Genomic DNA, 72,089 nt, shown 5'->3' with positions numbered 1-72,089 from the left:
GAAGTCAGTGTTATCAAAATTAAAAAAAAAATCACAACTAAGAACTTGATCTAAAGGATCCTTTACCCTCATTAATTCAGGCCTCTTCTTCTAGTAACTCTCTTTTGTGCTTCTGAAATAGCATCTTAACTGTTCTCACTACCTCCAGTCTCCTCTCTCTAATTTGTCCTGTGCATCATTTCCAGATTAACTATCTTAATTTTTAGCATATCAATATAATTAAAAGCAAAACAAAACAAAAATGCTGTTTAATGAGTTTCTTTGCTTACAAAATGAAATTCAAATTCTTTATTCTGACATTTTAAGCCTTTCTCCATCTTACCTCAATTTACCTTTGCAACTTGTCCTCTGACTATTCATCTAGGGGTATTCATAGCCTATTTTTGAACTAACAGCAAAGGGGACAATGACACTGGATCACAGATCATGTTGTAAGGAATAAGAGAATAAGGAAATATGAAGGGCTTTGGACATCAAACAGAGGATTTTGTATTTGATCCTGGAGATAATAGGTCATCATTGGAATTTACTGAATGAGAGGTGACCTGGCTAGACATGCATTTTAGGAAAATCACGTTAGCGGCTGAATGGACAATGGATTAGAGGGAAGAGATGTGAAGCAGGAAGATCCACCAGTACTCTAAGCATAAGGTGAAGTTTTCATGGCTTCTGATACATGCTCCAGCTTCAGAGTTATGATCCAATCTATTAACATATTGACTATTAAACCCTAGGCAAGTAATTTAATTTCTCAGTACCCTAGGCAACTCTCTAAAAATACTAAATTGCAGAATTTATATTATAAATAAATATAATGGTGAATGACATTGGTAAAGGTCATCTCCTCTTCCCATAATTTCCTATATCAATAAAATCACAAATCCAATCACCAGATCTTAGTTGCTGTTCAGTAATAAGATCTATTTTCTCTTGGTCTATAATTTTTTCTGGTTATTCCCCATGCCTGGAGTGCTCTCCCTTTTCATTGCTAATGGGTGGTTTCCCTGGTCGCCTTTAAGTGACTACTAAAATCCATCTTCTACAGGAAAGCCTTTCCCAATCCTCTTTCTTGCCTTCTCTCTGTCAAATTATTTCCTATTTATCTTGCATATAAATTATTTGTTGTCTCTCCTATTAGGTTGCAAGTTTCTTGAGGGCAAGGGCTATTTTTTGCATCTTTCTGTATCTGCAGAGCTTAGTACAATGCCTGTCACATAGAAGGCCCTTAATAAATGCTTTCTAATTGATTGATTGACCACCCCCCCTAATTTATTTTGCAAATGTGGAAACTGAAATCTAGGGAAATTAAATGATTTTCCCAAGCTCTCACAGGTATTAAGTATTAGAGATGCAATTAGAGCTCAGATCTTCCAAGCTCTAAGGCACCCCTTTATTCAGCCCATTGTCCCCAAATGGAATGAATAGTTTCAGAAGATTAATAGGTCTCCAGGAACAGAACTGTTGGAACATAAATTTAATGAGCATCTGTCAGAGTTGTAGAAATGAGAGGTTGGATTAGATGGCTTGGCAATGGTTGGAGTGCATGATTCACTAATGAAGAGAAAGTTGTTAATCTAAGTTGAGGAAGAACATTCCTAGGGTGTTAATGATCATCATTTCAGAGACTTAGAGGCTTTGCTCAAATTACAAATTGCTCAAGTGATGTCAGTCATCACTTTTGATATATTTTCACTTCTCTTGGATGGAATCCTTTGTTCATCATGCAAAATTGTTTGGGATCCAAAATATTCTTTGATCATAATACAGAGGAGAAAGAGTGCTCTATAACCTCAAAGATCTTCTATGAAGAATTAGAAGTGATGAAATGAACAACTTCAGAAGAATTTAAAGGACCTTTATGAACTGATGCATAGTAAAGTGAGTAGAACTGGAACAGTTATTATAATGATAGCAACATAATAAGAGAAAGACAACTTTGGAATTGTGATAAATGCAATTTTAAGCCAAAAGAATGCTACTCACCTATTGACAGAGAGGTGATGAACTTAAAATTCATAAATTCCAGACAGTCCTAAGTTTGGAATTTATTCGTCTTCAAGACTCTGCTTTTGTCTCTTCCTAGTGCATCACAAACAGGGAAGGTAGATGGCAATAAACCAAGAGTCAGGAAGTACTGAATTAAAATCTGGTCCCAAACACTTACTAATTGTGTGACCCTGGACAAGTCTCTAAACCCTGTTTGCTTCGTTCATTATAGATAAAATGAGCTGGAAAAGGAAATGGTAAGCCACTCTGGTGTCTTTGCAAAGAAAATGGTAAATGAGGTCATGAAAAGAGTTGGACACAACAGAACAACAGATGGGGGAGTGATTTTTCTATTCCTCTCTCACATAGAATTCAGAAGCACATGGCAGTAGTATGTGCTTACCTATATCATGACGGAATAGTTCTTGGGATATTCTGGCTCCTAGTTCTCGTGGTATAATCTTCTTGGAGAGCAAAGTTTATTGGAACAGTTAAAGGATTTGAAAAGGAGGTTGCTTATTTTACCTTCCATAGGAAGGGCTGGGAGAGCGTTTAAATCATAAAATGATTATATAAGTATTAAAGTGACTGTAAAGGCCTCTGTAGGAAAATAGAACTCATCAGAACAATAAAAGATTAATCCTCTAAGCAATCTCAAATTCAGTTCCTAAAATGCTTCCAATAGAGGAAACATTGACTCAAAATAAAATAAACTCCAAGATTGGCTAGAATCTTAAAGAAATGAAACAAAGCCTCTTGAAATCAAAATAAACAACTTGAAAGAATGGCAAACATCGAGGAAAAATAGTCCTCTAACTTTCCTGAGTCTGATTATCTTTAAATATACTAAATGAGATTATTTTATGTGCAAGGCTTAGGTATAATTCTTTATATTTCTAAGTTAAGTACACTGGAGAGGCAAAGGATAAAAACAAAATTAGCATTGCATATATTTAAATTTCCCCAAAATTTTGGTGCTTTCATCTTCTGCCACAAACATGTATAGAATTGCACAATTTTAGAATTTTTAGGAATTTTAGCCTGGCTCAAAACTGAACTCAATTTATTATTCGGTGTCAACAGAGCTTTAACTGTGTTTTAAAACTATTCTAATTCCAACACATAGCAACTTGGCTCGAAATAATGCAAAATTAGAACCATAGTTTCTAAGGTAACAGAAATATTTCATTTCTGAAAGAAAATCAAATGTAACTGAAAAACAAAGCAGGCTTTTCCTCTCCTCTCTCTGTTGATTTTTGTGAAAGAAAGAGCCCATGAAACTAAGTGTATTACTATGAGAGTATGAATTTGGAATAAAGGCATAGGTGCCAAAATAAATATTAAAAGTAATCTAAAAGCTGGTAATATTTATCATATAGTACACAATTGTTCCAGGAAGCAATGTCTTCTTCTTAGAATAAAGATCTGCCAGGCCTTTGGTTTAATCGATGAAAAAATTGTAGAAAGGAGTTCATGAACACAAAAACCACTTCTCAGATTAGAGTCTATTTCTTCTTTCTTCCCCTCCTCCTCCTGCTTCTCTTTCCCCCCTTCCTTCCCTTATTCATCCTCCTTCCTTTCTCCCTTTCTTCATCCTCCTTTTTCTTCTCTCCTTCCTCCTTTTCCTCCTCATTCTCCTCCTAAACTCTCCCAATTAGCTCCTCCTGTAAGAAATTTGAAATCCATCCAAATGACGAGATACATGAAATCTCTGTGAAGATCACAACATAGTATTTTCACTCTTTTTGTTGTTGTTTGCTTACATTTTGTTTTCGTTCTCATTTTTTCCCTTTTTGATTTAATTTTTCTTGTGCAGGATGATATATGTAGAAATATGTATGGAGAAATTGCATATATTAGATCACTTGCTAACATGGGGAAGGGGTGAGTGGAACGGAAGGAAAAAATTAGAGCACAGGGTTTTGTAGGGATGAATGTCAAAAATTATCTATGTATATATTTTGTAAATAAAAAGCTATAATTAAAAAAAATATCTACCCTTTTAAACATTAGATGAAACATGATATACAACAGATCAGGAGCATATCTTATGTGATGCCTGCAACATCGTTTCACATATAGGGCTATATGTGGTAACTATGTAGATTACATGTGGTAACATTATAGACACAAATAAAGAAGGATAAAGAATATAAAATACCCTATTACCACCTATTATTGTTTCATAGAAAAGACATTCTATGCACTCTAATGATGAATATGGTTTAATGACAGGGATTAACATCTTTTCTTTAATAACTTGAGCATCATATATTACTATGAATGGCAAAAGCTCACTACTATTGTGTCTAATCACTGTGGATGGTCTTTCTTAGGACCTCTTTATCTGGAGTGTTAGAAAGGAAATGGATGGTCTCTAAAATTGAATTTTCCACATCTAGACCAAGGTCCCTCTCATCCTATACTATTCCCTGGAACCTCTGGTGAGTGACAACAGATAGTTTCTTTCTCATTTGCCATGGGAAAATAAGATCATACATTTAGTGATGGCAGGGACCCCAGATACAATCGAGTACAATTTATGGGTTGATGAGGGGGGACCCCAAAGCTCTCTAAAACTCCTTGAATGACAGATTCTCCTTGAATCCTGGCTTTTGTAAAAGACCCCACCTGAGGAAAATAGGACAAACAGCTTCATTCTGTTTTCCTGAGAACCGGCACCACCCCCACTGATAACACTCACTACTGATTAAGTTTCCCATTGAATTAAAGCTCAAACCTAGAGATACTCATTCAATTCTATTCAAATTCCAGCTCAAGCCCACCCAGCTCCCATCAATAGCAAACTCCAGCTTGTAGCCAAGACTTCTATTATAAAAAGAGCCAATTTTAAACTCAGTCCTTGCAGAGGACCTAATATGCCATCCCTGGCATAGCAGCAACCTCTGCCTGCTGAAATGATATTCTCTTTCAGCGTCCTCTCTTAACTCTCTCACCTATTTTGCTAACAAGACTTCATACCTCTCTGTAGGGATTTCTCTACTAGAAACTTTACTTCTCTGTCAGACCTTGCCACTAAGGAATTCAGTTTTTCTATTCATGCATAGCAAAGGCTGACTTTCCAATGCCAATAATAAACTTCTTCTTCTTTTTTTTTTTATCAGTGTAGCTTTTCAGATTTGTAAATTCCTTTACAAAGGACCTCTGTACTACCAGAAGGGGGTTCCCACAACTCCCTACCCTGCACCAAATCCTAAGGGGATTTAGGGGAGCCAAACCTCTTCATTTGGTTCCCTGAACTCTAAACCTGCCAATAATCTCATCATTTAACTCCCTGACCACTAGGAACCCTAATCTATCATTTGGTTCCCTGACCAGGAACCCCAAAATCTAGTCCTCATTAGGTTCATTTGTTAATCACTATAACTAGTAAATATTCAGGGCAGAATGCAAACTCAGATCTTAATTCCAGGTTCAAAGGTATATCTATTATATTAGGCTAAATTGTTAGCTCCTTCTGAGCTATCATCCAGATTCAACAGTCTAGCAGCAATTGGAAGTAAGGCTTTTATCTTGAAGCTTTATTCTCAAATCTCTATTATTTCTATACCAATTGAACATTAGGTAATTTTGGTGCTGGATAGATTTTGGTGATCCTGGCTGGGGTTTACATTACAAAAGAGCAGGTAAACCAATCTTCTGATTGACCAGGTGATGGTAGCAGAGAGCAATAATACCAGAAAGAACAGAATAATAGGATATTAGCTTGAGGCAAAAGCTCAAGATTTAGTTATGAGATTCTAAAGAATTATGTATGCCATGGTTACTGTGTTTCTGTCTGTCTATCTGTCAGTTTGTCAGTCTGTCAGTCTATATGTATATCTATCTATCATCTATCTATCCTCTTTCTCTGTCTCCCTCCCTCCCTCCTTCCTTCTCTGTGTCTGTCTCTGCCTGTCCCTTTCTCATATTTGTAAGTTATAATTGGATAGTTCGATTTGTGTGTGTGTATGTGTGTGTGTGTGTGTGTGTGTGTGTGTGTGTGTGTGTATGTATCTAATTAAACTGGATTTAGCTGTTCTGACCCCTACTTCAAACCTAGCATACCTTTCTGTATTTTTTCTACAAGAATTCATGAGATACTTTTATCAAATGCTTAGCTAAAATCTAATTAAGCTACATATAATATTCACACATCCCACCAGTTTCAATTTACTTGGCAAAGATGTATTATACTTTTTATTGAAAGAAATAATAAATTTGATTGCTCTTTCACTGTCAATAAGATATAATAATAATAATAACAATGAAAACAACAATAACTAGCTTTTATATAGTGCTTTAAGATTTGCAAAACAAAGTACTTTCCATGTTTGCTCATTTAATCTTCACAACAATCCTTTGAGATAGGTGATATTATGATTCCCATTTTATAGATGAGATTAAGTGACTTTAAGAGACTAAGTAACACAGATAGCAAATGCTTAAGGCAGAATTTGATCTCGGGTTTTCCTCATGTAAGGCCAACATTCCAATATTTATTCCATCTATTTGAAAGATTCTGGCAAAAAAGAACAATACTTTAGCTATGGAGAATGGCAAATATTATCTTGCTCTCCTAAAAGGAGACAAGAATGCAACTCCCAAACAACAAAAGAGTAAATTTTACCATGACTCTTAGAAAGATTTGAAACAACTTATTAAAGAGATGATTAGTGAGCATGTAGAAAAGGAAATAGTTTTCATAAATTACTAAAAACAGGCCATGATGAGTTAACTCACTTCCTTTGCTCTTAGAGTTACCAAATTGATGGGACTAGATTTTAGCAAAACATTTGATAAAAATATCTTATGTATTCTTGGAGGAAAGATGGAGAAAAGAGGGTTAGGTTTGGATTATCAGTGAGAACAGCTGAATGATGTTAGGTTTTTACTAAGTGCTAATGAGATAATGAGATGTTAGGTTCTTACTAAGAGCTAAGTCAGTACTTAACAATTCTCTAATTCACACCTTTTGGTTCTGGCCTTTAAGGGGAGTTTACTCCTTTGAACTTTTGAGGAGGAGTTTACATATGAAAAGGAGTTTACACAACCTTTAAAAGGAGCAAGTTCATTGGTTGAAGTATTTTTCCCACAGGCTCCTGAGTTATCCCATGCCCATTCTCTGGGAAGATAAAAGAAGCAACATTGGGCCTGGAGAAGTAGTCTTGTCTGGGCCAGAGTTGGGTGGCAGCCTGGAGGAGCAGTCTGGATTGGGGAAGGACAAGAGCTGGAGGAGATTCAGAGCTCCCAAGAAACCTGCATACAGAGAAAAGAAATCTCCTCCAAGAGAAGAATTCCAATTGAGAGATGACAGAACATTACAATTTTGTGCCTAACGTGGGGACCAATAATCTCCCCCTTTCTTTTGATTTAGAACATAGGGTGGTCATGACTTTGAAACATAAATCCATCAATATGGGAGGCATTACACATAATTACATAGATTACATAAACACATGCTAACATAGTACCATAATACATGCTAGAAGTATGTAACAAATAACATGATCAAATAATTATAAATTGAGAATTTATAAATGTCCATAAGTCCATTGTCCATTAGTCTCATCTTGTGTTAGGAAATCCAATGATTCCTGCTAGTTTTAAAGTTCTTTAACTGTCTTCTTATTAGCCATGCTCTTTCAGTGTCAGATGATTCTTAGATCTTCTCCTTTGTTTTGAGGTTTTTCTCTTTTTCTGTCTCTCTTCAGGTGCTTGTTGCCACCCATATGTTTCCTTCTTTATCTGTTTCCTTCTGTCTGTTAAAATACAAGCAAACCCTCTCTCCCAGGCAGTTAACCTATCTAATTTCCTTCTATTTACCACTTTTTAAATCTCTTCTCATCATCTGGAAGTTACATTGGAGTTGTTTGCACTAGACACAACCCTGTTGGTTTAAAAGGCCTGTATTCTCCCCAAGTGTAATACATTTTTGCAATCTGATTGTCTTTTAGCTGACTTATCAGGTAATCCCTTTCTTCCATGTGATTGCTTTTCAGCTGATAGATCACATCAGAGTCCTGAGGTTCTAAAGGCTCTTTGGATATAACCTCAGTTGCAATCATGCCCCAAGTCTTTTTTGCCTGGGGCCCTGGACCTGGGCCCCTCATCCCGTTTCCCTGAATTAGTCTACACTCTGATGCCCAATGGAGTCCTCTGTTGCATTTTGGACATGGGGTATTGGGTCTTGTTCTCCCACCCTGTCTTCTCACTGTATCTCCATAACTACACTGAGCTCTGAGATGTCCAATTTTTCCACATTGAAAACATCGCCAAGTTTCTCTAGAAGTCCCTTGCCAGGAGGGACCCTTTCTTTTCATGTTCATCATACTCTGGGTGTAAAAAGCATTTGTTTCTACTGTAGCACAGCATCTTATGATCTCCTCTAAAGAAGCATCTTTGTCTAGTCCCCATATAATTCTTTTGCAAATCTCATTGGCATTTTCCTTAGCTAGATGTCTGGTCATTATTTCTGTAGCTGCATTTTCTCCCAATAGTTCTTTTGACAGCAGTTTGCAAACGTCCCACAAAATCCACAAAAGGTTCATTGGGACCTTGCACTATTTTAGTGAAAGCCTCTCCCTGATCTTTCTGTCCAGGAAGGACACCCCAGGCTTTTATTGCAGCTTTACCAATTTGCTCATACACTGTCATGGGATAATTAATCTGTTCTGAATTCTCTCCATATTGACCTTCACAAGCTAATTGCTCAAAAGTGAATTGTATGTTAACTCCTATTTCCAAATTGCATCTAACTTGGATCTTACATAATTCATGAAACTCTGCAAGCCACAATAAGTTTTGTCCAGGTTCTAGACATGTCCTTGCTATGGATTTCCAATCATTCGGGTTTAGGACTTCATAAGACAAACCATCTAGTAACATTTTAACATAAGCTGATGTAGTCCCGTAAAGGGTATAACCTTTTTTCAAATCTCTAATTTTATTCAAATCTAAAGGTGTATATCTTCTCCTTTTTTTGACCTACAGAGTCAATCCCTTCAATCACAGGATATGTATGTATAAAATCACTTATATCCTGTCCTTCTCTCTTAGCTTTAACCAATGCTTTTTCTAATCTTGTCATAGGCTGCTTAACAGGCAATTGTTTGTATTTCTGCCTCTTCCCCTCCTCCTCCTTGCTCCACCCCTGAAGGGTTAATTGAGGGAGGAGATGGGAAATGCTCCTCTTGCTCAGAATTGTACTTAAATCCATTGTTATCTGATTCATCCTCTTCACCTAGTTTAGTTCATACCTCTCCATTTTGCTTCTTCTTCTTTTCCTTTAGAATAACAATTTTTAAAGCTATTTGCATTAAATTGTAAATATGAAGTGTATCTTTGGAAATTAAGTTTGGTTTGGAATTGTAGTGTTCATCTAATTGCTTTCCTATTAATTCCCATTCATCTAAATCCAATTCTTTTTCCAGAGAAAAACAAGGACATATGACCTGCACAGTTTTTAAAAGTTCAGTAAACTCCTCCAAAATTATAATCAATCCTTGGCTTTTCATAACCTTGATAATGCTCTCTTAACATTTTCCTTGAATAGAAGGCATTTGCCCCATTTCACTGAAATTCTACTTTAGCTCTTTAACAAAGTTAAACAAAGTTTAACAAAAGTTTAACAAAGTTTCCTTGTTACTCAAGCTTCTGGGTCAGAGAGACTTTTCCACTGAGATCTGAATCAGAGGCTTTTTCACTGGAATCAGGATCTTGTCGGTCCCTGTTCGGGCACCAAAAATGTGAAGGGTCCAGGCTAGCTCCTCTAAAGGGCTCAGAATAAGTCCTTGTCAGGATAAGCAAAAGTCCTTGCCCCACTTTGTGGGCACCAATATGTAAAGTTCTGTTGTCTCCAGAAAACTGCCCAGTGCTCTCTGGGAGGAGAGCTGCTGTATCAACTCAATCTCCCAGCCAGACAATCCAGTTCCTAATATTTAGATCTTTGATCAACCTGAACTACTTGTATCAATTTGACTATTTTTACATGCCTTTGTCCCTTTGTTGGTTCCACCAGTTTTAAGAGCCTTCTCACTTTCCCTTCTTGTACCTCCTCCTTTAGTTCTTTTTTGAGAATTTGATTCTAGGTCCTTTCCTTGACTGTTCAAAAGCCCTAGTTTTTCTTAGTTTCCCATAAAGCAGTATTAATATATTCTGAGCTTTTTAAGATGGTAGTGGTAGTAGTGGTGACAGTGGTAGACTGGTAAATGGTGGGTGGGTGGATGGGAATGTGGAGAGCACATGAATTGGCACATTGTATCCTATGATCCTTTTTGTCACTCACTAACCCTTGCCCCTAGGATTCTTCTTATGTAAATATGTATGTAAATGTAATATGTAAATATCTTCTTGAATGTACTTTAAAAAAACCATATTATCTCCTTTACTAGTTTGTCTACAAGCTCCTTCATTAATATACAAGATATAAACCATGTAAGGAAAGGGGCATTTTGTTTGTGACTCTCACCTTTATCTCTCCAGTTTAGCGTAGTTGCAGGTATATTGTGAATGCTTAATAAATACTTGCAGGCATTTCTCAAGTGGTATAAAGTGGCAAAAGGTGTAAGAGTACCCCAGGCATACTTTTTTCCTTTTTAGAGACTATGTATCTCCTCCTTTTTAGTAAATAAGGTCCCACATCAGGTAAAAGATATTTTATCCCCTGTGGCTAAAGATGTCAGTTCATCCTCTTCCTATTAACCCTATAAACATAGATTCTGCTGGTTTCTAAAATGATCAAAAGCAAAGAGCCCTGGATTTAGAGTCACTCTATCTTGGGCAAATCATTTTCATAATAGGGATTCCTCAAATGTAAATTATGAACCCTGGATTAAATGATCCCTAAGTTTTCTGCCAAATTTATGATTTATTTCCATTGGTAACTTTACTTTTAGAGATGGAGGTTAGAGAGAGAGAGAGAGAGAAAGAGAGAAAGAGAGAGGGAGGAAGAGAGGGAGGGAGGGAGGGAGTGGAAAAAGAAGGGGGAAGTGGAGGAGGGAGGGAGGAGTGGGAGGAGGAAAGGAAAGCAGTGAAGGAAGGGGGGAAGGAGGGAGGGGGGAGGAAGGGAAGAAAGGAAGGAGGGAGAGAGGGAGAGAGAAAGAGAGGGAAGGGAAGAATGGAGGGAGGGAGAGAGTGGTCAAAGCGGTCAGGGAGAGAGGAAATGAGAGAAGAAGAGAGAGGAAAGAGAGCTGAGAGAGTGTGAGGGTGAAGAAGGAGAAGGGAAGACTGGGCCAAAGGGACATACATTTTATCTTATAAGTAAGTACTTATAAGTTAAAATACAACTAATATGAGTGTATTGTATGTAAATTTGTTGAATTTTATTGTAGTTAGCCAGCAGATAGTAACAATGGTCAAATAAATTTCATAGTTTCAACATGATTTAGATTGCTTCATGGTCAATTTTTTAAACCTTTTGTTTATAATTTAGGGGAGTTCTCATGAACACCTATATTCACTGTGAAGTGAATTCTCTGATATGTAAATTTCAGTATCAAAAAACCCAGAAAATCACATGAGGCAGAGTGTACTCATTAAGTTTTCTGCTTAGCTTATGGTCCAAGATCAATATCCTTTAGACTTTGGGTACATAAACAACATGTGCTCCCAAAGTTTTTAAAACTTGTTTATTGAACTTATATAATAAGAAAAGACAAAATAGAAAAAGACAGAATAGGAAAATAAAAAATCAAACCAAAACAAAACAATGCCATGTGGTCAGCATAGCAGCAGGGAGGATTAAAAATATATAACAATAAATTTCCATTTCAAAGAAAAAAAAAAAATATATATATATATATATAAGAAATTATCTTCATGTTTATTCAAAAATAAACAATTTGTCCATGTTAATTTCCTTGAAATTAATCTTTGGTAGTGACTCTTATATGTTAAATTTTCTATTGAGTTTGGATTTGGGGGAAAGAAAGTGTTAAAAATCTGAATGTCCTTTTTTTTTTTTTTTTTTTTTTTTTTTTTTTTTTTTTTATGCAATGTCTCCATAGCTTCACTGGCTTTCCTTTGCCTAATACTAATTTTCAAAGAATTATTTTCTTCTTTAAGAGTCTGTATCTCCTTTCCTAGTTGATTAACTTTTATCATAATCTTATTTTTATTGGATCATTTTTATTTTTAGTTTTGTCTCAGTTTTAAAATTTTATTTCTTAAGTCTTTTTGAGTTTTCTAAATTCTCTCTAGGCAGGTAACCATTTAACATTTTTTTTTGGGTTAGAAGAGGCTTTAAAAGAAAAAAACCCAAAAAACTTTACTGTTTTCGTCTAATGATGAATCCTAGTCTTCCCTATTCCTATAGTAAGTTTCCATGGTTGGAATCTTTCTTTTTTCCATGTATATATACCCAGTACTAGACTTGAGGAGTTCAGATATTCCCCAACTCAAAACTGGTTCACTATCTACTATCACTTCAGTTCTCAGAAGTTCCAAGTTTATGATCTGGCTGTCTTCTAAAAACCTGTTTGCTAACTTGGATGTTTGCAACATAAAATAAATATTCTAACACCAATAACATTAGACAGATCAGTGTGGTTCCCAGGACAGCCCAAGAAAAGCTTATTCATCATTTAGAATGTATGTAAAGTATACACTAAGTATACAATTCTCTGTCATATGACTCTTAATCTTGTTATTCAACAGAAACAGCTCTCTCCAAAGTTACCAGTGATCTCTTAATTGGCAAATTGGATGGCCTTTCCTTATTTCTAATCCTCTTTGACCTCTTTGCAGCCTTTGATATTGTTGATCATCTTTTCCTCCCGAATAATCTCTCACCTTTTGGTTTTCATAGTACTGCTTTCTCTTGGTTACTTTTCTACTTGCCTGATTTCTCACTTTGTTGGGTCTTTATCCAGGTCCCAGCCACTAGCTGTGGGTATAACATTTTGATCTGGCCCTTATTTTCCCCCTTCTAGTTTATTTTTCTAGGTTAAAGCTGTGAAATGCAGATTGTGTTAAACTGTGATTGGGGATAATTTAGCAAAAGAAATAAAGAATACACTGAACAAAAGTACAGTGTGGTTTTCTAAGTTAATATGCAACTGCTGGAGTTTTTATGTATGGTTTAGTGGCTCCCATTTTTGTTTGAGTTTGACCCCATCACTCATCACCATTCTTATCGTCTCTACAAAGGTGATTTCCAGATTTACATATCTAGTCTGAATCTCTCTGAATTAAAGGCCTATACCACATATCACCTTTTGAATAGCTGAAACTGGATGTTTCATATGAACTACAAACTTCCCAAATCTATAACAGAACTGATTATCTTTTCTCTCAAACTTTTCCCCTTCTTGAATTACTCTATTATATTCAAGAAACTATTCTACTATCCCCCACCCCCCCTCCTCCCAGTCACCTAGAATTGTAACTGTGGTGTTATCTTTGATCTCTTACTTTCAACTCACCCCACCTATTAAATTCTTTGCAAAATATTGCCGTTTCTAGATTCATAACATAATTACTACTCTTCATTCATATAGCCACCACTGCCTTCATCACCACTTACTTGGACCATTGCCACAGCCTTCTAATTGGGTTCATTTTTATCATATCAAACTTATTGGCGGGTGATAAGGGTAGGGGATGGGATAAAAAAAAGTCAGGGGAATTGATTTGTCAGCTGGATCATAGATATGACCTCCATTATAATTGTATTGAAAGCATTTTGAGTCATGAGTATCCCTCAGAAAGGTTTTGTGTATTGGACTATCCATTCTACTGCTTGTGATCTTAACCTCAGCAAAGGGAAATTATGGATAACTGCATCATAAATTCAGTAACAGATTTTTTTTGGGGGAAAATACCTTTGGAGTACTTCCCTATTCCTTTAGGTAAATTCTTTTAGGTGAATGTTAAAGACATAAAGTGTGGAGGTAGAAAAGGATCAATAAAAGAAGAATAAAAAGATCGCCAGCAATATTCACTGGTTTGAGAATGACAGGGGTGAAACTATGTCCCCTTTAATCTGTAAAATAATCACTCTGCCCCTTTAATTCCTGGCCTTCTACACTCCAGAGGGTCTAGAAAAAGGCATATTTTCCAGGCTAAACTTTTCTAAGGCAAATTATCCCCTTCCCCCACTGGTAGCCTGATCCTCATTCAGGAAGCCTTCAAAGAGATTTTCATTCAATTGGAGATCTGGACCTGATATTGATAAGTATCTAGGCCTGGGGGCCTTGGCTTTCTTTTCAACTGGAAATTTTAGCCTCATACTTTAATAAAGGACAATTCTAAACTTCATATTTTTTCAGAAGCCAGAAGTAGTATGTTTTGTCAAGGGAATTCTCTTCTTCATCATAGCTGCCTACCAGGACTTCTGCCCACTGTGAAGACCTTTTTCTTGGTGAAAACCTTTTGTTATTTCTCTACCAGGACCTTGCCACCAAGGAAGTCAGTCTTCCTAGCAAAGCTGACTTCTCAGTGCCAATAAAACTTTCTTTTTCACTACTAATATTTCAGGTTCATGAATTCTTGGATCTGCGCCTTCTATCAAAAGGGGATTCCCACAACTCTCTGTTCTGCCACTAGAACAGCATCAAGAACACAACAGAGAAGGCAAATCCCGAGGAATTACAGATGGTTGGGGATTAGAATAATGCCAAGGGAGTGAGAATTTTCAAAATTGGAGGAAATTACAAAGTTTGCCATTGGGTCAAGACTGAATAAAGAAAGGAAGTGAATACTGATCAGAGAAATGCAAATTAAGACAACTCTGAGATACCACTACACACCTGTCAGATTGGCTAAGATGACAGGAACAAATAATGGTGAATGTTGGAGGGGATGTGGGAAAACTGGGACACTGATACATTGTTGGTGGAGTTGTGAAAGAATCCAGCCATTCTGGAGAGCAATTTGGAACTATGCCCAAAAAGTTATCAAACTGTGCATACCCTTTGACCCAGCATTGCTGTTATTGAGCTTATATCCCAAAGAAATACTAAAGAGGGGAAAGGGACCTGTATGTGCCAAAATGTTTGTGGCAGCTCTTTTTGTAGTAGCTAGAAACTGGAAGATGAATGGATGTCCATCAATTGGAGAATGGTTGAGTAAATTATGATATATGAAGGTTATGGAATATTATTGCTCTGTAAGAAATGACCAGCAGGACGGATACAGAGAGGCTTGGAGAGACTTACATCAACTGATGCTGAGTGAAATGAACAGAACCAGAAGATCCTTGTACACTTCAACAACGATACTGTATGAGGATGTATTCTGATGGAAGTGGATATCTTCAACATAAAGAAAATCCAACTCACTTCCAGTTGATCAATGATGGACAGAAATAACTACACCCAGAGAAGGAACACTGGGAAGTGAATGTAAATTGGTAGCACTACTGTCTATCTACCCAGGTTACTTATACCTTTGGAATCTAATACTTAATGTGCAACAAGAAAATGGTATTTACACACATATATTGTATCTGGGTTATATTGTAACATATATAAAATGTATGGGATTGCCTATCATCTAGGGGAGGGAGTGTAGAGAGTGGGGGGGATAATTTGGAAAAATGAATACAAGGGATAATATTATAAAAAAATTACTCATGCATATATACTGTGGGAAAAAATTCTAAATAAAATTAAAAAAAAAAAAAAAAAAGAAAGGAAGTGAAGCCAAAAGAAGAGTCAGAAAGAATGAGGGGGATACAAATTCTGGAGATCTTAATGATGGTGAATCAATTAATAGATTTATAGGCATTTATTAAGCACCTACTTAGTGCTTAATACATAGCCAAGTGCTGTGATGAACAGGTTCAGGAGGGGTAAAAGTGTTGCATAGGTGGAACAACAAATGATTGTGATCAGAGAGGGCAATTCCAAAGGTATTGCTAGATGGCATTATTAATAGAGTTGTCCCGTCCACCGGGACAAAAACATGGACCTAGAAGAGAAGAATAGGAAACGGGGGGACAGGAGACGTGAAGAATGGAGACAAGACAGGCTTTCTGATCAAGTCTCGTTTATTGTAGGGATAAACATAAACTTATATAGGGTAAAATGGAGCAAGAAACAAAGGCTATAAATCCACAGAAAGTTCTTGTGACAGGAGTTATTCCAGAATGTAACTTGTGTGGAGACAGAATTTTTTACCCAGGGATGGTAAAAATATAACTTTTGCTCCAGGTGTAAATTGTGTGGAGACAGGCTTCTTTATCCTAAATGGGTATTTGCCTAGGAATATGACCTTTGCCCTCAGCTCAGTGCTGGCTCCCCACATAAAGTTATTGGAGCTGGAGTCAGAATATCTGCTTAAGATCTCTGCTCCAACACTATCTATGTGACATTGGGCAAGTAAGCTTCAAGAGCTGTTGTGAGAATCAAGAGATAATTGATGTAAAGCAGAAGTTTTAAACTTAAAAAAGAAATGGGGGACCTTTTAAACCATGCTAAGGCCCCTGGGGTGCATATTGACTTATAAAACTACACACTAACATTGTCTATGTTTGAGTTAAAAAAATTTCTTTTGCTGAATATTTCCCAATTACATTTTGATTTTGTTCTCAGGAGTAGTGCTTGCCATGGGCCTATGGAAGTGTGTTTGACACTTTTGAAATACTTAGCAAACATTAAATCTTTTGAGTAAATATCCCCTATTATCTCAAAGCAGGAATAGTTTCAAGGAATAACTAGTGTGTGACCATGCTATGGATGATCAGAATTGTGTCAGATGAAAGTCATAGGATTTGGAGAAATCAAGGAACCTCAGAGGATTAGAAAAACCATCCACATGAACATATAGAAATTACTGAAGATGGCAAACTGTGTTTGTTATTCAAAGAACCATGATACAAATGGAAAAAATACTGCAGCTATAGTTGTAGGTACTATATTTTAAATTCTGGTCATATTCTTTCTTGGGCAAATTATTCAATCTCTAAATCTGAGTTTTCTCAAGAAGTTTTATTATGTGATATCTAAGTTTTCTTCCAGCTCTAATCTTATGATTCTATGAACTTATGAATCTTGCCTAAGTGTGGTTTTTTTCAGGGGAGGGAAGGAGGGAATTTAGAACTCAAGTTTTTAAAAAGTGAATGTTAAAATTGTTTTTTTCATGTAACTGAGAAATTTTTTTTAAAAAAGAGTATAGTTGGTTCAAGGAATATGTTGGTAAATATTTAACAACCGTTCATAGATTCTCTGAGAAAAAAATACAGTCAGGACACATTTTCAAGTTAAACTGCACTATTAACATTTTTCTATCATTTTCTTAAGACCAGAGTGTCAATGAAGCAATGAAGGAGGTCTTGATTTGTAACATTTCCAGCTTTGAATTGTAAATGTTCAGAGTGAACATTTAACAATTAGTTTTTCCTAGCCAGCTGAAACTGACTACAGCATACCCCTGATTGGTTCCAATGTTGGGATCATGTCTGACCTACATTTAGCAGGTCCAGATTCAAAGGTTAAAGTGATGGAAAATTCTCACATTTGAAGAAAATTTTTTTCATTAAAACTTTTATTTTCAAAACACATGCAGAGATAATTTTTCACCAGTGACCCTTGCAAAAGTTTGTATTCCAAATCTCTTTCCCTTTCCTCCTACCCCCTCCCCTAGATGGCAAGTAATCCAATATATGTCAAACATGTTAAAATATATGTTAAATCCAATATATACGTATTTATATAATTATCTTGCTGATAAAAAAATCAGATCAAAAAGGAAAAAAAATGAGAAAGAAAACAACATGCAATCAGTGAAAGGGTGAAACAACAAAATAATAAAAATGCTATGTTGTGATCCACATTCAGTTCCCATAGTCCTCTCTCTGGGTGTAGATGGCTCTCTTCATCACAAGATCATTGAAAATGGCCTCAATTATCTCATTGTTGAAAAGAGCCACATCCTGGTTCTATTAACTTAAGAGCAGTTCATATAAATCTCTCCAGGCCTCTCTGAAATCACCCTGCTGATTGTTTCTTATGGAATTCCATAGCATTCATATACTATAACTTATTCAGCCATTCTTCAATTGATGGGCATCTACTTGGTTTCCAGTTTCTTGCCACTTCAAAAAGGGCTGCTACAAACATTTTTGCACATGTAGGTTCCTTTCCCTCCTTTAAGATCTCTTTGGCATATAAGCTCAGTAGAAACACTGATGGATCAAAGAGTATGCACAGCATGCCTTTTGGGCATAGTTCCAAATTACTCCCCAGAATGGTTGGATTCATTCACAATTCCACCAACAATGTATCAGTGTCCCAGTTTTCCCACATCCCCTCCAACATTCATCATTATCTTTTCCTGTCATTTTAGCCAATCTGAGAGGTATGCAGTGGTACCCTAGAGCACCTTTCCATATGGCTAGAAATGGTTTCAATTTCTTCATCTGAAAATTGTCTGTTCATATCTTTTGATCATTTATCAATTGAAGAATGGCTTGGATTCTTATAATTTTGAATCAATTCTCTATATATTTTAGAAATGAAGCCTTTATCAGAACCCTTGAAGAAGTCCCCCCCTCCCCCCCGGTTTATTGCTTCACTTCTTGTCTGCATTGGTTTTGTTTGTACAAAACCTTTTTAACTTAATATAATCAAAATTATCTATTTTGTGTTCATTAATGAACTCCAATTCTTCTTTGGCCACAAATTCCTTCCTTCTCCACAGAACTGAGGGTAAATTATCCTTTGTTCTTCTAATTTGCTTATAATATCACTCTTTATGTCTAAATCAGGAACTCATTTTGACCTTATCTTGGTATAGGTCAATGCCTAGTTTCTGCCATACTACTTTCCAATTTTCCCAGCAGTTTTTGTCAAATAGTAAGTTCTTCTCCCAAAAGCTGGAATCTTTGGGTTTGTCAAATACTAGATTACTATAGTCATTAACAATTTTGTCCTGTGAACCTACTTCCATTGATTGACTACTCTATTTCTTAGCCAGTACCAAATGGTTTTGATGACCATTGCTTTATAATATAGTTTTAGATCTGGTAAAGCTAGGCTACCTTCATTTGCATTGTTTTCATTAATTCCCTTGAAATTATTGAGCTTTTGTTATTCCAGATAACTTTGTTACTTTTTTCTAGATCTGTAAAATTATTTCCTGGGTGTTTGAATAGTATGACATTGAATAAATAGATTAATTTAATCAGTATTGTCATTTTTATTTTATTGATTAGATTGGACTTTATTTGTGTGGAAAGTGTTTTGTAGATGTGTTCATACAGTTTCTGAGTTTGCCTTGACAGATAGACTCCCAAATATTTTATGTTATCCACAGTTGTTTTAAATGGGATTTCTCTTTGTATCTCTTACTGCTGGACTTTGTTGGTATCATATAAAAATGCTGATGATTTATGTGGATTTATTTTGTATCCTGTAATTTTGCTAAAGTTGTGAATTGTTTCTAATAATTTTTTAGTTGATTCTCCAGGGTTCTCTAAGTATACTATCATATCATCTGCAAAGAGTGATAATTTGGTTTCCTCATTACCTACTCTAATTCCTTTAATTTCTTTTTCTTGTCTTATTGATAAAGCTATCATTTCTAATACCATATTGAATAATAATGGTGATAGTGGGCAACCTTGTTTCACCTCTGATCTTACTGGGAATGGTTTTAGTTTGTCCCCATTATATATAATGATTTCTGATGGTTTTAAATAGATATTACTGATAATTTTAAGGAAAATTCCATTTATTCCTATACTCTCTAGTGTATTTAATAAGAATGGGTGTTGAATTTTGTCAGATTCTTTTTCTACTCCTATTGAGACAATCATATAATCATATGATTTTTGTTAGTTTGGTTTTTGATATAGTCAACCATGCTAATAGTTTTCCTAATATTAAACCTGTCCTGAATTCCTGGTATAAATCCTATGTGGTCATGGTGTATTATCCTGGGGACGACTTGTTGTAGTCTCTTTGCTAATATTTTATTTAAGATTTTTACATCAATATTTTTTATGGGCCACAACTCTGAAACAAGAATTCTTAGAAGGTATTAAGTCAATGGAATTGATAACTATCTCAATGGTTATCTAGTTTAGCATGGTGCTTAATTGTTCTCTAGTTGAGTACATGTACTTAGTACTTAATATAGTTCCACAAGATTCACACCTATAATAATGGAGTGTATAATAACCAGCAAGGACAAGATGAGATTCATTCCACCTTTAGTCAGGCTCTAGGTGGTTCTCCTGGGGACTGAGAGTCTCAGAGCCAGAGCCAGAAATGACAGTAGACTGGCATCGGAAGCTCAAGCTCTCAGAGCCAAGGAGAGAGAGATTCATTTCCATCTTCATCAGCCTTGTGGTGGCTGGCTTGTCCTCCTATATTTTCTCCACTGAAACCAATTCCCTTCTGAAGGCCATGAGAAAGCTAACTGAGCACCAGAGGAAGGAGACAATAAAGACTTTTGGACTTTAATACCTGGCTATTCTTGTGGTGATTACTGAACTGAAAAGAAGGCTGCTCCAAGACGTCCAGAAAACCAAAAAGAACATTAAAAATTTTCACTAGGGAAATTGGTATATGATTTTCTTTCTCTGTTTTGACCTTACCTTGTCATGGTATCATAAAGGGAATTTGGTAGGACTCTTTCTTTCCTTGTTTTTTTCAAATACTTTGCATAGTATTCAAATTAATTATTATTTAAATGTTTGGTAGAATTCACATGTAAATCCATCTGGCCTTGGAGATTTTTTCTTAGGGAGTTGATTAATAGATTGTTCTATTTCTTTTTCCAAAATGGAATTATTTAAGTGATTTATTTCCTCTTCTGTCAATCTGGGCAATCCCTATTTTTGTAAGTATTTATCCACTTCACTTAGATCATTAGATTTATTGGCATATAATTAGACAAAATAACTCCTAATTATTGCTCTAATTTTCTCTTCATTGATGGAAAGTTCTCCCTCTTTATTTTTGATACTAACAATTTTTTTCTTTCCCTTTTCTAATCAAATTAATTAAAGGTTTATCTATTTTTTTTTTTAATAAAACCAAATTTTAGTTTTGTTTATTAATTCAATAGTTTTCTTACTTTTTATTTTATTAATCTCTTCTTTTATTTTCAGAATTTCAATTTGGTATTCAATTGGGGGGTTTTAATTTGCAATTTTTCTAGCTTTTTTAGTTGCATGCCCAATTTATTGATATTCTCTTTCTCTATTTTTATGTGTATAAGTATCTAGAGATATAAAGCTTTCTTCTTTTTGCTCTTTTGCTCATTTTTTAAAGGTTGAGCTCTGCTCTTAAAGCAAAGGAGCGAAAGCCACTTTATGCTGCTCTGGGGCTGGTGGTTAGGCATGGCCACTCCCATGTTTTTCTGGGGTTCAGAGGTTCACTATTTGCCTTTTGTATTTACTTTGGGTGTCTCACAACTAGACTGTTGATTGACCAGGACAGAGTAGCTTAAGTACCTTCAGTAGATTTCCTAGTGTGGGATGCTGCAAAGCCCTGGTTCCCTGCCCTGTGCTCCTTGGGCTGCATCTGTCCTCAGAAGCCTTCCCCCTTGCCCAATTACAGACCTTTTCTGAAGTTCTTCAAAAGCATCTTCTGCTGGAAATTTATTACATTCCAAATATTTTTAGATTCTGTCACTCCAAAACCAATTCAGAGGCTTGATCTGGTGTTGATCTGAGGGACACTAGAAGGAACTCAGATAAAGATGTGTCTACTCTCTGCAATCTTGACTCCACCCTGAAGGAAGTCTTAAAAAGTAGATTGGTGTTTTGTTACAGGATTATCTTTCCTTTTGCAGATAGATTTCAAGGCTAGTCTAGGAAAAATTACTATGTCAAAAGAAAATTTGTCTTTGTCCTTCCAGCTCTTTCCTTCTGTGTTCTCTTTCCTTTCAAAAGTATGTTTCTGGAGAACTTATTCCCCCTTTTAAAGATATACTAAATTGATCTTCTTGCTGTATCTCAGTTCTCTCCAAGTTTGCTCTCAGGAAATTTGAAACTCTTCACACTAAAATGTAAATGATTGATAACACTTTTTATGTGTTCAATCTTTCAGGGATATTTCTCTTGGAATGATGAACATATTCTTGAAATAAAGAAATGAAAGGGGGAAAGGGAACAAACATTTATTATTTAGCTACCATGTGCCAGGCCCTGTGCTAAGCAATTTACAAATATTATCTCATTTAATTGAGATGTTCTCATGATAAAATTTGAAGCATCAGTTATAAGATAGAATTAGTTATATAGAAGATATTAGATTTTCTTGGCCATACCTAAAATTACACCCTCATCCCAAAGTTAGGATATACACAGAATGTTACCTGAAAGCCATGTGTTTTTATATTTTAAAAATATATTTAAAAATTAAGGAGGTCTTAAGATTTATAAATAAATATTCTCAAACTTTAAATGAACAATTTCCTATTTTATGACAAATATGGCTAAAAGATTTTTTCATCATTTCTCCTTTTTCTCATCGGGTAAACTGAGCCTTTCCTTCTAAATAGGAATATAATAAGATAATTAGAATGGGAGAAAGGGTTATAGTAAAGTTAAAAGAATTATAAAAGCACACATTGCCAGAACTGGTTGGGGTGTGGTTATTCATTTTATAAAGAGATTCACTGTAATATATTTGTAAATAGAAAAAAATTACCTTGCAACTTGATAATATGATTCAACATCTTTAGACTGTATTTTCCTATATCCTTTCTGAAAAAATCCACCACAGAAAATAAAGCAACACTATCTACCATGTCATGACAATTATGGTGCCAGTAAATGAAATTGACACAGGGTGATTGCAAAAAAACTTTTAAAAATCATTAATGCATCAATTCATTTCCTTTTAGGATGGTAGATATAACGATAGCAATATAAGATGCTGGCCAAAACTGCAAAGCTCACAGGGGCTATCTTAACCCAAGAAATTTCTGAAGATGGATTTCTCTCATTAATGACAGTACGGGTTCTCATGGGTTTGAGTATCCTTTCTGTTTGAGTTAGGATAGCTCTCCTGGCCCCTTCCCATTTCTTGGATCCATGCAGGCGGTATTGGTATGGAGTACAGGGACCAAAGAAAACCTTCCAGGCTAACTTGGGATCCCAAAGGAATAGCTGCAGAAGGTTGGGCTTCACACCAATTTGGGTGGCAATTTCATCCATGTACTCAATGTGATCTACTTGAATGGTGTGGCGGGGACTCTTCACATACCTGAAATGAGAAGGAAAAGTGTGGGCTGATCACAACCTGTTTTTCTGGGAGATAGATTTTAGTTTTGACAAGAAATAGCCTAGACTCTTTTTGTCTTTGGAATAAATTCTGTTACTTATTGACTGTGTCATGATAATTTGGATATTCTAGGAATGTGGGATATGGCTTATTATATATTTATCATGCTAAATGTTGTATAGAGGGCCAGGAAGTAAGAATCCATTTCAGGTCTTGAATCTTATAGTAACGTGGCTCACCAAAACTCCCTTTTCTTATTGAAATAGCAGAGACTGCTTATCAATATAATAAATTAATAATGTAGCCACTGAAACAAAATGCAAACACTACTCTTTGGATTAAAGGCAACCCTTTGAATTTAGGACAGGAAAAAGAGCCCACAATAGAGACTAAAGGTATTTGGAGAAAGATACTTGAGACAATGTTATGATAAATTTTACCCTGATGTGTGTCTCAAATATTTGCAGCTCTGTCTAATTAACCAAGATCTGGAGTTTAATTATTTATTTACATCTCAGTAGATCTTATTTGTTAGAGAAAACTATAGGAATTTTAAAGATTGTACTTTGTATCAAGTTTGTGAGCATTTGAGGTATATACATATATACATACATATATATATATATACACATATATCTATATGTCTCTCTGATAAATAAACTTTGAAGAGTTCATAATCTGGACTTTTATGCCTGGTTCTGGTATGTTTTCACACCCTTAATTCACTACAGGACTTGGACTCCAACAATGTTGGAGATGCAAAGATACACAAAACTGTCCCTGCTATTAGGAATCTTAAGTTCTAATAGGTGAGGTAACCTGTTAAAAACAAACATGTACTTGATAGACTTGATAGAATGTAATCTGAAAGTGGAAGGAAGCATTATTTGGGTAGACCAGTAAAAGGTGGGATTTGATCTGGATCATTGAAGTAAGTCAAAGAAAATAAGAGATGGAAATTGGGGGGGTAGGGCTCAGTGTATTCCAGGGTTTGGGTTGGCCAGTGCAAAGATTTGGATATGGGATGCCATTGAACACAGAAGCAAAAAACTGACCAAGTTTTTGAACTTTTATGTATGAACTATGTATGTATGTATAAATTAAGTAATATTAAGGTTCCAACCTGCACTTTCCATGAGCAGAAAAAGTTTACATAGGGAGAATACCCAGCTTAATGAAATCACAGATCCTCTAGGTAATTATGTGTAACAGAATAATAGAATGTTATAATTGGTAAGGATCTTGGGAGAATATCTAATCCAATTCATTTAAACATGAAGACACTGTGGCTCAGAGATTGCCCAAGTTTACAGAACTAATAAATGGCAGATAGATATGCATATGAAATACTGCTTATGTTAAAATATGTAACTCAATTGTAAGGTCCTTGAGGATAGGTAGTATATCCTAGAGAGTGTTTCCCACATTTTGAGGCTTACCTGACACGATAAGATACCAGACACTGAGGTCCTCTCTAAAGCTGAACTACCAAATATTTGAACTCTCTTGCAGAAAGCATGACTCTATTAGGCTGGCCACATAATGCAAATGCTAAATGGACACTTATCCAAAAGACTATTTTTACAGAGAACTCACAGAAGGAAGAAGTATATGAGGATAATCTCAAGATCTTTCTGAAAGACTTTAGTATTGATTATGAGACATGAGAAAAACTGGCATAGGACCATCTAGTATGACATGCCTGAATCAAAGAAGATGCTATACTCTAAAAGCAAAGCAGACTTGTAAAAGCACAGAAGAAATGTGAACTGTACAAATCTTAAGCCACTTACATTTTAAATGCTTTAACATTTGTGTCTAAGCTTGGCTTGTATTGATTTGAACAGCCATACCTGAAAACACCATACCCTGACTCCAATACTGTGATGTCATTGATTTTTTTTGAAAATGAAGGATGAACATTTCCCATAGTACCTTGAACATAGACAATACACAGACAGAGACAGAGAGGGAGAGAGAGGGGTGAAGGGAGAGAAAGGAGGAAGAGAGACTGTATGAGGGAGATGGAGAAAAAGACACAAAGATATGAGGTAAAGAAGAGGTAAAGAGAGAGAAACAGACAGACAGACAGAGACAGAGAGAAATAGAGATTCACAGAGAGAAAGAAGAGAGAGAAAGAGAGAGAGAAGCAGAGTAATGAGAGAGACAGAGACAGAAAAAGAGACAGAAAGAGAAGATAGATAAACAAAGACTCAAAGACAAGCAGACAGAGAAACAGAGTGATGAGAGATTGCCAAGAGTATGCCCAAGTATAAAATATTTCTAGTATTATTGCTGCAATAATACCATGAATCTGTCATTGAAATGGTGTGTTCCCTTCACTAAGGCAGATCACAATGCTTTACAATTTAGTAGACAGGCCTTGTGAATTTCAGAAGAAGAAGAATTTATCCCTATGAGGATGAGATGGTGAAACACTGACTCCCGCACCCCCAGCTACATTTGTGCTTAAACAGCAGACCTTTATCAGGACTGTACTTGAAGGCTTTCAAGTTTGGTGAATCACCTGTTAGAAACTAGGCTCTGTTGGCATAATCTTTGGGAAATCATGGTAATTTCTATGACACAATAAGGTAACAGAAGAAAACTTTTGTTGTTAGGTCAAAAGTTCGAAAATAAACTTTTTGAAATGTTGAAAAATGAGTGTGCTCTAATATTAACCATTCCCACTCTACCCCCATCAAAATGAGAAAACATAAACTATGAGACAAAAGGGAAGGGAAGGGGAACAAATAGCATTTGTCTACCTAAAAAACATAATATAGAGTGTTCCAGTCTTAGTAAAATGTTAAGCCTTAGGGTCACTTCTACAATAACTGTGGGTTATAGCTATTCATATAATTATCACAAATCATTGCAACAATAAACTCCTAGAAGTTAGAAATCCAATTTTAGGAGGAAAAAACCCCAATCTATTAATTATCTTTAGAGACTAAAGTTTAGATAAAGTGAAATATGAAAAAAAATATGATAGCTATGTGGTGCAATGAATTGAGTACAGAACTATAGTAAGAAGGACCTGAATTTCCCACAGACACTAGCTTTGGAATCCTGCACAAGTCACTTAGCTTCTGTCTGCCTTAATTTGATCAACTATAAAATGGGGATGACAATAGCACCTACTTCCCAGGGTTTCTGTGAAGTTAAAATAAAAATTTGTTAGGTGCTTTATAAGTCTAAAAGCGCTTTGTGAATGCTAGCTGTTATTATTATAAGGAATGGGTAGAGATGAATATGTAGTTTAACATTCCATACTGAGGAACCCATTACCACACATAAGTTTGTTTTTATTTTTGTAGGATGAAGTTTCCTACCGTTTTTCCATAGCTTTTTTTCTTTGTGTGATGTCAGCCATCATGTTTTTCACTGAAGGTAATTTGTTTAACCCTAGGAAATAAAACCCAGATTTTAGCAGGTGGCCAAGGAGATGATATAATATATATTACTGAAGAGGGCAAAGTTCTCCCAAGAGATCCTGGGGATTTAATATGATATACAGAGCAGGACCATCTCCAAGATTCATCCACATACCCTTGAACACTCGTGTAGCCCAGCGACTCTGGAGCTCCGCAATGGGTAGGACGATGCCCAGGGGTTGGATAAGGCCAATGATAGCTAGAGTTGGTTGTTCCAGGTCAGGAGGAAACATAAGCTTATAGAGAGACACCTCATTATCGGTAACTTTAATGAGATCTTCAAGAAAAGGAAAACTGATATTGTATCCTGTAGCAAAGATGACCACATCAATGTCTTCTTCTATGGTGCCATCCTCAAAAATGGCAGCTGTTTCAGTAAATTCCTTTATATTTGATTTCACCAAGATTTTACCAGAAATTATATGATTCGGCAGGTCATCATTGACAGTTGGATGCTGGCTTAAAGCTCTGAAGATAAAAATAAAAGTTAAAAAAATGTATCTAAGTATCAAAACAAGATATAAAGAAATGCTTAAGGTGTGTAGAAAGTACAGAAAGTCAACAAGTTGCCTTTATTATTCCCTAACTTATAATTTGTATCTTTTTTCATCCCCTCCTAACATATCATTACTGTACATATCATTGGTTATATTTCCATTAATTTCCAAATTACAAACAACTTTTTTATTGAAGTTTTTTATTTTCAAAACATATACAAGGATAATTTTTCACCCTTGAAAAACCTTGTGTTCCATATTTTCCTCCCCACTTTCCCCCCATTCCTTTCCCTAGATGGCATGTAATCCAATATATGTTAATCATGTAAAATAGATGACAAACACAATGTAAACAAAATCAGATAATTAGGCCACATACTTTAATTTACTTGTGTATGTTTCTTCTTTTTAAATGTAAATTTTGAAAGAATGTAATGGCTGCAACTACCTTCTATCATCACTCAAATCTTTCCTTGAATATGTCAAAACACTCATTTTATCCTTTGATGGCAAATATTTATGAGTATTTTTCTTCTATTTAACAGCCAAGAAGATAAACAATATAATAATAATAATAATAATACCTACCATTTAGTAATAATAAAACTTAGCATTTATATAGTGCCTTAAAGGTTGCAAAATACTTTAGAAATATTATTTCCTTTTATCTTCATAATAACCCTAGGAGATAGGTGCTATTTTATTTCCATTTTACAGATAAGGAAGGTGAGACAGACTTAGATTGGGTACTGGCCACGATTGCACAGATAGTGAGTGTCTGCAGTCAGAATTGAACTCAGGTTTTCCTAATTACAGGTCCAATATGTGATTTACCATATCATCTAATTGCCCACCCCCACATGTATACATACATAAATATGTACACATATGCACATATATGTAATGCATGAGTGTATATGTGTTTATGTACAATAAATATCTAACTATTTACAAAGGTTCTAGAAAAAATTATGTTAATTATCCAGTGTTATTCTTGTGGAGTCTGAGAAATGTGGATTCTGAATTGGTTGAATGTCAAACTCAAAACAGAGTCATTAACAAATCTATCAACTTATAAAGATTGCAGTATTAATGTACTACAGAAAATTGTGCCTTTTGGCTTTTTAGTATTTGACATTGTAATCAGTGACATGGTTTAGGGAATCAAGAGACAGTGGAATGTACTTAGTATCTAGCAGTGGACTTGGAATCAGAATGATCTATGTTTAAATTCTGCCTTAAACACTTGCTAGCTATGTGATTCTGGTCAAGTCACTTAACATTACTGAGTTTCAGTTTCCTCAACTGTAAAATGAGGAAATTGAACCCAAAGAGCTCTAAGAGCTCCCACCTCTAAATTTATGTGAACAATAGCAGATTAATTATGAATCTAACCAAATGCTGCATGTTCAAGTTTTTGCAGAAATGATTTTGCGACCACATTTAGTCAACTAGAATTTGTTTCTTTGTACAGCTTTCCTATGTATTTATAAACTGAATTAACCACATCCAGTCACATAACTTTAATTTAATAGGATGTGATAATCACACTATTCAAAGTTCTTGTTGCGTTCTAAATTTGCCTTACTTTAGTTGCAACCAATCAGAAGGTTAAAAAAATTATAATTCAGAAATATCTCTGAAGAAACTTTGACTTTTTGGGAAACTGTTATGGGGATGTTTGCTTCATAACTCTTCTTCCCTCACTCTGATTATCACAGATCTATCTGTAGACATTTGATGGCAAGTTGCTTGCTTTTCCTTTTAACTGACTTCTGACCCTTAAATGTGAACATTCCTGAAGGGGATATTCTAGGTTTCCGAGTTTCTTTTCTCCCTGGTAAAAACTTCTGGCTAGTTGGAAGAGAAGGAAAGAAAGTCACAGAACTAAACTTAAAGAAGAAGGGAAGAAATGGAGTAAGAAGGAAAGGAACATATGTTTAATTACATGTATCCATATAGTAGACACATAAAACCTGTGTACCTGTGTTGAGGTTGCAGGCCATAGTGGGCATGGTTAAACCTTGAATTCAAAGTCTTTTCCAGTTGATTGTTAATTATTCTGAGACTTGCTATTTTCCGTAACAAACTATTGAATCTAGTAAAGAATGAGCTGTCCATTGGGTACCCATTGTCCCAAACACGGTGTAATATCCATGATCCATGTCTAGTGCTAAGGAAGACCTAAGAGAGCAATGAACAGATGAGAGAATTGAAGAATTTTTCATTCATACCTTGCTTACATTTGTGAATGACACTGCTAAGCAACCTATGGCCCAGAATCCTGAATATGATCCATCATCATTCTGGATAAGAATCATAAGTTCCATTTAAAACCATTCAGAAAAATTTGGCCTAACTATTCACCTAGGAAAAACTATGAGAAAGAACAATAAGATTGCCCAAACTATGAAATTCGGCAGCCAAATGGACAACCTTTAGAACTTTTCTCTCTGTAAATCATATGTACAAATAAATATATGTAATATACATATGCACAAATGCACAGACACATATATGTAATATATATGTATATTATATATGTATATATTATACATATATACATATGTAATATATATATATCTCAGAAGCAATCACTTCAAATGGACAGTGAGATGGACTGGGAGATGAATGGGAGAAGAGGAATGGGCTAGATCACCTCTGGGAAATTAGAAATTTATTTTAATGAGTCCCAATCTTCTTTCCTGAAACAAGGCTGATATTTCAAATACTAGTATTCTTTTGGGGTTGTTGAATGGTTACAATGCATAAAACATTTTAGTCTCCAAAGAAAAATAGTAATTATCCAGAGGACAATATGAAGGTTTAAGGTGAGTTTGAATAGGCTGTAATATAGGAAATTATCAAGAACTGGAATAAAAGAAGTCATCAAAGAAATGAATGAACAACAACAAAAAAAAAGTAAGGGGAAAAAGGCTTCTGTTTAAGCAGTAATTAGACTATCCCATTCCAGCTTTAATATTGATATTTTAGTTTAATTTAGATATCCAGTTTAGTGTACTTGACATGGGAAAATAGAATTGTGTGATAGGAATAGAAAAGACGGTTTTAACCAGTAGTTCTCAAACTTTGTGTGTTTGCTTTTCTAAACATGGGGCATCCCAAAAATCTCAGTACAATAAAACTGTATTTTAAAATTTGAAACATCCTGTATTTAGATAACAATATTTTAATAAATCAGTTTCCTCTGGAACCATCTTTATTTTATTTTATTATATCTGTGGAAAGCATTATTCGGAGATTTGGTCTGTAGATTTTATCAGATTGCCAAAGTGGTTATTGACACAGAGGTGGTTAAGAACTTTATACCTGAAACACAGGGTGTGTCTATGCCATGCAAAAAATCAGAAGGAAAAATATCCAGATATTTGGAAAACCTGGTTAATTGATATTCTGGGCTTTTATTCAGATATTTGGTTCAGTGTGATCATTGCTCTATCACATAAGGGACTCCACTCCCCTTTTGTAAAAATGCCAGGAGGATTTGAATCTAGTATTCTAGTATCCAAACCTGTTTTGCACCACGACTGAGTTCTACTGCAATATCTGCTCCAGAATTTCCAATACCAATCACAATGATCCTCTTTCCTAAAAATTCTTCTGGACTTTTGTATTCCCTGCTGTGGAAGTGGTCACCTTTGAATTTTTCAATACCTATGAGGGGAGAATAGATGGCAGAGTTTTGGGTTAATTTTTACACTGTTGATTCAATGTAGGAAAGACAACCTTGTTCATAGTGATTTGAGGTAGGGAAAAGAAATGAGGTGGATGATGATCTTCACTAGAACTATTTGTTCTAGGAAGGGAAAAAATGTCAGGGTATATGTTGTGACTTCACACCTCACTTGGGCAAGGGATAAGATTGGATGAGTTATGGTTAAAGTGTGTTCATCTAAAAGGTACTCCGTATAAGACAGTCTGTTAGAGAAAGGATTCAGTCAAACCCAGATCTCCCTTGGATGTCATCCATGAATATTAATTACGGAAATAGGTGAATGATGTCATTTCAGAATTACTTCAGCCTTATACACAGTTTTGCAAAGGGCCAATATTGGACATAATCACCAAATAACAGAACTTTATTTTTATGTCTTACTATCTTCTTTTCTAGGATCTTCCTTTGCCAAGATGCAGCCCAGGGTTTCACAAAACAATGCCCACCCAGGGTTTCTCTATCCAAATAGGGCCCATCATGGATCTTTCCCTCTTTGTTTTCATTTCTTACATATTCATATGCCATTAAGCAGATTTTTTTTTCAGGAAGCTGTTCTCAGGCAATTGGAAGGTTGAAAAGAATAGGAGAGACTAACATGCTAAGGTACTCAGAAAGTCACTGTGGTGTAGTTAGATAGAGATATGGTCTTGTAGTCATGAAGATATGGATTTAAACTTACATTTGACATAGTCTGGGCTTTGTGACCTTGGGTAAATAAAAATATCTTAATATCCTAGACAATTATCTAAGACAATCACTTCAGAAGTCCTTAGGCGTCAGGGGATGGAGTTTCCACAATAGGAGTGTTGGAAACTATCCACTTAGCTCACTAATAGCTATTGATTGGTTCTGGACACTAGAAAAGGATTTAGCATTACATACTATCCAACTATTTAGGTATCCTTCATCTGCCTGCCTGATACCATTTAACTGCTCCACTTCACCTGAACCAGTACCCACAATTCTGGAATTTAAGAATTGGACCTGTGCATCCAATATTTTCATCACTTCTCTTTCTATCTCTAATCCTTCACCTTCCCAGAACAAAACTCCCTTCACTATGTAGTAATGAAGGCTACATATATCTCTTTTTTAATGTTATGTCCTTAAAGATCTGAATTCTCATTCTTTCAGTCTGTCTTTCTCCCTCTCCTTCTCTATCTTTCACAATATTTGTATCTTTGGTACTTAACCGTATGAATGGCTTATTATAAGTTCTTTTTTTTTTTTTTTTGTAAATTCTTAAAAGGGCTTTTTCATTAATTTATTCTTAAGATTATCTATATTTAACCATTCATATAATCACAGAATATGGAATCTGAAAGGCACTTGGGAGGCTACATACTTCAATCCTTTAATACTAGGTATGAGGAGAATCAGAGAGATGAAATGACTGATTAAAGACCACAGATTGTTGTGGAACTAAGACTAGAATCTGAGTGTCCTAATTCCTAGTCCCCCCCATTTTATAAAAAAATATATCGCAACAGGGAATAGGGTGCCTCTGAAGGCAAGATCAAGATTGCTCCTACATCTGCTAAACTAGAGTAGGTAGGGTATAAAATTGGTACTTGAATATTTATTGTGGAGTGACTGAGAGTGAAGAATTCAGGATATGGATTATGGTTTGAGAGAATGAATATGTGTCTGTGCTAAGAGGAGAAAGATGAGATTTTGTGGAAGTTGACAGAGTTGGTATCTGTGCTTGGTGGGGGGTAGAGAGGGAAGGGAAACATGAAGGGTTGAAACTTCCTTAGAATAAATATTAATTAAGGCATGGATTTACTTCTTCCTCAATTATTTCTACACCACTTTGATCTCTCCCTTTCCCCTTTTCCATTTTCTCTTTTATTATTTATGTATAGGCTATAACCTCTTAACCCCAAGGAGAACATACACAAATAACACAAGAAGTCCTTTTGACTTCAAATCAATGCTCCAATTCCTATACCACCTAGATACCTGTAATTGGTTGGAAGCTTCTCTTTTTACCCTTTACTTTTTTAATGACACACCTGGGAAGGACTGAAGTGGTAAATTGGGGTCAGTATGATGGCCACTGCAAACCAAGATTCCATCAAAAATTAAGGATTCCTGTTTCTCATCAGCCTCCACGATCACATCCCATTGTCCAGAAGAAGAAAAATCTGGGCGCTTCTTTATACTTTGCACCTTAGCCTGAGAAGAAAGATACAAGAAGAAAAAACCTTAGAGATCAGTATGGTCCCACCCCAAGGGTGGTGACTTGCCTAAGATCAGAGTGTAAGACATCATAGAGGAGAGACATTAGTCATCATTTTGTTCTCTGATTTCAAAATCAGCACAAAATCACAACTATTTCTGACTCTTTATGACCCTCTTTGGGGTTGTCTTGGTAAAGATAATGAAGTGGTTTGCCATTTCTTCCTCCCTTTTCTAGTAAAGGAAATTGAGGCAAATAGGCATAGTGACCAGAATGACATAGCTATAAAGTATTTGGGGCTAAATTTGAGCTCAAACCTTCCTGACTCCAAGTCCAGAACTCTGTCCATTATCCTACCTTGCTGCTCATTCCATACTGCTTACTATGTGTATTTATAATTGAATTGAGAAAAAAACAAACCATGGGTTTATACATTTCTTATATTATTGATCTTCCCAAGTATATCTTGTTTGTTTCAAATATGGCTTCCTATTTTCAGAATTTATATGTCATTTATTCTCCTGTTTGTCATTTGCCCACTTTACTAATCCTCTTGAACGTTGTAAGTGTATATAACTCCAGGTTGTTGTTTGTCCTTCATTCTCCAAGAGTACCATAACATCTGGGAGAAGAGTTGTATTTAAATGAAGGGAGAGCTGTGCAAAGTCACCAGCCTCACTTCTCCAGAGCCAATTAGGTTCAGTGGCAAGATATAGATCAGGATGATTGGAATTGCCCCAGGATGCAGGATACCCCAAGATCTCCTTGCCTTTTAAAGCTAAGGTCTTTAACAGATCTTGGTCTGACTGAGGTAACATCCAACCACTGATTAAGACTATGGAACAATTAAGGGAAAGAATGGCCTTTTTTAGCTAGTTAAAAAAATCCAATCTACTTCCAGATAGATAGGTAATGGTTTCAGAGTGCAAATAGAAGAATTCCCCTCCACATACTGTTCCTCCTCTATATATATCTGCTAAGATGAAAATATGTTTTGCTTGACTATACATTTTTTGTAATGGGTTTTGTTTTTCTTGTTTTCTTAATGGGGAGGTAGGAAAAATTCATAAATGAAAATAAAATAAAATTGAATAAAAACACTTGAAGAAATAAACAGAGATGAAGCACAAATACTTTAGTGTAACCTCCTGATCATCTCTCAGTTGTAATCCTTCTCTTGGAGGAGATCTCTTTTCTGTAAAATCTTTTCCTCTGTGATCAGGTTTCTTGGGAGGCTTCTGGAGCCTCCAGCCAGAGCGAAGGTAGAATCTCGAATCCTCTTCTTCTTGAATCCTAGCTCTGAATCTCCTGGAGCTTCCCTGAAGTTCTCCCGGGAACTCTTGTTCTTCTCCCAATCTAGAGTGCTCAATCTAGACTGCCGTCCCAGCTAGATGTCCCAGTCCAGACTGACTTCAGACTCAATATTGCCTTCTTTTATCCTCAAAGAGAATGGGCTTGTGAGAACTCAGGGGCTTGTGGGAAATACTTCAACCAATGAACTTGTTCCTTTTAAAGATGTAAACTCCTTTAAATATGTAAACTCCTTTTCAGAAGTCTAAAGGTGTAAACTCCTTTTAAAGGTTTGAACTAAAGGTGTGAATTCTGAGCTAGAGAATTGTTTAGACAACCTGAGTTATCACCTTGTAATCCTAACACTTTAGTTTTATTTTTACTACATATAAGCTATTGCTGTGTTATACGTTAGAGCTGGAAGTCTAATAATTATAAACCAATAGACTCACTATATTGCCCAGAAACCTAAATTTGGATCTCAAGATCTCTCCAATAACTTATGGCTCACATCTGAGACTGTAAGAATTCCTGATGAGAAATCCCTGTGACTCTTGGGAATATCTTTTGGGTAAATTTGTTTGCTGAGAACATGAGAATGAGCTTGGGGTTATCTGATGAAAAGCTAGGTAGCACAAAGAAGTTGAAAGGCCACTCTTCTGGTGTATTGATTAATTAGTGTTCATAATTGTAGGCCTGTTTTTATTCCAGAAAACTGGCCAGTTCCTTGAATAAACATAGTCCTCCTAAAGGAATGAACAAATATTCTCCTTGGTAGACTTTTCAAGATGGAGCATTCTGATGCTGGGAGGCTACTCCATCTGAAGAGTCATGTATCAAATGAGAATACTTAGCATAGGGCCTTCTTTGTGCCCAGCCTTTGTGGAAAAGGCATTTGAGAATTCACTTAGGAAGTACTATACAAAAATGTCTTCCATTTGAGACTCTGAATATCTGTGATCATGAATTCTCCCAGCCAAAAAATTCAGATATTGATACTTCCTTGGAGTGGTGATGATATATGTTGTATGTTGTTTGTTTGCTATAATGTCTATTGTTATGGTGGCCACCGAGTTTGTTAATTGCGTATTACTTTTATGCAATGAGTTTCTCTTCCCTTATATCTTATTTAAATCAAGGTTCTGAGCTGTAATAAACTTGTACCTACTTCCTTTAAGACTGTGCCTATTGAATGTTAATTACAAACCTAATTAGTCTTACAGAAATATACTTTAATGCATGTTCCCAATGTTGACTTTCAAGACATTTTGTAGTCCCAATAGGAACCCCCCAACAAAATTCTAATTAATTCAAAATCAAAGTGTTTACTAAAAAGATTAATGTGAAATCCTTGTTGAATCAGGCCATAGAAACAGTTTTTTTCCTATGATATTCTCATTTCAAGGGTTTTAAGGTTAATATAATTTACCCCTCACACCAGCTCTATAAAGCATCACTAGGGCAAGCATTTTCAGCTTTTTTATAATCAAAGAAACTGAGGGTGATAATTTAAGGAATTTTCAGTTTATGGTTTAAAAGAATGGACAGAAATAGAGTGCCCCTTGTAAAAGCTAGCAAGAGTATAAATGCCTAGAGGCTTATAAATCTAGTTACATCTGAAAAGAAAGATAGAGGAAAAATATTGAGATTACTTACATGGTAGGAAGAAAAATAATAGAGATGACTCATAATTTACAGGAGAAAAAACCTCAAGATAGAAGCTAATAACAAAATCATTGACCTCAAATAATGCACAGAGTAGGAAATCAGGTTATTATCCAAGGAAATTTGATCTCATAGGTAGCATTGTGAAATAGAGCTTGTGAATGAAATATTATACTGGAATACCTTATTTAAAGGAAATTAAATATGGAAAAGAAGAAAAGGTATGGGATTATAATACTAATATTACATATAAAATTATACATGCTATATATATTATACATTATGTAATATAATATATAATATAATGACATAAGATATAGTTACATGAGATAAGATCACATAAGATAAAATGAACAATTTTGATTATGTAAAATTTAACAAGATTTTTCACAAACAAAATTTATTAATGAAATTAGAAGATAATTAGCTAACTGGGGGAAATCTTTCTAGTAGGCTCCTTTAATAAAAATCTCATATCCAAGATATTGGATCAAATATTTAAAAACTAGAACCATTCACCCAATAGATAAAGAACATGAACAATCAGTATTCAAAGGAAGAAATACAGTCTATCAATAGACATAGTAGAAGCAAATTTCCATTCACTAATAATTACAAAATGAAAATTAAAACAAGTCTAAGATTCCATTGACAAAGATGACAAGAAATGGAAACAATTGTTGGAGGGATTGTGGGAAAACAGGAATTCTGATGAAGTTTTTCATGAAAAAATTCATGAAGTTGTGAAGGGGTCCAACCATTCTGAAAACAATTTGGATTTATGCTCCAAATGTCACTAAATTTGTCCCTTAATTTTAGTAATAACACTACTAGACTTACACTACAAAGTGATCTAAGAGATTCATATGTACAAAAATATGTGCAGATCACAGCTGGGATTTGTTGTTGTTATTATTGTCATTATAATAAAGAAACTAAGGTGGGGAGGGTACTTCCAATTCATAAATCAGAAGTTCCTGAACAAATTGTGGCATAAGAATATAATGGAATATTATTGTGCCATAAGAAATTACTAAAGGGATGATTTCAGACAAACTTGGGAAGTCTTCTATTAATCTAAGTGAAATAAGAAGAAATAAAGAATATTTACTTAAAAACAACATTCTAAAGAGAAATAACTTTGAAAGAAAGACTTAAGAACTGAATTTCATGAAGTAACCAACTGTGAAACTAGGGAACTAATTAAGACTATTCTCTTACTACTTGAAAAAGAAAGAGATAATGATCTTCAAAGTACAGAATAAGATACAGATTTTTTTTTTTTGGTATTGTCAATGTGAGAATTTATTTTGCTTGGCTTAACATATTTGTTTCAAGCATTTCTTTTTTCCTCCTTTCCCTTTTCAATTTAGGGTAAGTAGAGTTAAGAAGTAGAGAAATGCTAGCCAAAAAATTAGAAGAAAAAAAGGGTCATTGAAGCATTTTAAAAAATGTACAGAAGAAAATAGAAGGAAGGCAAATAGAAACATAGAGAAGCAGTGTATCTTTGAGTTAGATGTTGTATTTATTATATATGTAAGACTAAAAGAAAACTATATCTACTAGAGATCAGTGGTTTCATATACAATTCTCATTTTATGTTCTACTTTGCATGTGAAAAAGCTCATTTTATTTTGTACTTAATGGCAGAATAACAAAAGAATAGAATAGCAGAATAATAAAAATAATTAAAGAAGATATGTTCATGAGGAGAAATACAGGAATCAAAAATGTGGATTAGAGTGGAAGGAGGGAAGCATAATGGAGAAAATTTGAGTGAAGAAAAACAGAGGCAAAAGCAGAAATGATATTATCATTGGAATGTACCAAAGAGCTCCTGGGCAGAAAGAGAAAATGTATATAGGATTTGGTTAGTAAGTCACAGCCTGCCATGGATTGATGTGAAACTTCAAATATCCAAATTTGGATTCCTTCCTTTTTTTTTTTTGGAATGCTTTGAGGCAAAAGTACTTAGTGAAATCCAGGTTTCTCCTACATTGTTCCACAACCCTACTTGGCTAAGGCAGAAGGGAGGGTCTGGGAAACAAAGTTTCTTACTTGCTCATTAAAATGAACTGATCCTCCCCAAGGCTATCCAACAAAATTCTTAAGTGTATACCTACATATCATGCAGTTTAAAAAAAAAATTGTTTTACCTTAAAGCGAATATATTTCAGGAGGTCAAAGTGTTTGGCATACATCCTGAAGTATTCCATGACTTTGGAGTTGTGCATATAGTTGGGAAAATGGTCCGGAATGGGATAGTCACTGTAACACATCATCTCCTTGGATGTATTGATTGTCAAAGATCTGTAGATACTGGGCAGTTTCTCCACAGTATTTTTCTGTGAAAGAAATCCTCTTTTATTATATCTTATGATTAATATAGAAACAAAACTAAACATCAAATATATGGGAAAATATGGTATTCCAGTAATAATGGAGTATCTTCTTCTCATTTTAATAATAAAAGCTAGCATTTTTATAATGCTTACTATGTGCCAGAACCTATGGTAAGTGGTCAGTACTTATCCCAATGAATGATCACAAAAATCTTGGGAGGTAGATAATATTATGACTCCCATTTTACAGATGAAGAAATTGAGGCAAATAGAGTATCTTGCTCAGGGTCACATAGCTAGCCAATGTTTAAGTCTGAATTTGAATTCAGAGGTTCTTGATTTGACTGGGCAGGTAAGTGGCACAGTGGATAGAGCACTGGCCCTGAAGTCAAGACTTCTCTTTTTGTATTCAAATGTGGTCTTAGACACCTTCTAGTTGTGGGACGCTAGGCAAATCATTTAATCCTGTATGTCTCAGTTTCCTCATCTGTAAAATGAGCTGGGATGTCTTTGTCAAGAAAATTATGAATGGGGTCATGGAGAATGGGACATAATTGAAAATAAATGAACAACAATTTCTTGTTCAAAGTTCAAAATGCAAAGGTTTCAAAATGCATAAATCTTCACCCTTCCACTCTCTTGGAGGATATTGAATTAGTGTTGGTATTTTCTAAGACTCACTAGACCATGAACAAGTCCTGGATAATTTCTGTCACCTCTAATTTGATTCTTCTTACTGAGTTGAAAACTTGGCTTAATACAAATTCAATGTTTCCCATGAGAAGCTGGCCCAAATGTTCCCCAAAAGAAAGGAACTAAAATTGAAGATTAACCAGAAAGTTCCAAATTAATCTAAAAATCTGTATATGTTACTACTCCCTAGAATTGTAGTAAATATAGTTTAAAGTTATTGACCAATCTGCATTTCAACACTGGAAGGTACCTCAGAAGTCATAAAGCTTAATGATACCTGAGCTATTACATAGATCTTATCCAATGAGATATTTTCAAATTTTTCTGAGAGTTCTGAGCATTTCAGTGAATTGTAAATAAAAAACCACTTTCCAACACTTTTATTCTTTTAGATTACCTGACTAATGGTTTGCTTTTGGATTTTCTTTAGCATGAAAGCATATTTTATGTGAAGAAAGTATATTCCATCCCAGGAGATAGCATTCTGTACCATTCTGTCACAGCATTATGAGCTGCCTTGGAATTATTCTCTGGCTATGTTCTATCTCTCTAACTGGATTATAAACTTCACAAGGAATGGAGTATCATAATTCTTTTATGTTCTTTTGCTTTTAGCATAGTTTTGTCAAATAGTGAAGGTATTTAGTAAATGTTTACTGAATACATGCTCAAGAATTCTCTTACATTTTATTATCATTTTTTCTTCTTTTATTATTTACATTGACCAAATACATACTGTATTCTGATCATTCAGAAGTTTGCTTGAGTCACCTAATTCTAGACCTGGAAGAGATATTGGGGTTCACATAGTACAACTTCCTCATTTTTATAGATGGGGAAGCAGAAGGAGGAGGAGACCAGAGGATTTTACAAGTTTGGAGACTACCAAAAGATAGTGGAATCAGAAGTAGGAATTTTTGCATTGGGAAAAGTACAGCAAAGGGGACAATCAAGGCACATGAAGTGGGAGGAGTTGAGAAGGTTGTAATCCCTGAAGGGAAAGAGACATCCCAAGTTATTATGAAACTGCCTGCCTATATACTCCCACAGGAGTATTTTTGAAGATTAAATTGTAAGTATAACCTTAAGTAAGTTTACCCACTGTGCTCTCTTTGCCCGAATTTGACATTCAAGAAGCCTAATTATTGGGTGTGGGATTGTGGGTGGAATGGTAACCGTTATAGGAAACTGATAGTTATTTTGTGAAAGGTGCTATAATAACAATAACAATAATGATAACTTTTAATAAAGCTAATTTATCTTGGTTAATAAAAAAACAACCTTCAGAGTATCACAGGATCATTTATATCTGGGTATCAATACACAATGTGAATCCAGGTCTTTTGGATGTAGCAGAAAACCAATAGTAGTAGAAAACCCAATATTCTTCAAGAAACCCTAAGTACCTTGACTTTGCAAATGATGTACTCATTTTAGGAATGTATCTATTGGAAGTGATATGGCACAGTCTTAGAGAATATGTGTGAAAGAAAGGGAATTGTCCTGATTTCTTTATTCCACCAAGCTATTCTTCAAGGATATCTAATTTGTCATCCAAGAGTCTGGACTGCTATTTTGCATCTGGATTCAAACAATGAGCACTTCTTGGTTTCATGAAAGAAGAAAGGGGAATTGTTGTTAACCCCCATCATCAAACTTCCCATCAATCATGTGAACCCTTATCCCATGATGTCATTTATCTTGCTCTGTTCTTTGTTCTGTGATCCCCAACTCCAATTATAATAATTTTCCTTATAAATTTGCCTGTTTGCTCCTTATTTTTTGCTATTTTACTTTTTTTTTTTTTTGGAATTTAGCCTGCTTTAATTGGCATTATAATTATAATAAAACTTTGCCTCTTGCCTTGGAAATTATCTAAAATTCTAGATTCTTTTGGGACAGGCATGACACCAGTCTAGAACTCCAATAGTGTCACTCTGAATCAAATACTTTTTCTAGAATGTCACACTAGCCTATGAAATCAAAATCTAAAATTGATAACAAATAGCAGATTTTTTCTCTCTCTCTTTCTCTCTCTCTTTTTGCTGAGATAATTGGGGTTAAGTGACTTGCCCAGGGTCACACATGTTAAATGTCTGAGACCAGATTTGAACTCAGGTACTCCTGACTTGAGGGCTGCTCTATTCATTGTACTACCTAGCTGCCCCCAGATTTTTTTTTCCCTCTTGAATAGAACAGAAGCAGGTTTTTAAAAAAAATCTTGAGAAATAAAACTTGTAACGAGCTGTCGTCTCTAAAAGCTGTCGGATCACTCTCTGGGAAGAGATCTGCTGTGTCTTCTACTCAAATCTCTCAGACAGATTCTTCTTCCTGTAACGAACCGTTGTCTCCAGGCAGTTGCTGTTAACTCTTATCCTTAGAAGTGACTTCCCTTCCTGCAGAGAGCCCCGTCAAGCCTGATGCAATGCAGAGTCTTTCTTCTTGAATCCTGGCTCTGAATCTCCTCCAGCTCTTATCCTTCTCCAGGCCGATCTGCTCTCTGCGCCCAGTGCTGTCTCTTTTTATCCTCCCAGAGAATGGGCATGGGATAATGCAAGGGCTTCTGGGAAGAACCACCCCAGCCAATGAGCTTGCCCCCTCTATCAAGTCAACCTGAGTTCTCACCTTGTAATTGTCCAGAAAACCTGAATTCTCACCTTGTCACCATCCAGACAACCCCAGTCCTCACCCAGCAATCCCAACAAAAACTCACTTGGAATTTCCAGAGTCCTCCAATATCATCATTCCTTTCAAAACAAGTGGGCTCCAGATCTTCATCCAAGCAGCACTTGATGGCACCTAAGCCACAAACTCCAGCTCCAATCACAGCAATTCTCTTCTTGGCCATGGTCCCTCACCTTGCTATTTGAAGGAGAATTGGGAGGAAAAGTGACTCTTTAAAACAGATATTTAATAAAACAGATATTCATAGACATTGCAATCTAAAATGATCAAATCCCTATTAATATTATTAAATCAACCATTAATATTATCATTAATTTTACTAATACCTTATTATCAATCAGTTTTAAAATTATATCATGATCATTAATATCTCTCATAATATTAATATTTCTTTGTCACAAAAGCAATATCATCTCTATAATTAGTTATTCTTCAAAAGAATTAGCCTTCAAAAGATGGATAATTATTTCTCTTGCAGATTCCACTTCTATAGTACTGGAATACTGGGGACAGTAGGCCCTGAAAACATGAACAAACTCAAACAAGATTTGATTTATAAGTTGGAATGTTAATCAATTAATTTACTAAGGAATTTATACCTACCTAGAAAGGTAGATCACCTGAGTTTCCCTTCTACAATTTTCCTTTCCTGATAGTCAGATCTACTCAGGAAATGATATCAATCATCAAAAACTTATTTTACTGACCATGAAATGAGGGGAGAAGGACCTAGATATTTTCTCAAGGACATACACATCCAAGATATAACAAGAGCTTAATGATTTATTTTCACCCTGAAACAGAATACTTTTATACTCTCTAGTCTTTTTACACCTTATACTTCACCTCCCTAGCTATCCAATGACAATGCTATTTCTTAAACAAAACACCTGATTCCTGGCATTTTCATTGACTTACTCCCTGGAATATTCTTATTCCTCAATTCTGGATTTCTTGGCTTTCTTTTAAAACCTAACTAAAATCTCATCTCCTGTGAGAAGCTCTACCTGATCTCTCAAATCTGATGATTATTTTCTATTTATCCTCTAAATAGTTTGTTTGTACATAGTTGTTTGCATGTTGCCTTCCTTGTGTCTGGCACATAGTTTTTATTAAGTTGTTTCAGTTGTGTATGACTCTCCATGACCCTACTTGGGGTTTTCTTGGCAAGGATACTGGAGTAGTTTGCCATTTTCTTCTCCAGCTTATTTTACAGATGAGGAAAGTAAGGCAATTGGGGTTAAGTGATTTTCTCAGGGTAATATAACTAGGAAGTATTTGAGGCCAGATTTGAACTCTGGGAGATGAGTCGCACTGTACAACCTAGTTACCTTTGTTGGCACATAGCAGGAACTTAATAAGTATTCATTGCCTGAAATTCTGGAGGTTTCTGGACCTTTTGGTCCTGGAACATCAGGGAGGGCTCAGAATGTCAGTGGAGAAGGTCTGTGGCAACAGGGTGGGAGTCCAATATGCAATCCCAGTGCAGCCTGTGGCAGTGCAACCCCAGCTCCAACTCCTAGGTGGGAGCCATCAGCAAAGCAAAACTCTGTTGATTTATTACATTAGCTCTTACAGCTACAGTGGAGTGGGGACACTCCTAACAGCTTCAGGGCAGAAAAGAGTGATTGTAGTCAGGTCCCTACAAGCATTTCTGAAAACAGCTGCACAAAATCCCTGAAGCTTAGGGACAGTGCACCTTCCATTCTGAAAATAGAGCTCTATTTTAACAAAGAATTAAAAGCCAAACAATAAACTAGGAAAATGAGCAGAAAACAAACAAAAAAAGTTTCTGACCATTGAAAGTTATTGTTTTGACAAGGGAGATCAAAACACACTCAGAAGATGATAACAAAATCAAAGCTCTACATCCAAAACCTTCAAAAAAAGAGAAAAGAATTGGGGTCAAACTATGGAAGAGCTCAAAAGAGATTGTGAAAATCAAGTAAGAGAGATAGAGGAGAAATTAGGAAAAGAATTGAGAGTGATGCAAAAGGAAATTCAAAAATCTAATGAGGAAAGAATGCCTTAAAAAAGCAAAACTGGGCAATTGAGAAGGGGTACAAAAGCTTATTGAGAAAACTAATTCTTTAAAAATGGAATTGAGCAAATGGAAGCTAATGACTTTATGAGAAATCAAGATATAATAAAGCAAAAGCAAAAAAAAGAAAAAAAGAAAAAAAGAAAAAAAATGTGAAATATCTCATTGGAAAAACAACTGACATGGAAATAGATCCAGGAGAGATAATTTAAAAATTATTGGTTTATCTGAAAATTGTAGAGGGCTAGAACTGAGCAGATGCAAGGTAATCTAGCACATGAGGCTAAACACCAATTGGACAATTCTCTATTGCCACATGTTTGGAGGATGAACCTACTTAACTATTTTGTGGGGGCTCAATTGATGGGTATGGACAAAGAAAGGGAAGTGACATGAGTGGGTGGAGTAGGAGGAGAACATTGATTCTTTCTCTTGGCAGTGGAGAGAGAGGAAGGAAGTGTGGAGATTGCTAGATTTAATCCCCTGACCCAACGCAAAAGATCAAGAATAAAGACTTTTAATTATCCTGACTCCAGCTGATTCTAAGAGATCTAGGATCCCAACAGAAAATCATGATTGAAAAAGAGTCTGGACATCATCTTTCCAGAAATTATTAAAGAAAACTGTCCTAATATTCTAAAACCAGAGTGTAAAGTAGAAATTGAAAGAATCCATTGATCACCTCCTGAAAGAGATCCCAAAATGAAAACTCCCAGGAATATTATAGCCATATTCTGGAACTCCCAAGTCAAGGAGAAAATATTGCAAGCATTCAGAAAGAAACAATTCAAGTATATGGAGCTATAGTCAGGATAATAAATATTCATTGTCTCTATAACTAATATTCTGTTACATTTACAATTTGCTTTCTTTTTGGTAAAGTGTTCCTTTCTTTTGACAGTGTTGGGACAAATGCTCTGCTTGGCTTGATAGGAATAATATGAGCTCTGTCCCTCCCTTAAGCTAATCATCTGAAATTTCATTACCATTAAGATTGATTTAGATTTTGATGTTCATTACCTCAATTTTTCTTCAAGTACCTCTCATTTCTAAAGGTTGGAGAATAGAATACTAAATTCCTTCCAAACCCTTCTTTTGTGGAGGACTCACAACTTTCTTTGTAACTCCATTCTGTTAAAAGCTTTGGTTGCATCAGTTGGGGAATGGCTGGACAAACTGGGGTTTATGAATGTAATGGAATACTACTGTGTAATAAGAAATGATAAGTAAGCAAATTTTAGAAAAAGCTGAAAAGTCTTATATGAACCGATACAAAGTAAAATGAGCAGAACCAGGAGAACATTACACACAAAACCTGAACATTGTGTGATGCTCAACTATGAAGAATTAGCTCTTATCAGCAATATAATGATACAAGACAATTACAAAGGACTCATGATGGAAAATGCTATCCACATCCAGAGAAAAAATTGATGGAGTATGAATGCAGACAAAAGCATACTATTTTCACTTACTTTATTTTAAAATACTTTTTCCTATTGCTGTTTTTTTTTTTCATAACATGACTAATATGGAAATGTTTTGCATGACTGCATGTATATAATCTGTTTAGGAAGAAGTGAGGAAGAAAAATTTGGAGTTCAAAATTTTGTAAAAATTCATGTTAAAAATTATCTTTACATACAATTGGAAAAAATGCTATTAAAACAACTCTGTTTAACTATGACTCAATAGAATCACTTGTCCCCTGGTAGTCTCCTTTGCAGTTTCCTTTTATGTGTAGTCTTCTATTGTAAACTTTTTCAGGGTAGAATTTTTTTTCTTATTTGTATCCCCAACACTTAGCACAGTGCCAGATAAATGCAGATCATACAAAGAAATAATGCAACATGTCATGGTAGGCAGCAAAATTTAGTACTACAAATACCTAATGTAATAGTTTGATCCATTTAGATTTTAGCCAAGCTGAAAGTTGTAAGAAAGGAGACAAGAAAAAGTGAAGTCAAGGTCCCTTCTGGTATAAAGTGAGCATTCAACCCTTGAAAGAAATTTTAGAGCTTTGAGTTTCTCATTTATACATGTAAAGACCAGGTCACATATTGCCTGAGAACTTCGGTATTTAGTCACTCATTTTTCACCAACTCAACAGGAGCATGGGAAATGTAACTGGAGGGTCACCCATTTAGGGAGCTGAGCTCTGAACTATAAATAATTGATGAATAAGAGATTGTTTATCCCTTGCTTGGGAGATAACATATCACATAGCATAGGGCTTGTGGGAGCAGATCTAGAGAGGCTTTTGACAATCTCAGGATAAAGTTTTCTGCTATTTCTAAATAATCAGAAAATAATGAAATCTAGCTGATTCTGGGAGATTATATTACAGTTGTTCATCAAAGAATAAGCCCAGGGAATTCAGTAGATTGAGTTATTCAGCACAGATGCCTTACCCAGTAAGATGTCAGTTCAGAAGACAAATATCAAAATATCCAAAAAAGGCATCATGTCCTATGGGGATCTAACCTAGCTTAGCTATCACCAACACTAACTTTGTCAAGGACTCAGAGAGGAAAGACAATAAGTCCTTGAAATTCTGGAATTTAAGTTGATAATCTGCAAGATACCCAGACTGAAAGATTAGTAGAAGAAATCAAAATCATGTAAGACCAAGATGAAGTAACCATAATCTATACTATCCTGTCTGCTCTAAATATTGTACCAAATATTTTTGTGGGCTTATATAAGCTGAGCTCTATCCAAATAGTTAATTCAATTACAAAGAGTAATTTTTAAAAATCCATCTGTTCAATAATGTATAGCACACAAAATATAAGAGAATAATATCAGCATAGTGACATTTTCCAGGACCATTTCCATGTAAATGCCATTGAAAAAAATGAGAGCAAGATAATATATATGAATACCATACTCATGTAATGCTTTCAGATTCAGAGCATATTGTTATTATAACACTTGGAAATTGAATAATAGAAGAATTATATATCCATTATTGACTAGAAAAATGCTAAGCTTCATGAAATTCAAATGATTTATCTTAAATAATAAAGCCAAGTGTAGTTGAGGCAAATTATAGATGTTATAAATGAATCTCCAAATCTAATTTTACCTCAGTTACTTAGATTAAAAACAATTACAGATCAGAATTATTTGAATTTTTAAGGTAGTTACCTTAATAAAAGTCAGATTACTTTATTTGAGAAGATAAGACAAGAGAAAAAGAGGGGAAAATAAACAATTTTGGATGAATATTCAAGAAATGATTTGATATTATGTGATTCTTTCAAATTGGATCAATTTATGAATGACTCTTTAATCTCTAGTGTTGGGTAGTAAGTATATAGATATCTATGTGATATAATTACATCACGTATGTATGTATCCCCATATCACAGGGATAGTCTCATATGTTTTATACATACTCTTCTTGTTATACCATTTGAATTAATATTTTCTCTAAGATGTGATTGAGTATGTAGTTAGCTTTTTTATGAGTACCATACTGGTGGGGACGAATGAGGTAAAATGAGTAGTAGTAAGTCACACCAACCAAATACCTATAAGAAAAAGCCACTATCTCAAAAAGCCATATAAGCTGGGTATAAGCCTCTAATTCTTACTTGTATGTCTTGGACAAGTGATTTAACCTCTTTTGGTCTGTTTCTTTAGTGAGACAACTGTCTCTGGATTGGAGGAGATGACCTCTGAAGGTTTTTTGAACTCAAAATCTAGGATCCTAAGATTTTAAGTAGGCTATAAAGGCAGAAGGCCCAGGTTTCTCCTCTCAACTCCCTGTTCTGATATTGGGGGGGGGGTTGGAGGAAATCTATCCTTTGTACATGAAGCCTGAAATACCATTTCAAAACTTCCCACTCACTTAAATATGACTCCCCATTAAAGTGCAAATACTTTTGAGAGAAAAGATATTTTATATGACTTTTAGTCACTTGCATCTTAGTATAAATGAAGAAACTCAGAGTAGATTTTATAATGGAGAAGAGGAAGAGTGAGATTACGGGGTATTCTAAGGAGAATAGGATATGGAGTCACTTTGGAGGGTGCAAATAGAGGAGATGGGGAAATAGGTATAAAAGAATAATTTTACTTAGTTTATGTTTTTTTTTTCTGCCTTTTTTTCACAATCTTGCCTCCAGCTGGATGAGGTTGGCTGAGATAGTACATTCTTAGAAATGGTTGCTTGAATAGAGTTGTCTGTAGCTGGGTTGTAGCTGGTTTGAATCTGCCTAGACTAGTGAGGGTGATGCAGGTGCGCAGTAGAAGTAAAAGCTTGTGTATTAGAGCTGACCCAGATAGAAATATTAGTAAGCATTGTTATAGTTACAACTTTAGATAGTACTCACAGAACATTTCATTGTCAAAATTAAAACATCTAGTTCATCTCCCTGATTTCTGCAGGTAAAGTACTGAGGCCCTGAAAAAATGACTTGTTTCAGGTCACACACATTGTAAGAGGGAGATGCACTTAGATAGATAAATAGATAGATGTAAAATATAAATCATCTATTTCTAAATGTCCATTTTCCACTATAAAATGTTGCTTCCAGTCAGTTGCCTCCATATTAGTCAATAAGCATTTATTAACTGCTTATTCTATGAAAGACACTGTGCTAAGTACTAAGCTTACAAAGAGGAACCCCAAAAGCCCTGGTCCTCAAAGATATTGCCTTCTGATGGGACAGACTAAGTTTCATTAACTGAAAATACATGGTAAATAAAGATAATCTGACAGGGAAAAGCACTAGTAGTTGGAGAAGATGAGGAAATTCACCTCTAAAGAATGAGTTTTGAGCCAAATCTTAAAGAATGGTAGGACAGTTAAAAGGCAGAGGTAAGAGAAAGAATAATCTAGGCATGGTGATAGCGAAAGGAAACAGAGATGGTGACTTAGAGGCTATAAAAAGGCCCATGTAGTTGGATCATAAGCTTCATGTATTTAGAAGAGGAAGGCTGAAATAAGACTGGAAAGGTAGGAGGGGTCAATTCATGAGAGATTCAAATGACAAAAAACTTTATTATCTGAAATGGTAGGGAGACACCGAAGTGCACTGAAAATAGGAATGACATGGTCAGACGTCTATTTTAGAAAAATAATATTTTTCAGCTGAGTGTGGATCAACTGGTGTGAAGGAGGGCCTTGAAAGCAGAGATTCCAGTTAAAAGCAGTATACAGGCAAGAGATAATGAAGGTCTCAATTTTATGAGTAGAGATTCTCTACTAATCTTCTCTAATCCCCTCAGGATTAATATAAAAGATGTAGTGAAGGTAGAAATGAAATTTGGAGATGAATTAGATATGTGGGATGAGTGAGAACAAGAAGTTGAGAATGATACCCAGTTTGCAAGTCTTCAATGATTAGAAAAATGATGGTGTCCTTAATAGTAATAGGGAAGGACTTAGGGGCAAAATATGAGTCACATTTTAGACATTTTGAGTTTGAGATGCCTGTGTTAGAAATAAGCAATTGTCCGGTAGATGATTAGTAATATAGGAGTGGAATTCAAGGAAGATATTAGGGTTGGAGATAGTCATTAGCAGAGGTATAATAATTGAACTTCCAGAATTATTAAAAGAGATTGTGTAGTGAGAAAAGACAAGATAGGATTCCATAGAACCCTGGAGTATATTGTCTGTCTCATTGTGAAGAAAACTATTTACACATCATATAAATTATTAACTACTCTTAGTAGTTACTACTGAGTTAATAAATAAATAAATAAATTTTAGTCTTATCTGTAATTTCTTAGGCACTGGGAGTTCTTAGTGGGAAACTGTCTAATAAAGCAGTTTGGTACCATAGGTACCAAAAAAATTCAGGAGAGAGTAACCAGGGGGTGTCAAATCCTGAAGAGGAGTTAAGAAGTTTGAATACTTCAAAGGTCATTGGATTTGAGGGGGAAAGGAAAGGATTAGTAAGGTTCTCAGAGAAAGTAGTTTTAGTCAAGTGGTAGAGACAGAAGCCAGAGTCCAAAAGATGGAGAATTGAATGATGGGGTGACAAATGTAGACAGCTTTCACTAGGTCTTTGATCATTGTAAAAGGGAAAAGATTTAACACAAATTAGGTGAACTTTTAAATGGTAATTCATAACACAACAAGCTTCATTTAAGCATTCCTTTAAAAGAAAGGTTTTTTCTACATTTAACATGTTTGAATTTTCATGTAACTTTTCACAAGCTTCTTTCTTGCATAAATAAGAAACAATACTATTATGATTAATCATTTAAAATGAGATATTATAAGTGAACTTAACTGTCTTAATTACATAGTTGAAATAAAAAAAGCAAAAAACCACTACAGTATTATTTCTTTAAATTTGAATTTTCAAAATTGTGGATGAAAAAAAGCATGAGATTCATGAAAAAAAGATATCACCAAGAGAGTTTCTAAATGTAATTTCAGAGGTGAAAAGATCTCAGCTTATAATGGTATATTCATTACCTACTGAAAGAAATGATAATGTTAAAGGGTTCTCAACTGTTTTGGAAAAAATAATCTAGTTAAATATATAGATGATGTAATGTCTTTATTGATTATTAAGATTCACCATACTTTTAGATTCTTGTATCCTTGTCCAAAATTTGTTTGAATGCCAGGATATCTACATACTAGTTTTTTTTTTTTTTTATGTAGCAAAGCAGTAATGACTTTACCACAGAGTTGTTGGTTAAGATTATTTATAAAGCATGACATTATCTATAAAGGTTCCATTTTGACTTCATCTGTGGTAACAACTCATGCTTTTTTCTTCACACAATCCAAATCTCTCTAGTCAGTATCTTTAGTACAATTCTTTTTCAGCTGGGGACTCTAACTGGAGCTCCAAGAAATAGATTTCTTTTTCTTGTTCTAGTTTTATTTTCAATTCACAATTCATCTCCATTTTAAACCATTTTCCACCTCTTTCCCCCTTTCTTCAATTCATGGCTCCTGGCAAGCCCCGTGTCTTTGCTTAACAAGTTTACTATTGTCATTTCAAAAAAATAAGTCAGCAGCATTTATCAGCCTAAGCAACTATGCCTTCAATGTGTTGACAATCTTTTGGAAAAGTTAAAAAGGTTAAAAAGTTCTTCCCTTTTAAGCCTGACATTGCATATTCATTCACATTCACAGCTAGTACCCTTCTCAAGAATCATTATCACCTTCTGATAGAAACATTGCATTTAAATACAAATAAAATAGGAAAACTTACCACAGTTTTAGTTCTCCCATAAATGGTATTTCCATGCTTTTAGTCCCCCCTTTTTACTTATTCTTCCTGTTTTTCTACTTTTTTTCTTTCTGTTTAAAGTTTCCTTGTAGAGTTTAGTATGTCAATAAACATTTTTTAAGTCAGTTATTTAACTTATCACTATTGATTTTGAATCAAGAAAATTTGGATCATGAGGATGCTATTTGGAATATTCTATTCCATCCTCATAAAATACACACTCCAAGTCAATCAATATTTAAAAAGTAAAGTCAGAAAACTAACCTGCGACTGGAAGAAGAAATGTATTTAAAGATAGCTTGGAAAGGAAAGTAGATTATCACTTTGTCAGTTAGCTTCACCACAATTTCTGGACACTGGTAGTGTGGAGAGATAGTTAATAAAGCAACCCCTCCTCTTTCAACTCTTTCAACTTGTTTTCAATAAATGACTATAAGCCCTTTAGTCAGGGACTGTGTCTAATTGGATATTCTACATAATGCCATTGCTATGGGTGCACAATCATTAAAAAAATAATAATAATAATTATGAAAGCCAAATCCTTTTACTTGGCTTAGGAAAGCAGAAAAAAATGGAAATGAAAGGGGGAAGTGTTGAAATATATTTGCTGTCTTGAAAGTAGCTTTTAAAAAATAGTCAAAACAAGTATCTTCTTCATGTACCTTTTCTACATGGAGTAATTAGCACATGTGTATTTAATCCAGAAAATTTTTTTTTTTTTTTGAGGTTGGAGTTAAGTGACTTGCCCAGGGTCACACAGCTAGGGAGTGATAAGTGTCTGAGATCAAATTTGAACTCCAGCCCTCCTGAATTCAAGGTTGGTGCTCTATCCACTGCGCCACCTAGCTGCTCCAAGAAATCAATATAAGCAGGCAACAAAACAAATCCAAGGACAAAAATGATATGAAAGGAACTTCTTAATGTTTAAGGCCCCTTTTAAAAAATGATGAATTCAAGTGACAACGTGGAATACTAAATACAAATTGTAAATACAAAGGGAAGTAGTTGGAAACTTAGATTAGAGAAAGAAAGAAAATTTAAGAATGAAAACTTTCTATGCAAACATTTTGCCTCTCTTCCCCTTCAATGGAAATCTGGGATTTATATAATGATGGATTGCTAAATAATTTTTCATAAGAGTTATTGATTTTGTAGGATACTATAAAGAGTCTGAATTTAGCAGATTTCTATAACTATAATGTAAATCTTTGGACATCTAACAATATAGATTCAAAAAACATATAATCCTGAAACTTAATGAAAGTTCTCTTAAAAATCTATGTGGTTTCCATTGTTAGTTAAAACTAAATCATTCACAACATGTTTTCCTGTCATCAGTGCTCATTGTTTTAAAAATGCTCATCAATTTCTGGATTTATGACCAACAATCTAGAGTTTTAGACATTTTTCCAGTTCCCATTAATTTTTAAAACTCCCTTGAAAGAAGAATTATGCATCAAAAGTAGAGCAATTATAGTTGTTTTCACAGTCCAAGATACTAGGAAGTCTACCCAGAGAACAGTCTTATGAATTAGCTGCATATAATAATAATAATAATAATAATAATAATAATAATAATAATAATAATTATTAATTGTCATCTCTTTTCCTGACAAGTCTCTATGTTCTGGCAATTCAAATCATGGGCTGGTGCATAGAGATCTAAGCAATTTTCCCACTATTGCTGCATTTTCTTTTTTAAAATTTAATAATGGCTTTTTATTTTCAAAATATATACAAAGATAGTTTTCAACATTCACCCCTGAAAAACCTTGGGTTTCAAATTTTTCTCCCTCCTTTCCTCCAACCATCTTTCCCTAGATAGCAAGCAATCCAATATAGGTCAAATATGTGTAATTCTTCCAAACATATTTCCATATTTATCATGCTGCATAAGAAAGATCAGATCAAAAAGGGAAAAACTAGAAAGAAAAATAAATCAAGCAAACAATAATAAAAAGGGTGAAAATACTATGCTGTGATCCACATTCAGTCCCCATAGTCATCTTTCTGGATGCAGATGGCTTTCTCCATCACAAATCTATTGGAACAAGCCTAAATAACCTCATTGTTGAAAAGAGACATGTCCATCATCACATAATCTTGTTGCTGTTATATACAATGTTATTTTGGTTCTACTCACTTCACTTAGTGTGAGATCATGTAAGTCTCTTCAGGCCTCCCTGAAATCATCCTATTGATCGTTTCTTATAGAACGAAAGTATTCATATACCCTAACTTATTCAGCCATTCCCTGAACTGACGGGCATCCACTCAGTTTTCAGTTCCTTGCCACTACAAAAAGGTGCTACAAACAGTTTTGTACATGTGGGTCCTTTCTCCTTTTTATAACCTCTTTGGGATACATACCCAGTAGAAACATTGATGGATCAAAGAGTGTGTACAGTTTGATAGCCCTTTGGACGTAGTTCCCAATTGTTCTCTAGAATGTTTGAATCAGTTCACAACTTAATATGCCAGTTTTCCCACATCCCCTCCAACCTGAAAGGTATGTAGTGGTACCTCAGAGGTATCTTAATTTGCATTTCTTTAACTGATAGTGATTTAGAAGAATTTTTTCATAGGACTGGAAATGGCTTTAATTTCTTCACCTTGGAAATTGTTCATATCTTTTGATCATTTATCAATTGGAGAATGGTTTGAATTCTTATAAATTTTAGTCAATTCTCTATTTATCTTAGAAATGAAGCTTTTATCAGAGTCCTTGGATGTAAAATTCCTCCCCCCCTCCAGTTTTCTGCTTTCCTACTAATCTTGGTTTATAGCTGCAATTTCTACCAACTTTTGGGGCACCTGCCATTATTCCATCATTCAATGACAATATACAGTAGATCTAAACTCTACCTAGCCACTCATAAAGGAGGGAAAATTGAGAAGGGCAGGGCCAGATATTGCTCACTCAGCAACAGAACTATAGAGCTAAGAGAACTTGGGAAAGACACCAACATGTGCAAACCTGGAGAAAAGAAGCATTCTACAACTAGATCCAGTTTATTCCTCTTCCTCATACCAGGACTCATTTGGGGAAAGGACCAAGGCCAGCAGGAAAAAAACAAAAACAAAAACAAAAACAAATTCCTTAATGTGGAGAAGATGGTGACAGGTAAGGTCTATTTCCCAGAGGTAAACTTTCCTTCAAAGAAAAATGCGTCAGAAAGTGAATAATAGGAAAGAAAATGGGAGAAAAAAGGATTAGAACCATCAAATAATTCAGGAGGAAGAAAATTCAGTTCAAGTACCAGAAGAACAAGTAGAAATAACGAATAGAAAAAATAGATTAAAGCAGAAGATAACTATTAACATATTTAAATGCTTCTACGTGTTTCTAAATAAATTGCAAGACAAAGAAAGTGAAACAATAGCTGATAAAATAGAAAAATCTGTGGATTTCCAAGATGGCATGAAATTGCAGGAGAAAGTTTCTGAACAGTTCAAGAGAGAAATCAGAATCTTTTAACAAGTTAAAAGGGAATAAGTGGAATAATTTATGGTTAACACAATAGAAATAATTTCAGAATAGAAAAAAAAAAGCTTGAACCACATTAGCAGGTCTTTCTAAAGAAATAAAACAGAGAAGGACTAATTGGATATTCACATACATAGAAGTAAAGCCCAATCTGGAAGGAGAGAAACAAAAACTAATGTTTTTTTTAAGAAGTGATCCCCGATTTATTTGAATATTTGAGAGATCTTTCAGACAATATTTATCAGTATGATACAACAGAAACAAACAAATTAATTAATAAATATAATAAAAAGACATACACTATTCTTAAAATCAGGAAGGATCATATTCCATTTTTTAAATGTTAGCTGTGTGACCAGAGACTAGTTACTAAATTCTCTCTCTTTCTGTCTCTCCGACTTTCTGTCTGTCTGTCTGTCTGTCTCTCTTTCTCTTTCTCTGCCTCTATTTGTCTATCTCTGTCTAATACATATTTAAGTACCATGTATGGATATATAGGTATATCCCAAAGATATAAAAACTTAAAAAAGAAAAAAGGACATATATGTACAAAAATATTTATTGCAGTTCTTTTATTAATGCCAAAGAATTGAAAACTGATAAAATATCTATTAATTGAGGAATTTCTGAACAAATTGTTGTATATAATTGTGATGGAATACTATTATGCAATAAGATTAATGAACAGGCTGCTGACAGAAAACTGTATTCCTAAGTTCTTGGCAGTCATCTTATATTATTCCTTACTTTATGTCATTTAAAATTATTTTTTTAATTTTTAATTTGTTGTGTTTTCTGGGAAGCCAACAATCCTTAAGTTACCTCTATTATCCTGCTTTATGATCACTATGTTTTGCTCATATAGAGATTGTGAGTTCTTTTAACAACAATACCACTCATTGTTGAAGAGAGCCACGTCCATCAGAATTGATCATCATATAGTATTGTTGCTGAAGTGTATAATGATCTCCTGGTCCTTCTCATTTCACTCAGCATCAGTTCATGTAAGTCTCTCCAGACCTTTCTGAAATCATCCTGTGGGTCATTTCTTACAGAAAAAACCTCATGTTAAAAGAACTCACAATCTTTGGTATATAGATTTTAGTAGTGATATTCTGGATCAAAGACTATATAGGCTTTTAATAGTTCTTTGGACATAGTTCAAAATTGCTCTACAGAATGGTTGAATTAGTACACCACTTCATTAACAGTGTGTTAGTGTATCAATTTTCTCACATTCCATCCAACGTTTTTCATTTTCTTTTTCTATCACATTAACCAATCTGATAAATGTGGGATAATAGTTTAGTCATTTTAATTTATATTTTTCTAATCAACAGTGATTTAAAGAGCATTTTTTCATATGATTGTAGATAGCTTTGATTATTTCATTTGAAAACTGATTTTATATCCTTTGATCATTTATCAATTAAGAAATGGGTCTTGTTTCCATAAATTTGATTTAGTTTTCTATGGTATCTGAGAAATAAAGTCTTTATCAGAGAGACTTGATATTTCCCCGCAGTTATGATTACTAACTATATATATATATATATATATTTCCTTTTCTCTTTACCCTATACATTCTCAAAATTCTTTTGTTTCTGACTTTTACCTCCCCCCAATTTGTCTTTCCTTCTATCAGCCCTCCATCCCCTTCTCTTATCCCCTTCCTTTACTTCTTTCCTGTATGATAACATAGGTTTATATTTCCAACTGAATGTATTATTCCTTCTTTGAAGCAATTCTGTTGAGAGTAAGGCTCATGGATTCCCCATCTTCTCCTCCACTGTGAAAGCTTTTTTGTACTTTTCTTTGTCTCATAATTTACCCCACTCTACCTCTTGCTTTTCTTTTCCCCCAGTACATTTCTTTTTCCCATCTTTTAGTTTTATTTTTTAGATATTATTATAATATCCAACTCATACCCTGCCCCTCTGCCTATGTGTATTTCTTCTAAGTGCTCTAATAATGAGAAAGTTGTAGGAGTTATATGTGTCATTTCCCATATTGGAATGTAAACAGCTTAAACTTATTGAATCATTTGTGATTTCTCTTTCCAGTTTTTCTTTTTATGCTTCTTTGAGTCTTGTATTTGAAACTCACATTTTCTATTCACTTCTTGTCTTTTCATCAGAAATGTTTGAAAATCCTCTATTTCATTGAATATTTACTTCTCTCCTAGAGGATGATACTTAGTTTTGATGGATATGTGTGATTCTTGGTTAAAATCCTAGCCCTTTTGTCCTCCTGAATATCACATTCCAAACCTTTTGATCTTTTAATGTAGAAGCTGTTAAATCTTGTGCTATCTTGACTATTACTCCATAATATTTGAATTGTTTTTTTTTTCTATTTACAATATATTCTCTTTTATCTGGGGGCTGTGCCATTTAAATAAAATAGTCTTGGGAGTTTTCATTTTGGAATATTTCAGGAGATGATTAGTAGATTTTTTTCTATTTCTATTTTACCTTCTGGCTCTAAAATATCAGGACATTTTTCATTAAAATTTTTTTTGAAATATGATGTCTAGGCTCTTTTTTTTAATCATGGTTTTCAGGAAGCCCAATAATTCTTAAATTATCTCTTCTGGATCCATTTTCTAGGTCAGTTGTTTTTCCAATGAGATAGTTCCATTTTCTTCTATTTTTCATTCTTTTGATTTTAATTACTTATTGACGTCTCATGAATTTAGCAGCTTTCATTTGCTCAATTTTGATTTTTAGGGAATATTTTTCTTCGGGGAGCTTTGGTACCTCCTTTTACATTTTGTCCATTCTACTTTTTTTTTTTTAGTAGTTCTTTTCTTCAGTGGATTTTTATATCTTCTTTTCCATTTGGCCAATTTTGCTTCTCAAGCATTATTTTCTTCCTTGGATTTCTGTGCCTCTTTTGTCATTTGGCCTATTTTTAAAGTGTTATTTTCTTCAGCATTTTTGTGCCTCCTTTGCCAATCTGTATATTCTTTTTGCATGATTTTCTTACATAACTCATTTCTTTTATCAATTTCCCTCTACCTTTTTTAGTTGATTTTTAAAATCCTTTTTGATTTGCATAGCTTGAGACTGATTCACATTTTTCTTTGAAAGTTTGGATATAGCAGTTTTGACTTTGTTTTCTTCTTCTGAGTTGTGTTTTAATCTTCCCTGCTACTATAGTAATTTTCTAAAGTTAGGATTTTGCTTATTTTTTTTTTTAGTCTATTAACGTTTAACTCTTTGCTAAAGTGGGACTCTGCTTCTAAAGTGGTGAGGGGCAGTCCCTTAAATTTCAGGTTTTTGTGCAGTTGTTTTTGGAGGTAATTTTAGAGGAAATACAAGTTTTCATTATTCTAAAATGTTATGATCTAGGGAAAGCTGTGCTTATTACTCAACTAGCCAATGCATAGACCATAGGTCTTTGACCAACCAAAAGCACTCTTTTCCACTTTGAAACTAAAACAGAGTCCCAACTCTTTTCTATCTGCAAGCTCTTGTGTGCTAGTGCTCCTGTTTGCCCTAAAACTATAATCTGGAACTTTGACCCAGATCCATTAATCTTATTGCATAATAGTATTCCATCACAATTATATACAACAATTTGTTCAGAAATTCCTCAATTAATAGATATTTTATCAGTTTTCAATTCTTTGGCATTAATAAAAGAACTGCAATAAATATTTTTGTACATATATGTCCTTTTTTCTTTTTTAAGTTTTTATATCTTTGGGATATACCTATATATCCATACATGGTACTTAAATATGTATTAGACAGAGATAGACAAATAGAGGCAGAGAAAGAGAAAGAGAGACAGACAGACAGACAGAAAGTCGGAGAGACAGAAAGAGAGAGAATTTAGTAACTAGTCTCTGGTCACACAGCTAACATTTAAAAAATGGAATATGATCCTTCCTGATTTTAAGAATAGTGTATGTCTTTTTATTATATTTATTAATTAATTTGTTTGTTTCTGTTGTATCATACTGATAAATATTGTCTGAAAGATCTCTCAAATAACTAAAAGGGAAAGAGAGGAAAGAAAAATGAGAGAGAAAAAAAGAAGGGGCAGAGGGAGAGAAATATATAACTAAATAAAGGGAAGAAAAAGTTATAAATTAAGTAAAATTCTAAAACTATGGAAAGGGTTTACAAACAGGAGAAAGGTGAGGGAAAAGAGAACCTATATGAATAGGGATGCCTTAAAAGAGATTAAGTCAAAATACCTGCAAAGAAAAAAATGTTAAAAAGAGAATCCATATAATAATTGCAAAACAGAAAAAATAATAAGAAACAAATGGAGAAAATAATAAAACTACATTTCATAACTTTAAATGGGAATGTATTGAACAATTCAATAAAATCAAGGAAAATAACAAACTGTGTAAGAAAACACCCCCTCACAATCTGTTGTTTGTGAGAAACAAATCTAAAAAGCAAAGACATACATGGAATATAAAGGAGATAGAATAAAATTTGTGGATCCGTTAGTTGAGAAAAGCATCACTTAAGCCATGTTCTAAAATAAAACAAAAACAAACATTTTAATATAAATAGAAATAAACAAGGAAATACATTATGTTGAACAGAACCATAGACAATAAGACAATAGCATTATTAAACATATACTATAAATTCCATAGTGCTTAAATTAATAAAGAAAAATTTAACTGAATTATAAGATATAGATAATAATATGAAAAAAAGTAGGAGACAATGTATTCCTCAGATTTACTTGAGGAAGTCAGAAACCTACATGGAGATTTAACATCAAATCTCAAATAACAAACAATTAGTAACACAAATAACACATTATTTTTTAAATTAATTTTATAATTATAACTTTTTTTGACAGTACATATGCATAGATAATTTTTTACAACATTATCCCTTGTACTCCCTTCTGTTCTGAATTTTTCCCCTCTTTCCCTCCACCCCCTCCCCTAGATGGCAGGCATTCCCATACATATTAAATATGTTATAGTATATCCTAGGTACAATATATATGTGCAGAACCGAAATTTGTTGTTGTTGCAAAGAAAGAATTGTATTCGGAAGGTAAAAAATAATCTGCGGAAGAAAAACAAAAAATGCTAACAGTTTACACTCATTTCCCAGTGTTCCTTTTCTGGGTGTAGCTGATTCTGTCCATCATTGATCAATTGGAATTGGATTAGCTCTTCTCTATGTTGAAGATATCCACTTCCATCAGAATACATCCTCATACAGTATCATTGTTGAAGTGTATAATGATCTACTAGTTCTGCTCGTTTCACTCAGCATCAGTTGATATAAGTCTCTCCAAGCCTCTCTGTATTCATCCTGTTGGTCATTTCTTACAGAACAATAATATTCCATAACATTCATATACCATAATTTACCCAACCATTCTGCAATTGATGGGCATCCTTTCATTTTCCAGTTTCTAGCCACTACAAAAAGGGCTGCCACAAACATTTTGGCACACACAGGTCGCTTTCCCTTCTTTAGTATTTTCTTGGAATATAAGCCCAGTAGTAACACTGCTGTATCAAAGGGTATGCACAGTTTGATAACTTTTTGGGCATAATTCCAGATTGCTCTCCAGAATGGTTGGATTCTTTCATAACTCCACCAACAATGCATCAGTGTCCCAGTTTTTCCACATCCCCTCCAACATTTATCATAATTTGTAAATAACACATTATTGAAACAGTTGTGAAAGAAGATGATAATAATGAATCATCATAACAATATCTTGGAGGCAGTGAAAACAATCTTTTTTTTGGTGGTAGAATATTGAACAAAATTGAAAAGAATTAATTCAGAATTAATGAATTGAATATGCATTTAAAATATCAGTAAACTAACAAATAAGTCCAAAATAAACACTGAATTGGAAATATTGAAAGTTAAAGGAGGAGTAGATAAACTGAAAACCAATAAAACTATAGAAATCATAAAATTAAAATTGATTTCTTTGAAAAGATAAAGTTGCTAAATCTTTTGCCACTGATTCAAAACAGAAAACTTGATCAATAAAATAGCAAATGAACTTATAATCAAGCTAGAAGAAATAAAAAGAATTCTTAGAACCCACTCTGTGTAATGCCAAAGAAACTGAGGCAAGACAGAGATTAGAGGTTTTAATATTTTAATAGTGGAGAAGTTGGATTGGCAAAGCCATACAAGACAGTTATCTTGGATGGGACTCTTGCCTCAAAGCATCCAGCAATGAGTAAATAATTCCATCAGGACAACAAAAGCAAGGGGTGGGAGCAGAGAATTGGAACTTCCAGGAAAGACCATAATTCAGTTGTGACAGATTGGGGGTAAGAAGGAAAGATCATAAATTCTGATAAATTGGGAATGAAGAAGCTAGTTGAGCAGGAGACAGGAAATCTGGGCCAGAAGATGCTCAGATATTTGAAATAAGCTATCTGGAATTTTATGACTCTTTGCAATGCCAGAGTGATCAGAGCTCTGAAGCCCTAATTATCTCAGTCCTAATGGCCAGGAAGGGAGAGTTTCCACTAGGGAAATTGAGGCAGAATAATTCAGGGAAACTGAGGCATAACATCTGCATGTTATGAGAACATAGAGGACATAAAAGAAACCTAATGACACTTTGAGAAATATAAAATACCCAATCTTATTACATCATCATCAAAAAGGAAAAGAGAACTAGATGTAGAGGAACTATTTTCCCTACTATTATCTGACAGAGTTCGCTAAATGCTAGCAATAGTAATAGTAACAAAGTTACTGCTGCTGTTTTACTACTACTGTTACAATTGCTGCTGCTATTTCTCTTGTTGTTGTTGCTATATTACTATTGTTGCGGCTGCTGCTACTCCTCTTGCTTCTGCTACTGTTATTATGCTATTATTGCTATTGCTGCTGCTGCTGCTACTGCTTCTATAGCTGCTGCTACTGTTGCTGCTTACTGCTACTACTGTTGTTCTATTACTTTTTTTTTAACCAGGGCAAATATCTTGAGTCTAGACCTCATGGACCCTAAACGTTCTCTGTTAATGGGCTAAATAAGGAAATGTTCATTTAATATGCTACTAGAATCAACACCAGCTAGCAACAATAGCCAAATGGAAGTCAGAATATTAGGAACAAAATGGGAAGTACTATTTTACTTTGGAGCAAAACTACAATTTATCTTCATTTGAAATATTTATCAAGAACTATTTTTGATTGTCAATTGGCAGGTAACAGACCAAATCAATCAATGAATAAACACCTTTTCTTTAAAATTTTGTTTTCTTTTTATTAAAAAAAGAATAGAAAAAAGAAAAACAAAAAAGGAAAACAAAACAGAACAGAACATCATCATGTGCCCAGCAGAACATCAGGAAGGATTCAAAATATATAAGTATAAAGTACTAGTTCAAGAAAGGATATATAATAGTAGAAGAAATTATATACATGAGTGCCCATTTTTCTTTGCTTCCTTATAGGTTGTTCTTGTTCTTGGCCACATATTTAAAATTTTAAATTCTTTTTATCATCCCCAAGCAAGCTATAGTTAAGCTACAGATAAATATATATATATGTATATATATATATATATACATATATAGATATATGTATACACGTCTATACCCACACCCATACACACATACAAATATATATATGTATATATATATACATCCACAGATCCCCCCACATACATAGAACAACCTGAATACATATCTACATATACTGAGATACACACATATACACATATACATATATACATTTACCCATATATAAACATATATCTAAAACAATATTAGTATGGCTGACATATAATATAGATTTCTTTTTTGATTGAATCTTTAAGTTTGACTAAGATCAATGATTACTAGCCATGATTTCCCCCCCAATAACTAACTAAATAAACAAAACCTGACCATTGAAGTAGTAATTGTGTGTATCTCTTCTTTTCTATCCCTGCTAACTCTTTTGCTTAAATTCTGCTTCTTGCTTTTCTATTACTTAATCTCCCTCTACCCATGGATCCCTCCCTGGTCTTTTCCCCATACTCTTTGCTTTCTCTTCTGCCCATCTTCCTTTTTTTTTTTTTCTTTATAGATTTTGGAGGGTGCTATACCTTTCATGGTATATAAATGTTGTATTGTTGCCTTTTTAACTCATTCCCAACGTAAGTAGGTTTTTCAGAACTGTGAACCCTCATTCCCCCTCTAATGCCTCTATATCTATTGTTTCATTTATGTAACATGATTACTATTTTTACCTTTTTTTAAAAATTGGTTTGCTTTTTAGAGTCAGATTATATTGAACTCTGCCCTAGTCTTTCTTTTGAACTACCCAACTGCTGAGGTCAATCTTAAACATATGGTATACATTCCCATGTAAAAAAATAAATATTTTTTCCACACCAAGTTCCTTGAAATTAATCTTTGATATTGGTTCTTACAAGTTAAATTTTATATTGAGTTTGGGTTTAGTTGAAAGAAAGTCCTGAAAATCTGTGAGTTTGTTGAATGTCCATTTTTTCCCCCATTCAATATTAAGGAAATTTTTTGCTGGATATATTTTTGGCTGTAGACCTAGTTCTTTTGATTGCCAGTGTATATTATTGTGGCTGCTGGTAGGTTCTATTCAATTCTACTTGTAGCTCCACCTTACACGAATATTTTTCTTGTTTCTTGCATTTTTTTTCTTTTATCTGGAAGTCTTGAAATTTGGCAATAATATTCCTATGTGTTTTCCACAAAGGGTTTTTTTTTTTAATGGTGATTAGTGGATTTTTTTTTTTCTATTTCTACTTTTCCCTGATGTTCTATTACTCCAGGACAATTTTCTTGGATTATATCTTTTATTATTGTGTCAAGGTTGATTTCTTTGGTCACAGCTTCAGGTAGTTCAATTATTCTCATATTTTCTCTTCTTGATCTCTTCTCCAGATCTGTTGTTCTTATTATATTTCATATTCTGTTCTATTTTTTCATTCTGTATATTGTTTTTTTATTTCTTGGTCTCCTATATTTCATTGACTTTCCCTTACCCAATTCTAATTTTCAAACAATTATTTTTATCTTTAAAACTCTGTATCTCCTTTTCTAATTTGTTAGTTCCAACCCCATAATCTTCTTGCCTTTCTTGGATTTTTTAAATTAAAATTTATTTTTAGTTTTTTCTCAATGTCTTTTATTTGATTTTTAAATTCTTTTTTTTTTTGTGTTCAATAAATGCTGTCTGGGAGGGAACATTTAATGTTACTCTTTGGGGATAGAAGAAGTCTTTTTTTCTCCCTTCATTGCCTTCCTCTGAAGATCAGTCCCAATTTTCCTATTCCCATAGTAGTTTTCTATAGTTTTTTTTTTCTTTGCTGATTCAATATATTTTTAATGAGAAGTATAAGTGTAAGCATCTGTAATTGTGGGATGAGGAATGGTGCCTTTAGCTTTACTTCTTCTTTTCCCTCTGACCTGGAACCTCAAACCAAAAGTTCCACCCTCCTGCTAGTGCCAACAGCCAATAACCCCTGCCCCACTGCTTCTACACTTGCTAGGTGTGCTGACTCTTTTTATTCTTGGCATTACTGACCACATGAATTTCCCTTTGTTTTCCCAGAATTAAACTGGAATCCATATGCTGCCCAGGAGATGAAAGGTCCCCTGATTTGTGCTGAGTCTCCAGCCAAACTCAGTTCACCCAAGGGTCCCCTCTTGATGTTTCTTGGAGCTAATTTGGAGGTGTTTGCACCGATTAATCCTGGGCATGGGGCCTTTATTTAGAGCTTCTTGGTCAGGAGGATCCCTGGCCTTGAGGATCTGGCCAAAATCTTGATTTTTCACCAGTCTATTTTTACCCGGAGCAACAATTTTGTTATGTTTGTGGGAGAAATGTGGCGAGCTTGAAATTTACTAACTTACTCTGCCATCTTTCAAGAAACCTCCTTAAGCATTTATTTTTTACTTACTATGTCCTTAATAGGCATTAGGGATATAAAGACAAAAGTAAAATGGTCCCTGTCTTAAAGTAACTTACCTTCTAATAGAGAATAAATACAACTCAGATAAAAGTTTACTTGATGGAAAGCACTAGAAGGTATGTGGGGAGAAAATCTCATGTGAAAGGTCATACAAGTTAGATTTTTAATAAAACAAGGAATTTAAAGAAGTAGATGAGAGAAGGGAGCATTATTTCACACACAGAAATATAAACAATAGCAACATTTTGCAAAACAGCAGAAAAATCATTTTTAGCTTGATTATAGGTTGTGTGAAAAAATTAGGTAAATAGGTAAGGTTTGTTATGGAGACAGAAAAGAAAAAAAAAATTAGAAACTAATTAGATAGGTGGAGTAAGCATAAGAGAAGAATCAAAGGTGACATTGAGCTTGTGAACCTAAAAGCCTGTAAGAATGGCTTTGCTTCTAATAGAAACAAGGAAGTTTGAATGAGGGAAGGATTTAAGGGAAAAAGGAAAGGAGTTCTCTTTTGGACATGTTGAGTTTGAGATGCTTCTGGGATACTAAATTAATGTGTCCAGTAATCAGTGATGAAAGATTGGTGATGTGAGACTGTCACAGTTCTGTCATTTGATTCTTCATGATCCCTTTTGAAATTTTCTTGGCAGAGATACTAGAGGGATTTGCCATCCCCCTTTATAGCAATGTGGAATAGTAGCTCACACAATAAAGTTGAAAATAGTACAGAAAACCCCCCCAAAGATATCAGAAAATGAGCATTGGAATAGAATTCAGGTAATCTAGACCAATCTTCTGGTTTCAACATTAATTAGCTGTGACCTTCAGCAAATCACTTCTCAGAGTTTAATTTTCTTTGGCAATCAATTAATAAAAACTTATGAAGCATACTATGTGCCAGGCCTTGTATTAAGTGATGGGGTAAAAAAAAAGTCAAACAAGGTCCAGTCAAGAAATTTACATTCCAAAGGAGAAAACATGTACACACAAGTAAATATATGATATTTTCAAAGTGGATATAGGGTAATTTCAGGAGGGCACCTGTTAGCAACTGGAAAAATAAGGAACATTTTCATGTAGAAAGTGACACTGGGACTGACTCCTGAAGGAAACTAGGTATTTCACAAGGCAAAGATGAGGAAGGAGTACATTACAGGCATAGGGAACAGATGGGAAATGTCTATTAGACAATAAACATTTATAAAGCATCTATTATATATCAGATACTATTCCACATTGCTATAAAGTTCTGGAGATACAAAATAAAAGTAAAAAAATTAGTCTTTGCCCTCAACAATTAGAAGGGTGATCAGGCCAGTAGGTTTGGATTATAGAGTGAGAATAATGTCTGAAAAGCCTAAAAAGGTACACAGGGACCAAGTTCTTTAGAGTTCTGAACCTGAATATTAAAAAAAAATCAGTTTCTAAATGTAAATGGAGAGGCAGAAGCAAAAAAAAAAGTTTCAAAAGTAACTTTTAGCTTTTAGCTTTGTCAACTAGACTGAAATAGCCTCTAATGTGTAGATGGCCAGTACCTGCCAGGAATCAAACAGAAATTTAGTTTTAAAGGGAGGGAAAAAATGGCTTGCAAATAAGGAGGCAAATTAGATACATGTGCCCCCTCCTTACCCTCTACAGTGGGGGGAAACCCATTCTAGTGTTGCAGTGGGATTGCTGGTTTAATCAGAAAGAATTACCAAGATGGACTTGTTTCTCTCTCTCTTTATTTAAAATTTATTTTTTTAATTTATAATTATAATTTTTGTGACAGTATATATGCATGAGTAATTTTTTTATAACATTATCCCTTGTATTCATTTTTCCAAATTTTCCCCTCCCTCCCACTATTGGACTTGTTTCTCAAAGGAAAAGTCTTTATTGTCATTAAAAACAGAAAATAGCAAAGGGCATCAGACAACTGGTTGGTCAGAGGAGATAGTTTGTGATAGGTATTTATAGAACAAAGCGGTGGCTATCTTCTCCCAGGGGAGGTTACTTTTCAATTGGTTGGAATTTATTAAGGCTTTGAAATTAATAAGACTTTGCTGGGGCCCCAGATTTGAAACATTTAGCACAACCCAAACTTTTTGCACATGACTAAGTGGACAATTGCATCCTGTTTACCACATCCCAAGCCCCCTGAACCTGGTTGGTTGGGCGGCCACATTCTGTTTTTCTGTTCTCTTTAGTCAAGTGTCCATGCAGGAACTGACAAAGACCATATTGGAGCCTCCAGTGTAGCCAAAACGCAATACTTTTACCATTGGCTGCACTGAGCTGTAGTCTTGACAGGAAGGGGTAACAGCAATAATGTGATAGATTTGATTCATAACAGGGCTTTCTGACCAAAACTTGTCCAGCGCTTGTCTGAGCTCAGAAAATTACCTGATGCTGGTCAAAGCAACACAATTATTTTGTGATTTTGCCAAAAAGTGAGATCATTCAGAAGGTAAGTACAAAGGATTGTTGTTATTCCAAGCTCAGGGAGAGTCTACTTTCTAAGTCTTTGTTCTGGAAAACAGAGTGTCTCCCAATATCCTGACAGATTCTATGATCAAAGGATAATGATTCTATAACATTAAGAAAAATTAAATAGAATTGTTCAAAAGTTTCAGTTTGGAAATGGAATTCAGTTCTTTCCAGATCAACTTAATTCATCAAACATTTATTAAATGCTTACTAGTCATAAATCAATGTGCTGAACATTGAGGATAGAACTATACACCCTGTTTCCAAAGAGCTTTCAATATTACAGGCAAAAAGCTTGTAAACACATTAGCTGGATTCAAAGGATTGAGATAAGTGACAAGAAAATATTTAGGCTAAGTGTTAGGAGAAATTTGAGCTGAGTAATATTATTTTTATTTGGGAGGATCAGGAAAGTTTTCCAGGTGGACAAGATGACTGTTTTGAGCCTTCACAGGAGTTACTAATTTCAAAATACAGAAATGGTAATTTGAGGTATAGGGCTAGAATATCATAGGTAAAGGCATGGAGGTAGTAGAAATAAGATGAGCAAATGATATGGAATATTTTTACCTTGTAGAGAAAAGTATTGCATAATATTGACATGATTCAATTTAGAGTGCTGGGCTTGGAATCATGAGAACCTGAATTCAAATCTGGCCTCTTACTAGCTGTCTGATCGATGACAAGTCCCTTGATCTTTGTCTACATTGGTTTCCTCCTTTTGAAAACAGGGATAATAATACAACTTACCTAGAATTAGGTATATTAGAATATAAAATGACACATTTATAAAGTTCTTTTAAATCTCAAAGCACTATATAAATGCTATCTTCTTGGTAATAATTATTTCACATTCAGTTTTTAATTGTTATTGTTTATATTCTTAAATGATAGGATTCTTAGTATCTTTGGTTCTCTCTTCTATTCCTCTATTAATACAGAAATGATCATATCTATGCAATGTTAAAATCCATTTTGTATTTTTTGTGGATCCATAAGTTACCATGGCCAAAGAAATCTTCCCCAACTTACTGGTCTAATGGTGATGAGCTTATACATAGCAAAGCTGGCTCAGGAAAGCAATTAACATATTTTGCTGGCACTTCACTAAGCCTTTCCAACATGGTTTAACCTGCCAGAGCTTAAAATCTATTAGAACTGGCTTTGAGAGCTCAGGGTCATCTCTAAGTCAGGCTGAGTCATCAAAGTAAGACTTTGGTGGATAATAATAATAAAACATGGTATAGCTTACAAAGTGTTTTACTTACAATAATTCTGCAAGATTAGTGGTTGAAGCACTATCATCTGGCTGGACTAAACAATAGTACTTAAAATCTGAAGACCATTGAGTTTTAATTGTAGTTAATTACTTCAAATGAATTTTAAACACATTCATATTCAACTCTATTATAAACTGTCACTCATAATTTTAATTATTCAAAAATAATGATATTTAACTTTAATCCGCAGATGTGAAGTTTGCCTCTGTAGTTGACTTAGTCTTCTCTGAATTTTAAAAAAAAATCACTTTGGAATAGTAATACAATTTTCATGTCAGTCATATCATGGGTTATTAAGTGATGCCTCATTCAATTGAAATTGGTAAGCTCTTCTAAAAGACTTCAGAGGATTATGATTATATGCATTAATAGTTCAGGAGATTAACCTTTAATCATAGAGAAAACTCACTGATGTTCATTAGCATCATTCTACCAAAGCACATGAATTGGGTGAGCCAGCAATAAATGAACATAACAACTGACTATGGAGAAAAGAAATATTGTTGAAATTTTAAAATGCTTAGATAGATGTGAAAAGTTGCACATTTTCTTTCTATATGTCAAATGGGAAGTATGCCCGATATCCATATTAGTTTTAATCAGAATATACCCAACAGATGATACTACATATTTGTGATGATTCCCATAATTCTATTTGATTATTCATGTTTCTTACAACTTTAAAGCTAGAATCAGTTTGAAGTAGAAAGAGCTTTTAGTCTGGAAATAAATAAATTGCAATTCTAACTCCTAGAATACTGAGAATTTAGGGATTTACTTAGGGTCACACAACTAGTATGGGAGATGACATGAATCTAGATCTTCTTTGAATTTGTAGAAATAGAATAATAATAATATGTAGATAGGATGATGATGATGATGATGATGATGTTGGGTTGTTATTGTTGTTGTTTTAGTCCTAAAACTTATGCTCTGGACATGGCCTCCCTTTATCTTGTACCCTTTCTTCTTAGAAGTTCCTAGGTATGGAACATAAACAAGAACCAAAGGACTTGGATTTAAATTCTGATGAGAATTTACAATTTTGTGACCTTTGGACAAATTACTTAAATTTACTGGGTCTGAATTTCTTCATCTGTAATATTATGATGTTGGACTAAATGCTCTTTGAAATACCTTCTAATTTAAAATCCACATTCTAAGTTTCCAGCCTCTTTTATCCTCCAAGCCTTACAATTCCTATACACACTTCCAATGTACTGTAATATTTTAAAATCATCTAAAACTACCTTCAGTTTGTTTATTCCTAGATCCCAACATTGATAGATTTCTTTATTCTCATATTTTCCCCAAGATGCAAAGGGGATAAAGATTTTGCATAAGGAAGTTCAGTCTTCAGATGTGCATAATGTCAGGGCTAGAGAAAGGATAAGGGTATTTCTACTATTGGGACTATTATTTTTGTTTCCCCTCTTTAAATTACAGAAAATTTAGAACAACTGTTAGAGGCTATTTCTAATCTCTTAGTCCAACCTATTTCATACTTCTAGAAAACAGAAACTGCTGAACTTGATATCCATCTCTAGTAGAATTCTGGATAAGATTGCTTAAGGGATGACATTTGAACACATAAAGGGAAATGGTGATTATTAGAAATCAGATTAAATTTATTCAAAGCAAACCATAATAGTGTATAGGAAAAACTTTCTTTTTCCTATAATGTCACTCTATTGGTAAAGCAGAAGAATACTATATAAGAAGAAAGATATAGTAGTCTGGATTTAGGTAAGGTGTTTCAGTCAGTGAACAAATTAATGAATAAGAAATTTGTTAAGTGCCTACTATGTGAAAGTATTGTACTAAAGTATTGAAAATATAAGAAAGGCAAAACACAGTTCCTTATTCTCAAGAAGTGTAAGTTCTAATGGGAAAGACAGCATGTAGATGTCAACCTGTGTTTATATTATGTATATATATACATATGCACATATACATAAAGATATATATGTAGATATATAAATATATTTGTATATGTGTACACACATACATATATGATATACATACATATGTATATACACACATACATATACATATATATATGTAATGTGTAATACACACAACATTTAAATATAAATCATTATACATTGGTTAGAAAAGGTTTCCCTGCAGAATAAGGAATTGAAGGAAGCCAGGGAAATTAAGTGGCAGAGGAATAGAAATTTGGTGATTGGAGTCAGAGAGATCTCATAATACATAATAGAGCCCCCTTCATAGGATCTGGGGTTCAAGATGGGGCTCTCATTCTAAGATATTTGATAAAAATAAGCTAGAGTCCTATATCAGTTTTGTAGTGCCTTTAACAGTTTTGTAGTGCAGAAATCGGGTATATATGTGACAGCAGGAGGAAGGATGGAACAAGACAGGGACCTCCTGGGCTTGACTTACAAAATAAGAGAAGAGTTATATTGATGGCAGAAGTTGATAGATATTGAGAGAGGTACCTATCACAGGGATGATTTAATGTTGAGCCACTTGGGGGATAATGAGTTTTAGGAATTTTTTTACCCAAAAGTCAGATTGGACTTGGGACCAACTCTGGGCTAAATCTGCAATTGGGATTTAAATTCCCCTAGCTGGAACAATTCAAGTTAAGAGATCCCAGACCATAAATACATAAAAATGGTCATATTCTAAAAGCTGGAAGCCTCAAGAGTATGAGTAATTTACTGTTTTCCATGTATATAATACATGGAATCCACTAGTGATAAGGGGAATTTTCAGATGTAGACCTCTGACAAGTACATCTGAATTATGCCTGCTTTTGGCTACTTTATTAAATTAAAAAAAACCCATTTTTTGATATTCCTATGAATTTCTGAAGGACAAACCAGCTCAAGTTAGCTCTATAACCTATAGAGTTTTGTTTGTTTGTTTTTGTATTTTTTTTTAAATTTCAATTGATGCTGCACAATGGGTTCTAAACTTTTGCTCAGCTTTGTTGATCAATAAACATCTCATGCTTTTCCTTTTCTTTCTTGTTATTTTTGTCCCACTGACATTGTCCTCTTTTTTCTTCAGCATTTAATGGAGACAATGATAACGTTTTTTAAGTGCTTCTGATTTCATTGAGTTCATTGGAAAAAGCAATAAAGAAAAAGCCTTCAATCCATGGCATGTTCTACTTCCTGTTACGGGACCTCAGCCTTCAAGGTGCCTGAGGAAAATACTTAGTAAGTAATGGATATAATCCTCTGAAAATAGAGCATTAACCTAAGAACATGGTTTGCCAAAAAAAATTAAATGTATTTTAATGATTTCACAACCTCTAAGGTCAAATAATTAAGTGGTGCTGACCTGGCAGCTTAGTTGTCTATATTGCACAGCACACCAGCTAGAATATGATGCCCTGAAGACTGAAACAAAAAATCTCTCTTTACTCAGTGTCAAGGACAGTATGTGACTCCTTATAAACTCCTCTGGCTTTCATAGTTCCTTATTTATAACTGTCTTTTAGCTTAGTAACATCCATTAGATCACATGTCAAAGATAAAGGACTGGACCTAAAATCAGGAGGCACCTGACTTTGAATTCTGCTCTGACACTTCTTGGAAGTGTGGCTTTGAGTAATTCACTAAACATCTCTGAGGCTCAGTTGTTCATTTGTAAAATGAAGTTAGTAAAACCAAATCACAAAATTATCATTAAGTGCAAGTGAGAGAATGAATTATTAAAGTTTAAAAGTTCACTAAGACTTTTTGGGAGACCTTGTATATAAGGTATTTTATAAATTTGAAGGAGCTATAGGAATATTAATTGTTATTTATGAATTATACTTGAGTGTTGGAGGAATGTAAAATGACCTGGATGCAGTTTTGATTGTGCCCTTTACTAGCAAGCCCTTTTAAACTTTCTTTACCTCAGTTTGCTTAGAAGTGAAATTGTTTTTTCCTGTAGTGTTTTGAGACCTACAAAGTGGTCCAACAACTTACAAGAACCTCTTGAAATGAACATACACATTTTATAGATGGGAAAGTTATAGAAG

General features: G+C 34.4%; 1 protein-coding gene across 1 annotated transcript; it reads right to left on the bottom strand.

Annotated features, from left to right (window-relative positions):
* Positions 1-22,756: 22,756 nt before the first annotated feature.
* Positions 22,757-41,855, bottom strand: LOC141540535 (flavin-containing monooxygenase 5-like). Its single transcript, XM_074264626.1, has 8 exons — positions 41,721-41,855; positions 38,129-38,317; positions 32,851-33,013; positions 30,632-30,774; positions 29,084-29,283; positions 26,718-27,070; positions 26,501-26,573; positions 22,757-23,147 (listed from the first exon to the last, which is right to left on the bottom strand). The coding sequence occupies exons 1-8, from the start codon at positions 41,853-41,855 to the stop codon at positions 22,772-22,774; spliced, it is 1,632 nt and encodes a 543-aa protein (XP_074120727.1). The 3' UTR covers positions 22,757-22,771.
* Between the last annotated feature and the right edge of the window lie 30,234 nt (positions 41,856-72,089).

The sequence above is a fragment of the Sminthopsis crassicaudata genome, chromosome 4 (genome assembly GCF_048593235.1).
Source record: "Sminthopsis crassicaudata isolate SCR6 chromosome 4, ASM4859323v1, whole genome shotgun sequence".
NCBI classification, from domain to species: Eukaryota; Metazoa; Chordata; class Mammalia; order Dasyuromorphia; family Dasyuridae; genus Sminthopsis; species Sminthopsis crassicaudata.
The sequence above is the reverse complement of the archived record's forward strand: the minus strand, read 5'-3'. Positions and strand labels throughout refer to the sequence as shown.

Bases quoted from the DNA above. Each gene is read 5' to 3' on its own strand.
- LOC141540535 (XM_074264626.1), bottom strand. From the start codon at position 41,855: ATGGCCAAGAAGAGAATTGCTGTGATTGGAGCTGGAGTTTGTGGCTTA. The intron at 38,318-41,720 runs GTGAGTTTTTGT...TTTCTTTCACAG, and splicing joins GAGGACTCTGGAAATTCCAA to AAAAATACTGTGGAGAAACT. The intron at 23,148-26,500 runs GTAGGAAACTTC...TTCTCATTTCAG, and splicing joins AAAAAAGCTATGGAAAAACG to GTATGTGAAGAGTCCCCGCC.